General features: G+C 37.0%; 10 protein-coding genes across 16 annotated transcripts; 5 read left to right on the top strand and 5 right to left on the bottom strand.

Annotated features, from left to right (window-relative positions):
* The first annotated feature begins 7923 nt into the window (after nt 1-7923).
* On the top strand, nt 7924-9307 carry LOC106418702 (50S ribosomal protein L19-2, chloroplastic). Its single transcript, XM_013859457.3, has 5 exons — nt 7924-8035; nt 8101-8385; nt 8563-8649; nt 8738-8871; nt 9028-9307. Exons 1-5 carry the CDS (start codon nt 8006-8008, stop codon nt 9134-9136), a joined length of 645 nt encoding a protein of 214 aa, XP_013714911.1. The 5' UTR covers nt 7924-8005; the 3' UTR covers nt 9137-9307.
* A 2834-nt stretch (nt 9308-12141) lies between these two features.
* LOC106416681 (vesicle-associated protein 2-1) lies at nt 12142-14650 on the top strand. 3 transcript variants are annotated; one of them, XM_013857597.3, is made up of 8 exons: nt 12142-12360; nt 12587-12663; nt 12962-13032; nt 13155-13236; nt 13322-13437; nt 13523-13660; nt 14118-14186; nt 14296-14650. In XM_013857597.3, the coding sequence occupies exons 2-8, from the start codon at nt 12603-12605 to the stop codon at nt 14419-14421; spliced, it is 663 nt and encodes a 220-aa protein (XP_013713051.1). In that variant the 5' UTR covers nt 12142-12360; nt 12587-12602; the 3' UTR covers nt 14422-14650. The 3 variants fall into 3 exon arrangements, with proteins under 3 accessions (XP_013713051.1, XP_022565809.1, XP_013713052.1); XM_022710088.2 differs by having other exon boundaries at nt 12174-12400; nt 12585-12663; XM_013857598.3 differs by having other exon boundaries at nt 12175-12403.
* Nucleotides 14651-14852: 202 nt separating this feature from the next.
* Nucleotides 14853-17651, bottom strand: LOC106416464 (GATA transcription factor 27). Of its 3 annotated transcripts, XM_013857352.3 has the most exons (7): nt 17153-17650; nt 16287-16897; nt 16146-16214; nt 15970-16073; nt 15695-15881; nt 15542-15617; nt 14853-15459 (listed from the first exon to the last, which is right to left on the bottom strand). In XM_013857352.3, exons 1-7 carry the CDS (start codon nt 17190-17192, stop codon nt 15227-15229), a joined length of 1320 nt encoding a protein of 439 aa, XP_013712806.1. In that variant the 5' UTR covers nt 17193-17650; the 3' UTR covers nt 14853-15226. The 3 variants fall into 3 exon arrangements, with proteins under 3 accessions (XP_013712806.1, XP_013712804.1, XP_013712805.1); XM_013857350.3 differs by having other exon boundaries at nt 16146-16897; nt 17153-17651; XM_013857351.3 differs by having other exon boundaries at nt 15542-15611; nt 16146-16897.
* Nucleotides 17652-25379: 7728 nt separating this feature from the next.
* On the top strand, nt 25380-26438 carry LOC106417024. Its single transcript, XM_013857889.2, has one exon. It carries the CDS (start codon nt 25380-25382, stop codon nt 26436-26438), a length of 1059 nt encoding a protein of 352 aa, XP_013713343.2.
* Nucleotides 26439-37762: 11324 nt separating this feature from the next.
* On the bottom strand, nt 37763-39619 carry LOC106418575 (bax inhibitor 1). Its single transcript, XM_013859304.3, has 6 exons — nt 39346-39619; nt 38880-39023; nt 38706-38797; nt 38403-38589; nt 38153-38308; nt 37763-38062 (listed from the first exon to the last, which is right to left on the bottom strand). Exons 1-6 carry the CDS (start codon nt 39457-39459, stop codon nt 38012-38014), a joined length of 744 nt encoding a protein of 247 aa, XP_013714758.1. The 5' UTR covers nt 39460-39619; the 3' UTR covers nt 37763-38011.
* Nucleotides 39620-39942: 323 nt separating this feature from the next.
* Nucleotides 39943-41215, top strand: BNAC09G20020D (light-harvesting complex-like protein 3 isotype 2, chloroplastic). The gene is made up of 3 exons (XM_013859102.2): nt 39943-40413; nt 40628-40765; nt 40840-41215. Exons 1-3 carry the CDS (start codon nt 40062-40064, stop codon nt 41097-41099), a joined length of 750 nt encoding a protein of 249 aa, XP_013714556.1. The 5' UTR covers nt 39943-40061; the 3' UTR covers nt 41100-41215.
* A 2521-nt stretch (nt 41216-43736) lies between these two features.
* On the bottom strand, nt 43737-44847 carry LOC106418085. Its single transcript, XM_048768477.1, has 3 exons — nt 44520-44847; nt 44168-44253; nt 43737-44062 (listed from the first exon to the last, which is right to left on the bottom strand). The coding sequence occupies exons 1-3, from the start codon at nt 44524-44526 to the stop codon at nt 43787-43789; spliced, it is 369 nt and encodes a 122-aa protein (XP_048624434.1). The 5' UTR covers nt 44527-44847; the 3' UTR covers nt 43737-43786.
* A 3304-nt stretch (nt 44848-48151) lies between these two features.
* On the bottom strand, nt 48152-48938 carry LOC106418129 (transcription factor bHLH77-like). The gene is made up of 5 exons (XM_013858786.2): nt 48921-48938; nt 48783-48875; nt 48557-48691; nt 48262-48468; nt 48152-48172 (listed from the first exon to the last, which is right to left on the bottom strand). Exons 1-5 carry the CDS (start codon nt 48936-48938, stop codon nt 48152-48154), a joined length of 474 nt encoding a protein of 157 aa, XP_013714240.2.
* Nucleotides 48939-52018: 3080 nt separating this feature from the next.
* LOC106416475 (calcineurin B-like protein 9) lies at nt 52019-54570 on the top strand. 2 transcript variants are annotated; one of them, XM_013857368.3, is made up of 9 exons: nt 52019-52179; nt 52391-52612; nt 53026-53108; nt 53415-53474; nt 53546-53654; nt 53753-53805; nt 53927-54007; nt 54095-54207; nt 54298-54570. In XM_013857368.3, the coding sequence occupies exons 2-9, from the start codon at nt 52534-52536 to the stop codon at nt 54359-54361; spliced, it is 642 nt and encodes a 213-aa protein (XP_013712822.1). In that variant the 5' UTR covers nt 52019-52179; nt 52391-52533; the 3' UTR covers nt 54362-54570. The 2 variants fall into 2 exon arrangements, with proteins under 2 accessions (XP_013712822.1, XP_013712823.1); XM_013857369.3 differs by having other exon boundaries at nt 52031-52179; nt 52370-52612.
* A 1315-nt stretch (nt 54571-55885) lies between these two features.
* Nucleotides 55886-59908, bottom strand: LOC106416730. 2 transcript variants are annotated; one of them, XR_001283287.3, is made up of 6 exons: nt 57637-59808; nt 57442-57549; nt 57264-57345; nt 57114-57184; nt 56787-57032; nt 55886-56480 (listed from the first exon to the last, which is right to left on the bottom strand). XR_001283287.3 is itself a non-coding variant. In XM_048768476.1 (3 exons), exons 1-3 carry the CDS (start codon nt 57875-57877, stop codon nt 57338-57340), a joined length of 357 nt encoding a protein of 118 aa, XP_048624433.1. In that variant the 5' UTR covers nt 57878-59908; the 3' UTR covers nt 57263-57337. The 2 variants fall into 2 exon arrangements, 1 of the variants encoding a protein (XP_048624433.1); XM_048768476.1 differs by lacking the exons at nt 55886-56480; nt 56787-57032; nt 57114-57184 and having other exon boundaries at nt 57263-57345; nt 57637-59908.
* Nucleotides 59909-69463: the final 9555 nt, after the last annotated feature.

Raw genomic sequence — 69463 nt, 5'->3', positions numbered from 1 at the left:
TGAAAGTATTCCCTTTACCGTTCATTAAAAGGTATAAGTGTTTCTCTTATGTTGTGGGATTTCGTTCATACAATCGGAAAAGTGTTAATTATACGATAAGGAACAAATTTTTGACTTCATAATGAACGTAAGACACTTAATAAAGGTTATATAGGTGTTATTCAAACCGCAAAACGTTGTTTTCGGTTTAAAAACCCTATTTCCTCGGAATTTCCTCGGATTATTCCGAGGGAACTCCGAGGAAACCCTCTTCTTCCTCGGAATATTCCGAGGAAATTCCGAGGAACTAGTGTTTGGGGTTTCAATACGTCAATTTTTTTTAATAAACGGATCGATCGATTAATATATGTCCAAAAACGCATCGATCGATCACTAAGATGGACCGGACCGTAAGAATATGATCGATCGATGAGATTTTCCTATCGATCGATCGAGAATCTCAATTGTTCCTCAGAATGTCCTCGGAAAATCTTGTAAGTTTTTTTATAAACGGATCGATCGATGGATATATGTCCAAAAATGCATCGATCGATCACTAAGATGGACCGGACCGTAAGAATGTGATCGATCGATGAGATTATCTCATCGATCGATCGAGAATCTCAATTGTTCCTCGGAATGTCCTCAGAAAATCTTGTAAGTTTTTTTATAAACGGATCGATCGATGGATATATGTCCAAAAACGCATCGATCGATCACTAAGATGGACCGGACCGTAAGAATGTGATCGATCGATGAGATTATCCCATCGATCGATCGAGAATCTCAATTGTTCCTCGGAATGTCCACGGAAAATCTTGTAAGTTTTTTTATAAACGGATCGATCGATGGATATATGTCCAAAAATGCATCGATCGATCACTAAGATGGACCGGACCGTAAGAATGTGATCGATCGATCTGTATTTGCTCAAAAACGCATCGATCGATGCGTGTACGGGAAACAGAATTATAAGGCAAAACCCGACCTTTTTTGGATCTAAACCTCAGAACTCTCATCCCCTCCGATTTCCCCTATAATTCCCCCCCCCTTTCTCTCTCTATAATCATCCGATTTGAACAATTTTGGGCACTATTCCCCTTGATTTTTCGAGAGTGTTCCTCAGAATTTCCTCGGTATTTCTTAAAAAAAAATCAATGGTAGTCTGTTTCCGAGTCATCATCACCAGATGAATCTGAATCTGGATCTTGGTGAAACTCTCCAATCACTGGTTCATCCTCTACGTGAACGACGGCTTCCTCTCCAAAGTCGGTTAAATCGACTACGAGGCCAACTCCAGCTTAATCTTCTGCTGCACTTAAGTTGCCGGATGTGCTTGGTTGTAGTGGGTCTTCCAGCTCAGAACTTCCCTGAACTCGGCCTCTCGGGTTGAGTCTTGTAACAGTAACCCATGGATCATCTATGTTCCTTACCCGGGGGTACTTGATATAACAAACCTGTAACATGTAGAAAAATTATAAATTAAAAAACATGGTGATGAATCATTCTGAATAATTAACATTTAATTACCTGATCGGCCTGAGAAGCAAGAATGAAAGGATCATAATATTGCAGCTTTCGCCTCGAATTTACTAATATAACACCAAATGCATCTGTTCTCACACCTCGAGCTGGAGTGTTGTCGTGCCAATCACAATAGAAAACAGTACAGCGCAATCCAACCATGCCCAAATACTTGATTTCCAAAATCTCATGTATGTGTCCATAGTATACATCATCTCCTGATGCAGAACAAACGCCAGCATCATAAGTCGTACTCGAACGTCTCCTCTTCTGAGTTGTGAATGCATATCCTCGAGTACAAAATCTCGGATATGACTTCACAACAAAGTTTGGTCCAACGACCATCTCACGTATCCAATCGTCAAATGTTTCACCTCTGGCCAAACCAGCAGACACCTATTAATAGCACATATATATATGTTATATCAATAAATGTGAATTAGTATAAATATGTGATAAAATATATTTTAATTTGTTTAAAGCACTCACATAAGTAAACATCCATCCAGTAAATTCTCTCTGCTTCATTTCTTCTAGTTCGTCCTCTGTGGCGTATCTATACTCGAACCGCTTTTCTGCCATGAAAATCTTTTATATGATGACAATAATGTAATTAATTAAGATTTAAATTTCAACTTGTTAAAATAAAAATTTGTAAGCTCATTTATTTACCTCTCATATTGAAGAACGTCTTCGCAGTTGGTGAGCAAATATGTTTGCAAATGACTGCGCTCCTGCTCAGTAAGTCGACGGTCCTTTGGTTTTCCGCTAAGTCGTCCAACGTCTGTGAAAATGTTTGGAACCGTAACATGATATGTTGCCCGTTCGCCTCTATCATCATGCCGAGCAGGTCTTCTGTTTTTGGTCTGAACTTCTGCTGGAAAGTAGTACTCGGCAAAGTTTGAAGTTTCTTCATTGATCATCTGTGCGACTATAGAACCTTCTACCCTACTTAAATTTTTCAGCATCTTCTTCAAATGGAACATATACCGCTCATACAGATACATCCATCTATACTACACATGACCACCAAGTTCCAATTCTCTTGCCAGGTGAATAACAAGATGCTCCATAACATCAAAAAATGAGGGAGGAAATATCTTCTCAAGGTTGCACTGAATCACGGCTATGTTAGTCTTCAAATTTTCAATACCTTCAAGAGTCACTGATCTCGTGCATAAATCGCGGAAGAAACAACTTATCCCTGCAATTGCTTCATGAACATTTCGTGGTAATAGTTCCTTGAAGGAGAACGGAAGGAGGCGCTGCATCATTACATGGCAATCGTGGCTTTTCAAGCCAGTAAACGTTCCTTCCTTTCTGTCGATACAGTTACGCAAATTTGATGCGTAACCGTCTGGAAATTCCACATCGTTTGAAATCCAATCAAAGAACGCATTTTTTCCCGCTGCATCAAGTCGGTATATGGGAAAAGGAGCCCTACCATTCTCATCAACATGAAGTTCTGAAAGAGCACATATATCGACTAAATCCAGTCTTGACTTCAAATTATCCTTTGTTTTACCTTGAACATTAAGGATCGTGTTCATGAGATTGTCAAAAAAGTTCTTCTCAATATGCATGACATCTAAATTATGCCTTAGCAGATGATCCTCCCAGTATGGCAGATCCCAGAAAATATTTTTTTTTGTGCCAGTTATGTAGTTCTCCAACAGCATCTACCGGAAAACGCTCATGTCCACCGACGTCTGGCGTCCTTTCTGCACCAAAATCTCTTAGTTGAATCTTCAAATCTTTCCCACAAATTTCCGGAGGTGGACTGTCAAACACCCTCTTGTTCTTCGTAAACAAATTCCTACTCCTACGATATGGATGATCAGGTGGTAGGAATCTCCTGTGACAGTCAAACCAACACGTTTTCCTTCCGTGTTTTAGTTGGAAAGCATCAGTGTTATCTTGACAATATGGACATGATAGCCTTCCATGCGTTGTCCATCCAGACAACATACCATATGCTGGAAAATCACTTATTGTCCACATTAGTACTGCCCGCATTTGAAAGTTTTCTTTACACGAAGAATCGTATGTTTCAGCACCTTGAGCCCATAGTTGTTTCAACTCATATATTAGTGGCTGAAGAAACACATCAAGTGATCTCTTAGGATGCTCTGGTCCGGGAACGAGAATCGAGAGAAACAAAAACTCTTGTCGCAAGCACAAGTTTGGGGGTAGGTTGTATGGTGTAAGAATGACGGGCCATAGAGAATACTGTCTTCCACTCTTGCCAAACGGACTGAAACCATCAGTACATAATCCAAGGTAGACATTTCTTCTCTCATACGCAAAGTCGGGATACTTTGATTGGAAATGCTTCCACGCTTTTGCATCTGAAGGATGTCTGATCTCACCATCTGTTGAGTGCTCCGCATGCCATCTCATTGGTTGCGCTGTGCGTTCAGACAGATACAACCTCTGCAACCTTTCCGTCAAAGGTAAATACCACATCCTTTTATATGGCACTGGAACTCTTCCACTCGTATCTTTATAACGAGGCTTTCTACAAAATTTGCATGTAACCCGTTTGTTCATCCGCCCTCCAATAAATCATGCAGTTGTCGCTGCATACATCTATTACCTGATACGATAAACCAAGACCATCTACGAGTTTCTGAACCTCATAGTATGAACCAGGAGCTACATTATCCTCGGGTAGAATACCTTTTACAAAATCAGCAATCGCATCCACACAGTCTTCAGCCAAATTATAATCTGTTTTAATGCCCATCAATCTTGTAGCAGATGATAAAGCTGAATGACCATCTCTGCAACCTTCGTACAATGGTTGCTTTCCAGCATCCAACATATCATAAAATCTCCTAGCTTGTGCATTGGGTAAATCTTCCCCTCCAAAATGATCATTTACCATCTGCTCAGTACCTACACCATAATCTACATCCATTCTAATTGGTTCTTCTAATCTAACCGCTGGCTGAGGTTCGCTAGTACTACCATGTTCATAATTAGTTTCCCCATGATGATGCCAAATTTTGTAACTTCGTGTAAACCCACTCAAATATAGATGAGTCCAAACATCCCACTCTTTAATAACCTTTCTATTTTTACAATTAGAGCAAGGACATCTTAACATATCTGTTTTTTCTTCCGGTTGTCGGTGAACTAACCCCATGAATTCGGTTATACCTCGTTGGTATTCTTCCGTAAGCAATCTCGTGTTCGGATCCAAATGAGGTCGATCGATCCAAGAACGAAAATAATTTGAAGAAGACATATTTTTTATGAATCAAATTCGTGTGTAAATAGAGTAAGAGGGATGATGAAGATATGGAGTGAATGAAGAGGAAGAGGAGTGCTTGTATTTATAGTTTAAATCCTGCCGACAGACCTAGGAAATTCCGACGGAATTCCGACGGAAAAGGCTAGTTCGTCGGAATTTCCTCGGAATTTTGTAAAATCCGCCAATGGCTCTCCAACGGCTATAATATTTCCTCGGAATTCATCGGTTTTTTCCGAGGAACCCATTTTTCCTCGGAATTTCCTCGGAATATTCCGACGGATTGATATTTCCTCGGAATTCCGTCGGTATATTCCGAGGAAATTCCGAGGAAACCCAATTTTGTGTTTCCTCGGAAATTCCTCGGGATATTCCGAGGATTTCATTTTCCGTCGGAATGTCCGTCAGAATACCGATGTTTTCTTGTAGTGTGTATACGACTTTAATAAACAACATCACGTTATAATTGTCAACTTAAAACTCCATTTTTTCGACTCCACTTTTTGTTTGTTTTTGTAGTAAAATAAATATTTAGACAGAATCATGGAGATTCAAAAGTGCTTTATAATAGGCCCTCAATCAACGAAAACTACCTCAAGAATGGGGGCAACCATACCAAAGTACATGCATTGATGATGTCTCGCATATGGCCTTCAATATTACAAGCTCCCGCAACTTGCTAAGAAGATAGACAGATTGTCTAGGAAAAGTTACACACTACAAGAATTCACTCGATTAGCTACGGACGGGCGAAGACCTTTCCGTAGCTAAACGAGTTAGCTACAAAAATAGCAACTGAATATATAATTTCGACTTTGTAGCTAAATTTGTAGCTAACCGTAGCAATTCGTAGCTATATAGCTAGAAATAGATTCCGTTGATCTCTGTAGCTAAATAGCTACGTCTATGCTAGAGATAAGTTGTTGCCATAATTATTATATTTATCAATTGATAGTTATAAAAAAATATAGTTAAAAATCAATAACATATATATCATCACCAATCCCTAAACCCCAAATCTCAATTTTTATACACTTTAAAAATATATATTTATAAAATGTTTGTGTATAATACCAATTCTTAAACCCTTTAATCCTAAACTCCAAACTCAAACTACATACACTTTAAGATAAACCTACAAATGTATGTGTGTTATCACCAATTCCTAAAGCCTAAACCCCAAATGCCAAACTCTATACACTTTAACCTAAACTTACAAATGGTTAACCTTAACCTTAAAATGTCAAAATTTGCCAAAGTCATATATACAGTTTATTAAAATGTAGCTTTATATAACTTATTAAAAAATAGCTATAGGTCTAATTCATTACTAATTATTTAAGGATTACAATATTTTTGTAGTCATATATAGAATTTAAGTAGTATCAATCACGATAAAGTCATATATATAATTTATTAGAATGTAGTTTTACATATAATTTATTAAAATATGGCTATAAATCTAATTTATTACAGTGTAATCATATAAAGAATGAATTATTTTTCACATAAAAAATTTTAGTCTCACCGCCAAATTATCCCTCCTTCCCCGCGTCTCTCTGACCAAGATTTTAAAATAAAATAAGAAGGTGGATTGTTAGTGGTCGATGTAAAAGGGCGAGGATAACTTCTTTTCTAATCGTAGCCGTTGAGAGTAGTTTAATCTAACGGATGAAACACATTTTTTTTTATTTATCCCTTTTTATCTTTCTTTCTCAGATCTGAGATCTTCATCCCCCTTCCTCATCTTTTCTTTCCCTTCTACGAATCTCACCTCCTCATCTCTTTTTCAACTCTACGAATCTCACCTCCTCTTTCTTCTCCGGTAGTGCAAGGTGTGGTGTCCTCTCCGTTCATCTCCTCTCTGGTGGTGCAAGGCAGTATAGCAGTCCAGTCTCCGGTCGTCTCCTCGGTGGTCGCAGACTCGCAGTCCAATCTCTTTTATTTTCCTCTGCATTCTTGTCTCTTCTCTGCTCCCCTGAAGTCCAAGCTTCTCTCTGCTCTTCCACAGTCCAAGCTCCTCACTGATTCACGGTGGCAGCTACATCTCAGCATCCCCACACACAAACATCTCCAACAGAAGTTTTTCTTATGCCTTTAGTTTTCACTTATTAGATCTAGCTTTTTGTTTGGATACTAGAATTTTCAGATCGACATTTCTGTTATATTTGGGAATTTCTGATTTTTTCTTATAATACTCTAATGTTGTAAAACAATTTACTTAAATCTTATATTCTGAAAATCAGTTTGTATAGATTCGTATTCACCAATGGATCTATTGCTAAATGTGCTACATAGATCATTCTTTTGCTATTATAACATGTTTGTTGGTAATTTGAATCCAACATTTTAGATACAAACATTTCTAGCCAAATACGTAGCTACATTAGCTACGTCATTGCTAAGGATAAGCCATAGTTAACTCTGTAGCAATTTAGCTACGCAGGGTCTATCGCCAAGATTGTTGCTAGTGAGCAACGGAACAATTTTTAGCCATGTTGTAGCTGTTAGCTATGGCCAGTTCTCTTGCAAAATCGTAGCGAGTGAGTTACAGAATGGCGACGGATCCGAGTTAGCGTCGACACTGACGCCACGATTCCTATCCGTAGCCATCCGTTGCGTTCTTTATTCTAGCGACAGATTGTCCCTTTTAGCTAGAAAAAAATCAGTAGCTATTTGAGTGATTTCTTGTAGTGACAAGAGCTTAATACTAATCAAAACTATGATGATACGTACCTGAGGTGATCGTTTGTACTTCTTTACAAGATAATGAAAGTGGTCTGCCGACAAAGATATTGTTAGAAAATAATCGAAACAATATTAATATTGCTCTCCACGACAATAGAAACATATACACGTATACGCAGTTCTAGAAGTATAAGGTTCAAAACAGATTATGTAAGCATGTGATATGGATTTCATTGGCTTATTTTTTAAAAATCTCATGTATGCAATAGTAAAGATTGATTTCATAGTTACTAAATAATAAAACAGTATGATATTGAAAACGAATACATTTTGTTTAAAACAGTCACCAATCATGAAACTATTACCATTACCATAATGTGATGTCGAAATTAGTTGCGGAAATCAGCTCTGGTACCCATGGCCATGGGCCTAACCGCATAGGCCCAATTGTATACGAAAATAAAAATTAGTGAATAGCCCATATAACTAATTGCAATCGAGGATAAGGAGAGATGCTGATAAGGCTCCATCATTACTCTGAAGTATTGGGTTTGTGCAAACATGGCGACAAGCTCTCATCTTCTTCCTCAGGTTCTTTTTTTTCCTCTGCCTCAGAAACAAACTTCACATTATGATTCTTTGAATTTTGTATGCAGGCATTGCATATGATACCTAGAATCCCTAATCGGTCGTCTAAGAGTTTAGGGGTTTCTTCATTTCTACCACGAGCATCGTCAGTGCACTCTCGTATCTCAGTTTCTAAGGGTTTTCTAAATCATTCCGGCGCGATCGATTCCAGGAAGAGAAGGGAGTTCATCGCCAAAGCCGAAGAGAGCACTGAAGCTGATGCGGGGGTTGTTGCTGAAACGGTGGAAGCCGCTGAGGTGGAGGAAGCTAAACCTCCGTGGAAGCCAAGGACCAAGCTCGGAGATGTCATGGGTGTAAGTTAGTTAAATTTTTCAAATGCTATTCTATAACATTACCTTAGGATTGATTTCATTGTGAAAATTTGCTGTAATAATATCAAATATATGTTCTGTAAGAATATTTGCGTTTTGGTTCTAATCAGTAATCAGCCAGAGAGATGAAATTTTTGGGTTTACTTTTTGTTTGTGTAGATACTGAACCAGAAAGCAATTGAGGTTTCGGAGAAAGTCAGACCGGTTCCAGAAATTAGGACAGGGGACATTGTCGAGATCAAGCTGGTAAGTTCTGCCTTCTTTTGGTATAATCTGAAACTGCAAGATTTGATTTTGATTTTGAGATATGGTGGTGGGTTTGGATTTTTGACAGGAAGTGCCTGAGAACAGACGTAGGCTATCGATCTACAAAGGAATAGTGATGTCTAGACAGAACGCAGGCATCCACACTACTATTCGTATCCGCAGAATCATTGCTGGCATTGGCGTTGAAATCGTCTTTCCTCTGTAAGTCTTATCTTCTTTCTTACCTCTCTTAATGTTGCACACTATCTCTCGTTTGTTGGGAAGCTTAAATGTAAGTAGGATAGAGATAAGGGTCTTAAAAAGTTACATGTGTTTAGCATAAGGTACCTGATATGTGTGTGTTTTTGAAATGAACAGATACTCACCAAACATAAAGGAGATAAAAGTGGTGAGTCACAGGAAAGTAAGAAGAGCGAGGCTTTACTATCTGAGGGACAAACTTCCTCGTCTCTCCACGTTCAAATGAACACCAAACCAAACCAACTCAACACAAGTCTTGTGCTGTCTTCAACCTCCAATTGTAGCTAAAATCTTCTCTCGTTCTCTTCTTGTAATGACTGTTTGTTTGTCTTTTGGAATTCGCATGTAATCTACATTGGCATTTGAGATAAGTAAAATCAAAATGATTTGTGAGCCTCCCTGTTGATGGGTTTGATCTTGAAAAAAGTAAATTGAAATGCATTCAAAATTCTTGTTAGAAGATTCTATGTACAGCGAATTTTTCAGCGTAAAGCAGACAAAAGGAATATTCTGGGAAAATCATTCGAGTATTTTCTTGTCTCTTTCCTCTCTGTGACTATATATATTATTGACTACTACTATAGTTAACTACCGTCTCTGGTTTTTTCGTCCTGATTCTACAATCTCGATTTAATAAAATACTTTTAGGTCTGATATTTAATTGAGTTTATAACACAAATAGACACTTTATGCGTTTTTATTACATTGGAGAGAAGATTGTACTATTAAGATACTTTCTATTGGTTAAAGACTCTTTTGTCCTTGTAAAAGCAAAACCAGACATGGACATTTCAATCAAAAACCTTATTTCTCTAGTTAGTTTGGTTAGTGGGTTTGAATTTCGAAAATACTAGTAGGACTCACACACTTATTTCATCTTCTTCACCATTTTTTTTTTCTAACTGAAACAACGTTAGCTTAACTTTATAAAAATGATGGATGAGTTTCAGAATGCGGCGGAAGCAGTGGCATCGAGATCCCAACTCACTAATTCAATATCCTTTACCATTAATTTGAACCCTATAATCTAAACTAAGCATCTCCTCCATAGCAGCAACAACCGTTTCTGTCTTCACCACATCTTTGTCCACTGCCACCATGAAATCACCTTGACCAAGCTTCCTCCTGCGCTTCGTTAGCCGACGAAGCCTCTCCTCTGCCGAGATCCCAATATTGAGGATCGACAGATCTGATGGGAAATTTTTTATTTTTGCACAATTGGTCCCTTATATTTATAAAATTTTTGATTTTGACTCCACAGTTCCAAACTCGCAAAATTAACCTTTCAAATCTGCACCAATTTTTTTTATTGTGTAATACAGCCCATGTAGTATGCAATTATGTAATCAAGATGTAATACATCACATTTAATATTCAATTGTGTACTCAAGCCTCTATTACTGAAATTGAGCATATGTATGCATTTAAAACATCTAAATGCATTCAAAATAGCTTAAATGAACTAAAAATGAATTTTGTACAATGTGGTTTTGTTGTACCATGTGTACATGTGTTAAATTATAATGTCCAAGTAGCGGGGTAACATGTACACCATCACCGTTGTCCATGTGGACACCCCGATCATACACCATTACTGTTGTGTACATGTGTACAATGTAAACCACCTTCCCTAGCTCAGTATGTTTATGTCTTTTAGCTTGTACATATAACATGTTATACAGAATTACATTAACCAAGGCGGGAATGCACAATCTAAAAATCCGGGGAATTTGAAGAGAAATCCATACATGTACAACAGTGCATGCACTTTGAAAATATGTACACATGTCCACATGTACACCGGAGTTTGATATCTATATGTACACGAAATGCATCATCGGTGTGTTCCTTGACTTAAACTCTTTCTCAGTCTCATCTACATATATATGTATTGTGTACAACAATAAGTAAAAAAAACTAGAAATCTATGAAGCAATTCATCTCAGAACACATAAAGAAAAGAAAAACAGAAAGTTACAATCTATATATGTGCACCAGAATTTCGTATCCACGTGTACACAAAAACTATATATCCACATGTACACGTTAATCATCATCTGTATTACTTGACTTCCAACTCTTCCTCAGTCTTCTATGTATTTATCATAAGAACAACGTCAATCATACTTGAAACATTAGCGTGTGAGTCCATTTACACCTCAACAACATTTCTTTCAATCATTTCCCATTCTCAACAACATATACATATGTAAATTCTTTTATACCATACCGAAAAAACAAAATTTCATGATAATGCGAACTAAAACGATGGAATAAACATCAGAGAAAGGTGGCGGAAACGCCATAAAACGGCAGCGGTGACGCCATAAAATGGTGGCGGAAACACCAAAGATTTCTTTACAAATTAACCGGTGGAGTGGTAAGTATAATCGGTGGTGTGGTAAGTCCAGTTGCAAGCTCTCTGGTATTAGAAGACCAATAATTTAAAAGCAACGGAGGTGCCGCAGCCGTACAGTGAAGATCTCGTTGACGACATTGTTTTGTAATTCAATCAAGGGCATGCCGGGGAAAACGGGAACAATTCGCCGGCGGTTACCATGCAGTGATCGCCCATGGAGAACCAACATAGGATCACATGGAAGATTAATTTATGAACAAAGCTAATTGACAGATGGTGATAATTAACCAGATTTAGGCGAAATTAACCGAGAGAGCTAATGATCGATGGTTGGGATTTTTGAATTTATCAGGAAAAAAAAACAGCTGATGAAGATGATGATGTGTTTAAAAATAGGATGAATCTGATCCATTTATATTAAAGCTACAACAGTAGATGTAATAGTCATAAAATGAGGCAGATATGTCTTGTCAAAGTGTACCAGAATCAATCTTGTCCGTCGGATAGGAAGAAAGATGTGTGGCTGAGGTTAATTCCCGCTTATTCTCTAGTTAAGTCAATAAGCTTTAAAGTTATGGTTAGTGTATTTTAGTTAGGATTCAATAGGTAATAGGTTGTTAGAAGAAAGTGTGTGTATAGCAATAAGTGACCTATTATGATATAAAAAGATAGAAAGTGACACTGAGCGTAATTGTTTCTATTTAATTACTATTACAGACATTACATTAATAATAAAAATAAAATATGGTAGGTAGCTCATTAAAAAATCATTTCGCCAATCAAAACTCGCCACGTATTTGAGCCTTGATTCCAACGGGTCGCTTTACATCTAATTCTCCTGGAATACACAACAACAGTTTACACACACACGTGTCAGATTTACCCGAAGTTACAGGAGGAAATCGCACGGAACTTAGCTTCGATGTCACGTGGCCGTTCCACGAAGGGCCTTTGCTTTTTTTTATCTCTCTATTTTACAAAGTTCAGTTTGGCTTCGTCACCACCACCAATCGAACCAGAGGAAGGGAGTGATTCCCGGGCGGGCGGAGAGAGAAGAGAAATAAGCACCTTCCTTCTTCCCTGATCGACCGGTTAGTTAGACCTTGACTTTTGTTCCTTTTCCCCCCCCCCCAGGTTTGATTTTTGCTTTTTTAATTTCTCAGTTATTCCTCTTCTACCTTTTCCTGGAAAAAAAAAAAAAAAGAATCTGGAATTGTTTGAATTAGGGGTTTCGATTTCCATGTGTGCATGCATAGGTCTCGAGTTGTAGAGATTTGATTCTTTTGTGGATCTTCTTCTTCTTCAATTCTCTTGTAGCTAATAAAGAGCAATAATGAGTGGCGTTGGCGAGAACCAGCTTATCTCCATTCAACCTGATGAACTCAAGTTTCTTTGTAAGCAAAATTCTCCACTCTAGATCATTAATATTATGATATCTGCTAGCTGAAACCTATACATTCTTCGAAAGTGAACATATATGTAGATGAAGAATGTGTCTTCTCTTGAAGAATTTTTTAATTTGTGAATCCCATTCATTGATTTGATTTCCCTCTTCTCTTGTGACACCAAATCTCCATCATGTTTTTGATATATATATATATATATTTTTTGACTGTGCTTACCACCTTGAAATTGATTCTTTTGGGATGCTCAATGAAAATAACCATTAATTTGATATTTGTTGTATCTCAGTTGAACTCGAGAAGCAAAGCTACTGTGATCTTAAAGTTTCCAATAAAACCGACAACTATGTTGCTTTCAAGGTATCTCTTCTACTTCCCCACCTTCTTCATATCCTTTCTTTCTGCTCAATTTTTTTTTTTTATGAATTGTTTGTTCCACATATATAACTTCTTCTTCTTCTTCTTCTTCACTTAATGATCAGGTGAAAACAACATCTCCTAAAAAGTATTTTGTTAGACCCAACACTGGTGTCATTCAGCCTTGGGACTCCTGCATCATTAGAGGTTTTACACTCATTACTCTTTTTTAAGTCATTCGCAGTTTTTAAACTTAAACATGGAGATGATTAACATCTTCTAAAATTGGTAGTTACTCTACAAGCACAACGGGAGTATCCTCCAGATTTGCAGTGTAAAGACAAGTTTCTCCTTCAAAGTACCACTGTCCCTCCTCACACTGATGTCGATGAACTTCCACAAGACACAGTATTCAACCTTACCTTTTTCTCAGAATCCTATGATTTTCCGCATTTTTCGGAAAAGAAAATTGACCATATGCCTGTGTGTGTAGTTTACCAAGGACAGTAGCAAAACGTTAACAGAGTGTAAGCTCAAGGTCTCGTATATCGCCACGTCCACAACCCAAAGATCCTCTGAATCTGGAGCAACCAGTGGCGATGGAAACGGCTCCGAATCCATCTCAGTCACTGTAAGTTACAACCACCTGATATATTATGTATTCTGCATGTGGTAATGACTTCCTGCTTTTGCTCTTAACCGCATTCTTTAACTTGTGTGGCAAACTTTTAAGATCGTAGCAAAAGCCTTATAGTAGGAAGATTTTTTCTAGGTGATTTGCATAGACAAACACCTTATTAATAGCCTCCTTTTTGTTTGATACTTGTATGCAAGAATCACTATACAAACTAATTTGGATACAAACTTGAAACTTCCATTCAAATCCGAGAAATACTTTCTGGTATTCGCACTTGTGGTTGGGACACACTTTAAACATATACCATTTTCAAGGCTTTATGTATTGTCTTGTTTTGTCTCTGTTATAATTAGCTTTCTTTCATATGGTGAATCATATGTCAAAAGAGATCGGTTCTTGCCTTGTTTTAATTCCCACGCTAACTGTTTCTACCATCAATATGTTTGATCAGGCTATACAGCGGCTGAAGGAAGAGCGAGATGCAGCTGTTAAGCAAACACAACAGCTGCAACATGATTTGGTACGCCCCCCATAAACTTTTCCTTTATATTCTATCGTTGGTTGGTTAATCAATGGCCATTCCTTAGTTATAAAACATATCGCGAAACATATTTTAATTAACATTGCAGGAGATGTTGAAGAAACGAAGAAGTAACAGCGCAAATGGGTTATCGTTAAAGTTGGCAGCTATGGTTGGACTCATTGGACTCATCATTGGTTTCATCCTAAAACTGACCTTAGCTTCTCCCACATAACAGGTATCAGCAGCTTCTCCGCATCATCTACCATCTCAACTTATGAGGGATAGCAGTTAACTTTATGTGATATGATCTGCTTTGTTTTCTTCATCAAATTTGCTTCTTTGTCAATTATATTGGATGTATATCTTTGACCCTTTCATGATTATGTTTACTTGTCCACTACATTTAGTGGAAATGACTTATTCTCTTTATACGCATTCTGAAGGAAATCTGTTTCACAAAAGGCTCCTTTTTTAGGCTTTGATTGTTTGCAGATTTTGGTTAATTCGATTTTTGAACCCAAATTATAAGATAAATCTGAATTAGTTCAATAAGATCCCACTTAAAAGCTCAATAAGATGTATAAATTAAAACAAGGCAAGAACCAATCTCACGATTCTACCATCATATTACTGATAATACGAGCTCAAAATAAAACTTCAAAGAATGTCAAATGAAAATTAAATTAATTTTTACAAAGAAAAGAAACTTTCTTGTTCGTCGAGTATCGTAAGAACAAGAAGACAGTGTATGTCTGAACAAGACCACAAAAGAGAAGTAGAGAACCATTTCATAAAAAGTTCTTCTGTTTTAAATATCTGCAGATTGCAATTTCTAATGCAGAAAATAATTTCTAATGCAGAAAATAATCTCATTTGGCCACATTTTCTCAGAAAAAAAAAACCTAAAGAGTAATTAAGTTTTCTCTTCAATCATTAGAGTTATGATAGAGAGATCTTAAAAATGTATTTTTTTTTTTTTTTAAGTTTTTCTTCTGAGAAACACACACCAAAGAGTCTGAGAAACTTTTCTGTTTATTTCATATCATGTGAAGAAGCTCTGCTTGAGGGAATGATCCATTAGACGGCACATCAACAAGAACATCCTCCTCATCACAAATATCATTATCTTCAGAGCTAAACACCATAGGTCCACCGTAGCGCATATGGTTATTAAAGGAAGAGACACTGTTCTCTACAATCTCTTCGGTTCCATTGTGCTTTGATCTCATCTTCATCACTTCTTTGGGGCTCTTCATCACACCCCTTGTCTCTGGAGAATGCAAAAACTCAAAAATAATCAGAAACAGATAGAAAGCTATGCATTGACATGATTCAAGAATCTTGAATTTGACCTGAAAAGTTTTGGCTTAAGCTTTCAGAAGGTCTTTCACTTGTGGTAACAGAGTCTTCGCTCCCTTTTCTCTGTTCCTGAAGCAAAGATTAACATGAGACAAAGCCGAAAGTATAGATAACTATCTGTTTCAAGAAGGGTATATGTCAAAAACCTTGAGCATGCAATAACTTTCCAACAAATGGGATTTGTTAGGATCTGATAAAGCAAGCTTTGCAAGTCTCTTAAACTCTTCAGGTTTAGAGGAAGATGATAATGTCTCAAAAACACCATCTGCCACAAGTTGCTGAAACAAGGAGAAGTTGTCTTTGAACTGAGAAGACTCAAACATGCTTCTCAGGCTGGTAAAAAGAAAAAAAAAAGTATAAGAACTCCAAGTAGCAGCTGAAAAAAATCTGTAAACACTGAAAGTTGCATTGAGTTATAAACCTATCAGGAAGATCAACAGAGTCAACTCCAGGAAGTAGTTTCATCAGTTTTTGCTGTTCTTCCTCTGTGAACTTCTTCATGAACTCATCAAAGTTGAAAATATCCTGCAGTAAGACATTCATTTAGATCTTTGAAGAAACAAAACTGTTGGGGGGAAGTGTTGCAAATGAGTTTACCTTCAAATCTATGTTACAAAGTGGTAAACTAGGTCTTCCCAAGACTTGAGGTTTGGTCTTGTGTTGCTCCTGCTTTATATCATTCCCACCAAGGTTTAGAGATCTCTGGACTCTATTAACCTCAAATTCAACAGAACGTACCGATACAGACTTTCTGCTCTCAACCAAGAGTGAGCTAGCTTCAGACTCCTCATCTCTCATAAGAACACTCCCATGTCCAATCACCATCGGTGACTCGTTCTCAAAAAGCAGGTCTACCTCTGAACAACCAGAGAGACAAGAAGATTGCTGCTGTTCTTGCAAGATACTAAAGAGATCCTTTGTGAGCTTCTCAACGGAAGAAGCTGCCTTAGGACGCCCCACCACAACACATGTCCTCTTCTTGCAAGGAAAAGTCGTTTCCCATGCGTTGGATTGATCGCAGCTCTCCGAGTTGGATACAACCGATCCGGAACTCGACCTGTTGCTAGCTTCTTCGTTCTTGAAACCGTTGTTGAGTTCAAAGCTGGTTCTCTTGACTGTGAAGTTTTCTTGGTGTGATGACTTCCTCTTGAGGATCTTTTTGTTCATGGACATTTTATTAATCATCATCGTCTTTTGAACTCTGTGATCTTCAATCTCAATCTGATCACCTTCAGAACGAGAATGAAGAGGGGTGTAGTTTACTAGTGTTCCTTTCGTTCTCCATCTGGAACCACAAGCATTGCACAATACTGGCTTCTCTGGTGGACCGTTTCTCCATAGAGGTGTGCCTGTTTACAACATGGAGTTCTTCTGATTAGTTGAGAGCATTTTAGAGACTTCATTACACATTTGACAGTTGAAAGATGAATAAAGAGTGGTGAGGAAAGGAACCACAGGCACAACCCAAATCATTTTGATATGATCAGCGTTTGTTCATGTTGCATTATCAAATTCAAAGCACTTCTTCAGTAAACGAGTTGTGACCAAGTTGGAGTTTTGTTGCAAGAAAACAAATAAGGGATGTGGTGAGAACAAGAACTCACTTGTAACTCTACAGTGACAGCAAGGCCCTTGCTTCCCCATCTTTTTCTTCTTTTTCTTATTCTTTCAAAAGTTATTAATATAATTTCACAAGAACAGAAACTCTGACAAGTTACTTAAAAGATTAAAGCTATTCTTTATGATTGAGCTTTACAACAAAATGCAAAAACTGGATATTGAGAAGCTTCACTGCGAAGAAAAGAACCCAGAAAAGTCTTTTCTTCAATAAAACCCAGAACAAGTGAAGAACCTTCTTCTTCTGAGAAAATTCGAGAAAAGACGGAGGAAAACAAGAACAGCCCAGAAAATTGAAATAAACGGAAGAGGAGGAGAATTCTGGTTTGGGTTGCTTGAGCTAATCAGTCTCTATGATACAATCCAATAGAGAGAGAGAGAGAGAGAGGAATCTAACAAATGGCTGTGAAAAAGGGAAAGAGAGAGAGAGAGAGAATGTGGTGAGGCTATAGAGAGAGAGATAGTGTATGTTAAAAAAAAATGGCTCTTTTATGTATAATGAAGTTAATGTTTCAGCTTCCTCCTCTCCTTATTTAGCTTTTTTTTATATTATTAATTAAGTTTTAAATGTATACTTTACTTTGAGATTTATAATTACTTTGTTAATTAGAAAATAACATTTTTACTAGATTCGACAGTGCGTAAAATGGTTGAGTAGGAATATTTAGTCCAAATATTAAACCTGGTTACAAATTTAATTGACATACAACAATTAACTAATTTTAGCTTCTTTTTTTTTAAACTGTGCGAACGCACCAAACGCAACGAAAAGGAAGTATATATACATATCGTTCAAGTTTTTTATTAAAAACAAAAAAAATAAGATAAGTCATCCTCATCACAATACTTTATAGAAAAAAATTAATGGTTAAAGTACTAAAACAAATTTATAATGACATGGGAAAATTAACTAATTTTAGTTTTGACAAAAAAAAAAACTAATTTTAGTTATTGGTTCGAATGTGTTTCTTTGCGTCTAAAACGCACCAAACGTAATCAACGGAATATATTTTGAATATGTTAAAACTAAATAATTGATCTAACCTCAATAATGTATAGAGAAACCTCTAATGGTAAGAAAGTGACGATGGGTGGCTGGAGGAATATCATTGCTTGTGCCTTATGGTTCCTTCTTGTTGACTCTAGACTTTTTCTTCTTATTTGATTTTTTTCTTTTGATATTCCAACCAGATAATTAATATTTAATAATGACAAGAATAATAATAGTCATAAGAAAATAGATATATGTAGATGATAAAATATTTGATTAGATCGTCGAATAGTACGTTCTATATTAAATAAAAAATACAAAATTTTCAACTTTACTTTCTCTAATTAAATTGTACAATCATGTATCATGGTAAATGTTTATATTACAATTGAATATTTACAACATTGAAAGATAAATTTTAGTTCTCTGTTAATTATCAATGAAATACATCTTCTTCTACTAGTCAGACTTATTTCTCTGATATGCATTTGGTAGATATATTTTAGTTACTATTTTGTCACAAATCAAAATTTTTAAATAAAATGTAATTCATGTGTTAAACCAAGAAATAACAACTTTTCTTAATAAAATGTAACTTCTATAGAATCACAAAGCTATCTCAAGACAATAATAAGAAGTCTTTCTCTTATTCAATCAATCAAACAAAGCTTAACAATAATTCAATCAAAGCTCTCTAGGTTTCACAACTCACACACAATCTTATCAACGACATCATCATATATAAAGAGCTATATTTCCTAATCCTATTAGATAACATATATGTTAACTTCCAATTCCTCAACATGATAGGATTAGGTTAATTGCTTGTTTTTTAAGTTTCATTTTTCTTCAAGCTTAACTCAACATTCTCCCTCTTAAGCTTGAACTCACTCACGTCTTCAATTCCAATCAGACATCTCATTTCAATGAACTTGATTCTCCCAAGTGGCTTGGTTAATATATCAGCTATTTGTTCGTTGCCGGGTACATGCTCAACATCAACCTGTTCATTCTCAACACATTCACGTATAAAGTGAAATCTCCTATGAATGTGCTTGCTTCGACCATGAAACACCGGATTCTTTGCTAGTTGTATCGCTGACTTATTATCAACTCTGATGGTTATCTTCCTACACTCTTCATTCACGACCTCGCTCATCAGTTCTGGAAGCCAAATAGCCTGTTTTGCGGCTTCAGTAGCAGCCATAAACTCTGCTTCACAACTTGACAAGGCAACGATCTCTTGCTTTGTAGAGCACCATGTTATGGGACTGTCTCCAAGGTAAAATACATGCCCGGTTGTGCTTTTCCCATCATCTATGTCCACGTTATGTGAACTATCACTGTAACCTTCAAGCTTCATACCTTTTCCTCTTTGAAACCGGAGGCCAAGAGTACTCGTCCCACGCAAATACCTTATTACCTGCTTCAATGCTGCAACATGAGATTCCTTTGGCTCCTGCATATACCTGCTGAGTACTCCCACACTAAAGGAGAGATCTGGACGTGTGTGTAACAGATAGCACAAACAACCAATGCTACGGCGGTATTCTTTCTCGTCCACGCTTCTCTCATCAGTTGCTTTGGAGAATTTCGAGTTCATCTCCATGGGAATATGCGTAGGATTACAAGAAGCCATACCAGTTTCCTCAAGTATTCTCCTTGCATACCGGTCTTGTTTCAGAACAATCCCATCTTTTCCTTGAATCACTTCAATACCAAGGTAATAAGTCAACATCCCAAGGTCACTCATCTCAAATTTGGTAGCCATCTCTTGCTTAAAGACTTCTATCAACTTCAGTGATGATCCGGTAACAAGCAAATCGTCTACATAAACAACAACGACAAGAAGTTCTTTGTTCACCTCCTTTCGATATAGCGACGGTTCCTTTGAGCAACGGTGGAAGTTTAGTCCTCGCAATATCTGATTCAGCTTCACATTCCAGGCTCTTGGTGCTTGGCACATGCCATAAAGAGCTTTCTTAAGCTTATACACCTTACCTTCCTGACCCTTGACAATAAAACCTTGCGGCTGGCTCACATATACTTCTTCTTTCAAGTCTCCATGGAGGAACGCAGTCTTAACATCTAAGTGATGAATCTTCCACCCCCTTGAAGCAGCTAATCCAATGATCAAGCGTATTGTCTCAATGCGAGCCACTGGTGCGAAAACCTCATCATAATCAACACCATGCTTTTGGACGTATCCCTTTGCCACGAGTCGAGCCTTAAACTTATTGATACTACCATCTGCGTTACGCTTTACCTTAAAGACCCACTTTAGACCAACAGGCTTCACTCCTGCAGGTAAACAGACGAGATCCCACGTTTTATTTTTTTCTATAGACGAGATCTCATCCTTGCACGCGTCAATCCAGACCTTAAGCTTCTTAGCCTCATCGTAATCCCACGGTTCTTCATTTATAACCATCAGCAACCGCTCGCTCTCAATCTCAGCTAGAAGAACATAATCGTCAAAGTGAGACGGTCTTGTACTAACTCGTTGTGATCGCCTTAGGAGTTGAGGATTACTCTCTTCCTCAACTGTATATTCTTCATAGTCTTCTTCTTCATCAACATCAGGTTCACTCTCAGCTCCCTCTTCTTCTTCTTCGTCATCACCCTTTGTCTTTATATTAACAACAAACTCTCCCGGGTTGGGATTCTCTGTTTTCTGCTCTGTTTCTTTCCAATTCCACTCTTTATCTTCGATAAAGTGTACATCACGGCTTACTACTATCCTCTTGGTAACTGGGTCTAGTAACCTGTAGGCTTTTGACCCTGGTTCAGTTCCCAAATGGACCAGCATTCTCGTTCTATCATCGAGCTTTTTCCTTCCTGGCGTCTCAGTTCTCGCATAGCAGATGCATCCGAAGACCTTGAGGTGATTGATGTTCGGTTTCATCAAGCACAACATCTCATATGGTGTCTTCCCTTCCAATGATCTTGTAGCCACACGGTTGATCAGGTACGTTGAGTGTCTTACTGCCTCGCCCCACAGTTCGTTTGGTACGTTCATGTGCTTTAACACACTCCTTGTCATCTCCATAAGGGTACGGTTTTGTCGCTCAACCACTCCATTCTGTTGAGGTGTGTAGGGTGCAGTCAAGTGTCGCTTTATCCCGTTCTTGTCACAGAATGCATTGAACTCATGAGATGTAAATTCTCCTCCCCTATATGTTCGAAGCATCTTGATCTTACTCTGCGTTTCTTGTTCAACAAGATTCTTGAAGTTTCTAAACTTTTCGAATGCTTCGCTCTTTTCTTTCAACAACGCGGTCCACATATATCTTGTATTATCGTCTATGAGCACCAACACGTATTTCTTCTGAGCTGGTGTGGTTGGAGAAATTGGGCCACACAAGTCTCCATGGATGAGATCAAGAGGATTAGTAGATCGAAACGCTGTTGCTTGTGGGAAAGGTTTTCTTGCTTGCTTTCCAAGTAAGCAAGATACGCATGCTTCAGTTTTGATCATGGTCTCTGGTAAACCAGTGACTAGTTCTTTTCTTGCCATTAGCCTCAACGTCTCGATGTTGACATGGCCGAGACGTGCGTGCCACAGGGTTGACTCTGAAGCTGCTGATAACTGAACACATTGTATGCGGTCAACGTTCAAGATCACTTTGTAGAGTCGACTTGCAGTCCGAGCAGTCCGAACCATGAGGTCTCCGTACTTGTCAAACAATGTTAAGGTGTCGTCTTTCATACGAACCTCACATCCAACTTCGGTAGCTTGTCCCAAGCTAATTATATTGCTCCTAAGTCCCGGAATGTAGTACACATTGTTTAATATCTTCTTCTCACCTCCATCAAACACAAACCGAATAGAACCTTTTCCTTTTATGTCGATCCGCGAATCATCTCCGAACCTTACCTTTCCTGTCACCGTTTCATCAAGCTTGTAAAAGAACAGCCGATCACCACACATATGATTTGAAGCACCATTATCTAGATACCATATCTTCTCTGTATCTTGATTAGCCTCGAACATAGCAGGGTTTATCTTTTTTTCATTAAGATAGACGACCTCGTGTACCATCAACTCATCAGCATCTTGAGTGTCGTCGTCCTTTCTCTCCACGGTTTCTTGATGTTTGAGTTTCTTGTCCGGACAGTCAGTCGCATAGTGACCTTGTTTATCGCAGCTGAAACACGTGATGTGAGATATGTCTCCACTTTGACGTTGTTTGAATGCTTCTCTTTGACTTTGGAATGCTGATGAGTTACAGCCACGGCCCCTTCCTCTCCAGTTAGATCTACCACCTTGGCCACGACCTCGTCCACTACTATAGCTTCCTCCATGACTTTCTTGACTCGTGTCACCATACATCAATTTTCCTTGATCGTCGTGTGTATCATCTTCCTCTTCAGCGATTCTTTCCTCATATGCTTTCAAGCGACCGACTATATCCTCAAAGCTGGTGATGTTAAGATCAAGGACTTGCTCAAGAGAGGCAACCATATGAATGTATTTCTTTCTTGGCAAGCTTTTGAGGAATTTCTTCACAAGTTTGGGTTCTTCAATTGTCTCACCTAAAGAAGCGGATTTTGATGAGATTTCAGCAAGTTTTCCAGCAAAGAGATCGATTGTGTCATCATCTTTCATCTTGAGTCTATCAAATTCTGCCATTAGGGTTTGCAACCTGGCTTCTTTGACTCTCTCAGCTCCCACATGGCGTGCTCGTATCGCTTCCCACACCCCCTTCGATGTATCAATGTCACTAACTTGTAGAATCAAGGCTTCGGGTATGGATTGAAATAAGAACGCTATAGCCATATTGTTTTTCTTCTCATCCTTTGATCCGGGATCAATTGTTTCCCACACCTCACAAACCTTAAGTGCTATCTTCATTCTCATGGACCAGACAGTATAGTTTGAAGAAGATAACATCGGGAATTTGACAGCAGCTGGGCCGGTGTCTTTGTTCTTGATGATCGCTTCTTTGATGTCGTCCATAGTTGCAGTTTCTTAGTTAGATTGTGTGTGGCTCTGATACCAAATATAGAATCACAAAGCTATCTCAAGACAATAATAAGAAGTCCTTCTCTTATTCAATCAATCAAGCAAAGCTTAACAATAATTCAATCAAAGCTCTCTAGGTTTCACAACTCACACACAATCTTATCAACGACATTATCATATATAAAGAGGTATATTTCCTAATCCTATTAGATAACATATATGTTAACTTCCAATTCCTCAACATGATAGGATTAGATTAATTGCTTATTTCTTAAGTTTTTTTTTTTCTTCAAGCTTAACTCAACAACTTCCTGCGTTTTTTTTTTGTTACTTATGTAACTTCACGTGCTAAACCAAAAAAATAACGATTATTTAAAAGGCCAGGAAGGAAAATATGAATTCAATAAGATAAATTGGTTCTTTTCACTTTAAATTTTAAATTGTAGATACTGACGTAAATAATTGAATGTCCTTTTGATATATAAAGATAAGACTAGTTTATAAGATTAGGTTTTAACTTATTTCAAAAGTATGTGATGGCATGACGTTCGTCAATGTAAATTTACATTTATTAACAGATTTTCATTATCAAACAAAATAAAATAAAAATGGTTTGTAAAGTCACCGGGCGTAATGACGACGATCATGGACACAACTATTCGCAGCACCGTTTGATTTGGTTAAAGTATTTGCGGTCATGGGTCCCACTTCTTTTGTTTCATGAATGTGATTAGTGAACTAATCTAGGTACATAACTCTATGCCGACCGCATCCGCATTATACTATTCCCATTAAATTAACCATACAGATAATAACTTTAAGAAAATTTAATATGCAATCATCCATGATCAAAGATACATATAACTTTCAGGTTTGGTGAAACTATAACATGTTACGATGAGATGCATCAAACAATAGGTTTTCATTTCGAGGAAAAAGTAAATTGTGTTATAAATCATTAACTCGATGATCTATTACCAAAGCCCAACCGTGTGGAAGAGAGGCGGCCAAGTTCCCAGTCGGCCAAGACTTCACAAGTTTCCTTTTCTCTGTTTTAATAGTTTTCCTATTTTCAGTTGTATTAGGTTTTGGATAATTTCCTTTTTACTTATCTTGTAATTCTTATATAAAGGAACCTCTATTGATCATTAATAAACACATACAATATTCCTCATTCTTTTACAACACGTAACTCCAAAAACCCTGAGACAAAAATCGAAACCTATAAACCCTAAAACCCTAAGCCGGCGGCAACGATCCTAGACGACCACCGTCTCGTCTCAACTCCGATCAAGCTCAGCTTCAGATGTTCCATGTTCGTGTCAAACGTCCTCAGCCTCAGCTCAGCTTGCGTCCAGCTCAGATCACGATCCCGTCCAGACGCAACCCCATCCGCGACAAGCATCAGCTCGCGATCGTCCTCGGCAACGCGACCCGATAGGAGCCATCCCGCGTCCGTTCGTCTTAGCTCGTCTCTGATCTTTGGTGGTCCGGTTCAGACCTATAAAACAAAGGTACATACTTAATCTGAGAACATAATGATCAAACCTAAAACCCCCAAATCCATTATTATGGAATCTCATGTTCTTGATCAAAACCCTAAAATCTATAATCTAAAATCGACAATCTCATAACTAGTACTAGAAATCGATTCCTTATAACTTATTGATTGTTTTATTGATTGTTCCTGATCAGAATTTAAGAAACCCTAATTCTGGAATCAAAACCCTAAACCTAAAAGAATGAGTCCGATTTTAATTGTTCTTGATTGAGTGCTTAATGATCTGAGGTTTTAGGATTGATAGATTGTTTGAATAAATCTAAATCGAATTTAAATCCTAAAGGCTTTGAAACCTTGAATTCATATTGATTAAACCAGCAGCTTGTATTGCTTAATTGAAACCCTAAATTTATAAATTCAATCCAATAGAAATCGAATTGCTAAGATTGTTTGCATTACATCTAAATCTGAATTGAATTGCATTCATATTGTTTAAAATCGACCAGCATATAGAACATACAAATTCAAATCTGATTACATTGATAAAAGTATATGGCCGTGTGGCCTTAATCTCTCTGTCACATGTAGAATCATAAATTAGGATTGTTCGCACCATGGTCAAGTAGATTTACATAGCCGATCCTATTGATTGGTTACATGGCCGCATAAGGCATGCTTGTAGCCGATTTTTTTTTAAAGTCTTATGGTCGAATGATCACATTGTGAATCTGAATTTTAAATGACAATGTGATCCAGATGTCGAAAATCTCAAATCTAGACTACGCAGCCCTTAATCTCTCTGGAGATAACTATTTACAGTGGACGCTAGATACAAAGATCAACCTGAGGTCAAAGGGACTCGGTGATACTATCATCGAGGGAAACAATGAGAATGATAAAAACAGATACAGGGCGATTAGTATTATACGCTATCACCTCATTGGAGGTTTAAAGGATCAGTACCTGACAATGGAAAATCCACTAGACCTTTGGACCGCTTTACAGCGTAGATATGATCACCAGAAAACGGTGCTACTTCCAAAGCCTAGATATGAGTGGAAGAATCTCAGATTCATGGACTATAAGTCCGTGGATGAATACAATTCTGTATTATTCAAAATAGTTTCAATGATGAGACTGTGTGGTGAAGAAGTAACCGAGAAAGAGTTACTTGATAAGACCTTCTCTACATTCCATTCAACGAATGTGTTGCTGCATCATCAGTATAGAGAGAGAGGATTCGCCACAGATCTGATCTCGTGCCTACTTCTGGCCGAGGCTAATAATGAACTCCTGATGAAGAACAGTGAGATGAGATCTCCAGGTTCAGCACCATTACCAGAAGCTCACAAAGCTGAACATGAAAGGAAAGATCCCAAAGAAAGCAACCACGTCTATAATGAGAAGAGAACACACGGCAGAGGCCGTGGTGGGTACAAGGGACATGGTGGCCGTGAGAATTACACATATGGCCGTGACAATTATACTTATGGCTATGGATATGGAAACCACAATAACCGTGGTCGTGGTTCCAACTATGGCCGTGAAAGAGCCAATTTTGGCCGTGGTCGAGGCGGTATATCCAAGCCGTTTTACTCGACCAAATCCATTTGTCACAGGTGCGGGGTGAGTAACCATTGGGCCAGGAACTGCAGAACCCCTAAACATCTATGTGAACTCTATCAAGAGAGTCTTAAGAACAAGAACCCAGAAGCTCATTTGGTTCACGACAATGGGTATGATGCTGATGATGATTTCGACCATGAAAAGGATGATCTAATGGATCATGAGACATCAGATTGTCTTAAAGACTAATTCGACTTTTATTTGATTGTTCTATGATTGATTTGGTGTTTTTATTTTTGGTGTTTGAATTTATAATATGAAAGCTTTAAAGTTTTATAAAGTCTCTGAGATTATAAATCGTCTTATATATAGAATGAATGAGATAAGTATACTCGTGGTAGATAGTGGCTCAAGTCACACAATTCTTAGAGACAAAAGATACTTCGTCAATCTCATAATGCAAAGTGCAAACATACACACTATTGCGGGTGTGGCCGGCCTGATTGAGGGTCACGGCCAGGCTTATATATTAATGCCTAAAGGCACTCGTCTAGAGATTAAAAATGCATTATATTCCCCCAGCTCTAAAAGGAGCCTATTGAGTTTCAAGGATATAAGATTGAACGGTTTCCAACTTGAAACATGGGAAGAAAGAAATAAAGAATTCCTTAACCTATTTTCGATCACCCAAGGCAATAGGACGGTCCTAGAGACTGTACCCGCAATAGCTACTGGTCTCTACTATGCAAAGATCAGTATGATCGAGGCTAATGCCTGCGAAAATTTCACTCTATGGCATAACCGGCTTGGCCATCCCGGTACAAGTATGATGCGAAAACTGATAATGAATTCATAAGGGCACACATTCAAAGGAGTTGTCCCAAATAATCTCACATGTGCAGCATGTGCACAAGGGAAACTCATAACTAGGCCTTCACCAGCCAAAGTGAATAATGAAATCATAAATTTTCTGGAAAGGATTCAGGGAGATATATGTGGACCAATACACCCACCTAGTGGGACGTTTCGGTATTTCATGGTCCTGATTGATGCATCGACCAGATGGTCGCATGTTTGCCTACTATCCACACGAAATTTGGCATTTGCACGCCTGCTTGCTCAGATCATAAGACTGAGAGCACATTTTCCAGATTTTCCTTTAAAGACTATACGTCTAGACAATGCTGGTGAATTTACGTCCCAGGCGCTTAATGAGTACTGTATGTCCATGGGGGTAAGTGTGGAACACTCCGTGGCACATGTACATACACAGAACGGCTTGGCCGAATCTTTTATTAAACGCATACAGCTGATAGCCCGACCATTACTCATGAGGTCTAAACTCCCGGTATCAGCGTGGGGACATGCAGTATTACATGCAGCAGAACTAATTCGCATCAGGCCATCTAGTGAGCATAGATATTCGCCATCCTAGTTACTCACGGGTCATGAGCCAGATGTGTCCCACATCAAAACATTTGGATGTGACATTTATGTTCAAATTACTCCACCACAGAGAACTAAAATAGGACCACAAAGGAGGATGAGAATATACGTTGGATATGACTCCCCAACCATCATAAAGTATCTTGAGCCAACAACCGGTGATTTGTTTAAGGCCAGATACGCAGACTCACAGTTTGATGAGTCCACATATCCGACCTTAGGGGGAGATAACAGCTGGTTGAGCAAAGAAATAGAATGGTCTCGACCATCAATATCTTGGCAAGATCCTCAGACTAAAGAATGTGATATGGAAGTCCAAAAGATAATACATCTTCAAAAGCTAGCTAATCAGTTGCCAGATTCATTTGTTTACCCGAATAGAGTGACAAAGTCATACATACCGGCTTGTAATGCACCTATAAGAATAGATGTCCAGAAGGGACAAGGTCAAGTGGCTACATAGTCTAAACAACATCTAAAACGTGGTAGACCTATTGGTTCCAAAGATAAACAGCCTCGAAAGTCCAAGAGAGGTGTCGGACCCGAGAGCATTAAGGAAACCGTCCATGACATTGATGGACCGGTCGAGCCAACCAGAACGGCCGAGCCGAGTGGGCCGGCCACGCCAAATGAACCGGCTGTTCCATATAATGAGGTTCGGGACGCTGAACTTCATGGAACGCTAGGTCTGGATAATCAAGAGATCTCTATCAATTATATAATGTCTGGAACGAAATGGAATAGAAAAGATATCGACGTCGATGATATATTTGCATATAAAGTAGCACTAGAGATCATGGAAATAGATGAGGATCTAGAACCCACGTCCATATATGAATGCATGCAAAGATCATATTGGATCAAATGGAAAGAAGCTATAAATGTGGAGTTAGAATCATTAAAGAAAAGAGGCGTTTTTGGCCCTATAATCGTGACACCAAGAGATGTCAAACCAGTGGGATACAAATGGGTCTTTGTGAGGAAAAGAAATGAGAAAGGAAAAGTAGTGAGATATAAAGCACGGCTTGTTGCACAAGGATTCTCACAGAGACCAGGAATAGATTATGAGGAGGCTTACTCCCCTGTGGTGGATGCAACTACATTGCGATTTCTAATCAGTCTGGCCGTAAAAGAAAAACTTGATTTACGCCTAATGGATGTAGTGACTGCATATCTGTATGGCCCATTGGAAATAAAATCTATATGAGAGTTCCAGAGAGTATTGAGCTCAAAGATAAGAAAGGTTCTCGAGAACATCATTTTATTAAGCTGAATAAAGCCTTGTACGGTTTGAAACAATCAGGTCGAATGTGGTACAATAGATTATCAGAGTACCTAGTGAAAGAGGGTTATAAAAATGATCCAATAAGTCCATGTATTTTTATCAAGAAATTCGACAACAAGGGCTTTGTAATCATGTCGGTTTATGTGGACGACCTGAACATTATAGGAACCTCTGAAGAGATTTCTCAAACAGTCGAATGTCTAAAGAGAGAATTCGAAATAAAAGACTTAGGAAAAACTAAGTTCTGTTTGGGACTGCAACTTGAGTATGTAAACAGTGGAATCCTTGTGCATCAGTTGGCATATACATAAAAGATACCCAAGAAGTTTAATATGGACCAGGCTCATCCGTTGTCGAGTCCTATGGTCGTGAGGTCCTTAGACCTAGAGAAGGATCTGTTTGGACCAAAGAAACCATACGAGGAAGTGCTCGGGCCGGAGGTGCCTTACTTAAGTGCCATTGGAGCTTTAATGTACTTGGCTAGCCACACTAGACCAGACATTTGTTTTTCCGTGAATCTATTATCTAGATTTAGCTCTTGTCCAACTCAAAGGCACTGGAATGGAATAAAACACTTGTTCAGATATCTACAAGGAACAAAAGATCTCGGATTGTTCTATACCGACCGGCCAGGAGAAAATTTGGTCGGATATGCAGATGCTGGGTATTTATCTGACCCACATAATGCTAGATCTCAAACAGGATATGTGTTTATATATGGTGGAGCTGCAGTATGTTGGCGGTCCACAAAACAATCCTTAGTGGCCACGTCCTCTAATCATGCCGAGATCATAGCAATGTATGAAGCAAGCCGTGAGCTTGTGTGGTTGAGGAACATGACCGGCCACGTCCGTGTAGAGAGTGGTTTGGCCGTGGGACAAGAAGAGCCAACGATCATCTATGAGGACAATGCAGCTTGCATAGCTCAGCTCAAAGATGGATACATCAAGGGAGATAGAACGAAGCATATCTTACCCACATTCTTCTTCACCCACGATTTGTAGTAGGCAAAAGAAGTTCAAGTGGTTCAAGTTCGGTCCAGTGATAATTCAGCCGATCTTTTCACCAAGTCTTTGCCAACCTCAACGTTCAAGAAACTTGTTCATCAGATAAGAATGCGCCAACTGAAGGATCTTCAGTGATGCATTCATCAGGGGGAGTTTCATGCGTTGTACTTTTTTTCCTATCTATGGTTTCTATTTTTCCCACGCTGGGTTTTTGGTTTTCCTAGAAGGTTTTAATGAGGCAACATCGTGCATGATACAAACCCATATGGTTATGGCATCCAAGGGGGAGTGTTATAAATCATTAAGTGGATGGCCCATAACCAAGGCCCAACCGTGTGGAAGAGAGGCGGCCAAGTTCCCAGTCGGCCAAGACTTCACAAGTTTTCTTTTCTCTGTTTTAGTAGTTTTCCTATTTTCAGTTGTATTAGGTTTTGGATAATTTTCTTTTTACTTATCTTGTAATCCTTATATAAATGAACCTCTATTGATCATTAATAAACACAGACAATATTCTCCATTCTTTTACAACAAATTGTAGAAAATAGTGATTTATTGTTACGTAATTCCAAAACAATGTGGAGTCTCAATCAAATGTAATACTCCCTGCGTTTCATATTAAGTGTCGTTTTAGAGAATTTTTTTCGTTACAAAATAAGTGTCGTTTTCGATTTTCAATGCAAAATTTATTTATTTTATGCAAAATTTATTTTTCTATTGGTTGAAATATGGTTAGGTGTATATGAAATAATATTTTTTTTATAGGAAATATACAAAATTAATTGTTTCCCTAATCCGTGTGCCGAAACTTAAAACGACACTTATAATGAAACAGAGGAAATAGTACTTTTATATAAGGAAAATACTATAAGTATATAATAATTAAAAAAGTATATAAGTACAACGTCAAATAATTTTGTACGCAATACAAAAGTTTATCCTGTTGAAGCTACAGAGCAGAAAGAACGAAACGGTAAAAAAACTCGTGACCCTATTATAGAACTGCGAGCTAATTATTTTACAAAGATCCTGATGGAATAATGGAGTATAGAGCCGGACGGTGGAGATGAGGCGATGGAACTAATGGAGGAGACAAGGTTAAAAAGAGTTAGAAAAGGTAATGCACGAGTAGTGCTTAAATACAAACAAAGTATATGATATGCTTACAATTCACATTCATGCTAATAAAAACACAACCACTGACAGATGCTAAAATACTGTATCAGTCTGGTTTTGGGCTTCGGTCCGAGTGGTTTACACTGTGGACCATAACAGATGATTGGTTCACCCTCTAGCATTAGTCGGAAGGTATTCCAAACTCGGATCAGTCAGTGTGGTACGCTTTCGGGGTAGTCCACTCTGTCTCACTAAGTGTGTTCCTTCCGGGACCGACCGGATCAGCCGATAGAGTTTATCAAAAAAAAAAAAAAAAACACAACCACTACAGCGCAAAATGACAACGATTACATAGAAAAAGTTCGACGTTAATAATAGATCCAACCTCGTTTATTCTTTCTATCTAGATAATGTTTTCAAGAATTAAAATTGGTTCCTCTTTTGGTATTTCATTTACTTCAGCTCTCCAACCAGAGTGATTCATCCATCACTTATCAGTTATTATTATCATTCGGTTAGACTTTGTGGTTTCATCGTTTGTAAAATCCTCTACTAGCATACACAGATCATGGAGTCCGAATCTGAGATTTCAATCTTTTCTTTCAGTAGTAGATATTCATCGTCGGTCCAAAATATTTAGATGCCCCAGCATAGAGAGAAACAACAATTTCAAGGAAAAATAAGATAATATCTGATGCAATAGCTTAAGAACATGAAAGTTAAAAGATTAAACGCAAATACTTGTTCGTATGGAGGACATGTATCTAAACGCTTTTGGAAACTTTAACTGAACCGTATTTTATGGGTTGGATCGAAACAATATCTCAGTGTCGGTTAGATTTGGGTTATATTTGGACACACTAACACGGGCGTTTTGGCTACTTCTCTGATTGACATCCTTACGGACGTTACTCAACCACGGTTGATGCAATCCATAACCTTCTTGGTTAGCCACAAGGTGAACGACACGCACTCTTTTCCGTCTAATGGCCAGCCAGATTCGGTACAGTCTAGTAAAACATTACCCTCAATATTTTGAAGATTATTTTAAGTCATAGATATCAACTAATTATGACCCTTACAATACCCTCAAAAATGTGAAGATAATATAAATAGTCATAGATATTAACTAATGTTATAAATCATGGAGTGAATTCCTATTAACCAAGATCAGAAGAGAAGGTCCGTCAGTCACGACCAGGCCCAGCCGCGGCCGCGACAAAGAGAGAGAAAGAGTCGGCTACTTGGCCGACTTAGTATTAGGTCGACTGGGCTTGGACGACTTAGTATTAAGTCGTCCAGCCTTGGCCGACTTAGGATTAGAATGTTTTCTTTTTCTTGTTATCTTTAATATTTTTCCTATTTCCTCTTGGATTAGGTTTTATACTCTTTCCATTTATCTGTTTTTTGTATCCCCTATATAAATGGAACTTATATTCAGAAATAATACATACAGTTTCCCCATTCTTTTACAACACGTTATCAGCACGATAGCCTCTAGAACCCTGAGACAAAATCGAAACCTAAAAGCCTAAAACCGCCGACTTTAAAACCCTAAGGACGTTCTTCGTTTGTTCTAAACTCAGACGATCCATCTCACCTCACAGACGTACCCTGTCCGTTCGGATTCGACGTCCCCAGCTCACGTTCCAGCTCAGGCGAAACCCGATCAGCACACGACCCGCGTCCGAGAGACCTCGCACCCAAGACAAGCCGACAGCTCGTGTCCGTCCCGGTCCCGCGACCCGATTGGAGACTGCAAGCGTCCGTTCATCCCGTCTTGAAGCTCCGTCCGTTCTCGCTCCTTTTCTTTGGTGGTCCAGTTCTAAACCTCTACAAAGCAAAGGTATAACTTAATCTGAGAACCTAGAAAGATCAAAACCCTAATCCATTATTATTGAAACTTTGTTCTTGATGAAACCCTAGAAATTACATAATTAAAATCTAAAAATCTTATAACTAGACATAGATCCGATTCCTTAGAACTTGTTGATTGTTTTATTGATTGTTCCTGATCATAATTTAAGAAACCCTAATTTTGGAATCGAAAAACCCTAAACCTAAACTTGAATCCAATTTTATTTTTGATTGATTGATTGAATTGATAAAATCTGAGGTTTAGGATTGTTAGATTGATTGAAATAATCTCATCTAGAATTTAAATCTTAAAGGCCTTGAAACCTTAATTTTTGAAATCGAGTCCTACTAGTGTTTAAATCGGAAACCCTAGGATTGTTTTAGATTACTTGCATACATATGAATCTGAATATGGATTGCATTCACACTGTCTTAATAAGATCGACCAGCATATAGAACATACGAATTCGAATCTGATAAAGCATATGGCCGTGTCGCCTTAATCTCTCTGTCATACATAGAATCATAAATTATGATTGTTCGCACCATGGTCGATTAGATTTATTATTTCTCATAAATGCGTAAGACAAGTTTGTGGCCGAGCTTGTTAATATACCATGCGGCCACATGATCACATTGTGAACCTAAATTGTAAATGATGATGTGATTCAGATGTCGAAAATCTCAAACAGAGACTATGCAGCCCTTAATCTCTCCGGAGATAACTACTTGCAGTGGGCGCTAGATACAAAGATCAGTTTAAGGTCAAAGGGACTTGGTGATACAATCATCAAGGGCAACAATGAGACCGATAAGAATCGGTATAGGGCTATAAGTATTATATTCCATCATCTCATTGAAGGTCTAAAAGATCAGTACATTACGATGGAAAATCCACTAGAGCTTTGGGATGCTTTACAGCATAGATATGATCACCAGAAAACGGTGTTACTCCCAAAAGCTAGAAATGACTGGAAGAATCTAAGATTCATGGATTATAAGTCAGTGGATGAGTACAATTCAGTCTTATTTAAGACGGTCTCGATGCTGAGACTTTGTGGTGAAGTAGTAACCGAAGAAGAGTTACTTGAGAAAACATTCTCTACATTTCATTCATCAAACATAATACTGCAGTAGCAGTACCGAATGAAAGGCTTCGCCACATACACTGATCTGATCTCGTGTCTGCTACTGGCCGAGGCAAACAATGAGCTCCTGATGAAGAACAGTGAAGCTAGACCTGTTGGAACAGCAGCATTACCAGAGGCCAATGAGGTTGAAAAGAAAGATCCCAACGAGTGCAATTACATCCAGAATGATAAGAGATCACACGGCAAAGGCCGAGGTAGATATAAGAACCGTGATCGTGACAATTACTCGAACAGCCGAGATAGATACTTGGCCGGCTGGAAAGGAAACCACAATAACAGTGGTCGTGGTTCCAATCCCGGCCGTGGCAGAGGCGGTTATGGCCGAGGTCGAGGCGGTATATCCAAACCGTCTTACTCGACCAAATCCATTTGTCACAGATGTGGGATGGGCAACCATTGGGCCAAGAATTGTAGAACCCCTAAGCATTTGTGTGAGCTCTACCAAGAAAGTCTTAAGAACAAGAACCCGGAGGCTCACATGGTTCACGATTCCGGATATGAGGCTGATGATGATTCCGACACTGCTAAAGATGACCAAATGGATTTTGAGACTTCTGATTGTCTCAAAGACTAAAATTTTCGATACGACTTGTTTTATTGCTTTATGATTGCTTTATGATTGTTTTTGGTGTTTTTAATTTTATTGTTGGTTTTCTGAAACTTTAATAAATGAAAAGTTTTATAAAGTCTCTGAGATTAGAAATCTTATTACTTATAGAAATGAAAGATGATATGAGCATACTCATGGTGGATAGTGGCACAAGTCACGCAATACTTAGAGACAAAAGATATTTCGTAAATCTCACAATGCAAAGTGCAAACGTACACACCATTGCAGGTGTAGCCGACCTGATTGAAGATCACGGCCAGGCATATGTATTGATGCCTAATGGCACTCATCTAGAGATCAAAAATGCCTTGTATTCCCCAAGCTCTAAAAGAAGCTTATTGAGTTTCAAAGACATAAGGTTAAATGGTTTCCATCTTGAAACATGGGGAGAAGGAAATGAAGAATTCCTTAATGTAATTTCGATCACCAAAGGCAACAGAAAGATCCTAGAAACCATACCTGCAATGTCTACTGGTCTATACTATGCAAAGATCAGTATGATCGAGACTAATGCCTGCGAAATTTTCACTCTATGGCATAACCGGCTTGGCCATCCCGGTAATAACATGATGCGAAAGTTGATGATGAATTCACAAGGGCACACGTTCAAAGGAGTTGTCCCAAACAATCTCACATGTGCAGCATGTGCACAAGAGAAACTCATAACTAGGCCATCACCAGCCAAAGTTAATAAAGAGATCATAAACTTTCTGGAAAGGATTCAGGGAGACATATGTGGACCAATACACCCACCTAATGGGACGTTCATATACATTATGGTTCTGATTAATGCATCAACCAGATGGTCACATGTTTGTCTACTATCCACACGAAACCTGGCATTTGCACGCCTGCTTGCTCAGATAATAAGACTGAGGGCACACTTTCCAGACTTTCCTCTAAAGACTATACGTCTAGACAATGCTGGTGAGTTTACGTCCCAGACGTTTAATGAGTATTGTATGTCCATGGGGGTAAGTGTAGAACACTCTGTGGCACATGTACATACACAGAACGGCTTGGCCGAATCTTTCATTAAACGTATCCAGCTGATAGCCCAGCCATTACTAATGCGGTCTTTACTCCCGGTGTCAGCATGGAGACATGCAGTATTACATGCAGCAGAACTGATTCGCATCAGGCCATCTAGTGAGCATAGATATTCACCATCCCAGTTAATCACGGGTCATGAGCCAGACGTGTCCCACATCAAAACATTTGGATGTGTCGTCTACGTTCCAATTGCTCCACCACAGAGAACAAAAATGAGACCACAGAGAAGGATGGGAATATACGTTGGATATGACTCTCCAACCATTATAAAGTATCTTGAGCCAACAACCGGTGATTTCTTTAAGGCCAGATACGAAGACTCACAAATTGATGAGTCCACATATCCGACCTTAGGGGGAGGAGATAACGGCCGGTTGAGCAATGAAATCGAATGGTCTCGACCATCAATATCTTGGCAAGATCCTCGGACTAGAGAATGTGATATGGAAGTCCAAAAGATTATACATCTTCAAAAGCTAGCTAATCAGTTGCCAGATTCATTTGCTGACCCAAATAGAGTGACAAAGTCATACATACCGGCTTGTAATGCATCAATAAGAATAGACGTCCAGAAGGAACAAGGTCAAGTGGCTACAGAGTCTAAACAACGTCTCAAACGTGGTAGACCTATTGGTTCCAAAGATAAACAGCCTCGAAAGTCCAAGAGAGGTGCTGGATCCGAGAGCATCACGGAAACCATCCAGAACATTAATGGACCGGCCGAGCCGACCAGAACGGTCGAACCAAGTGAGCCGGCCACACCAAATGATCCGAACGTTCCAAATGATGGGGTTCGGGACGCCGAACTTCATGGGACACAAGGGCCGGACAATCAAGAGATCTCTATAAACTATATAATGTCTGGAACGAAATGGAACAGAAATGATATCGACGTCGATGATATATTTGCTTATAAAGTAGCACTTGAGATCATGGAAAAAGATGAGGATCTAGAACCCACGTCCATATATGAATGCATGCAAAGATCAGATTGGATCAAATGGAAAGAAGCTATAAACGTGGAGTTATAATCATTAAAGAAAAGAGGCGTTTTTGGCCCTATAACCGTGACACCTAGAGATGTCAAACCAGTGGGATACAAATGAGTCTTTGTGAGAAAGAGAAATGAGAAAGGAGAAGTAGTGAGATACAAAGCACGGCTTGTAGCACAAGGATTCTCACAAAGACCAGGAATAGATTATGAGGAGGCTTATTCCCATGTGGTGGACGCAACTACATTACGATATTTGATCAGTCTGGCCGTGAAAGAGAAACTTGATCTGCGCCTAATGAATGTAGTAACTGCGTACCTGTACGGTCCACTGGATAATGTGGATAATGAAATTCATATGAGAATTCCAGAAGGTATTGAGCTCAAAGACAAGAAAGGTTCTCGAGAACAACATTGTATTAAGCTGAATAAAGTCTTATATGGTTTGAAACAATCAGGTCGAATGTGGTACAACAGATTATCAGAATACCTAATGAAAGAGGGTTATAAGAACGATCCAATAAGTCCATGTATTTTTATAAAGAGATTCGACAACAAGGGCTTCGTGATCATGTCGGTTTATGTGGACAACCTGAATATAATAGAAACCCCTGGAGAGATTTCCCAAACAGTCAAATATCTAAAGAAAGAATTCGAAATGAAAGACTTAGGAAAAACTAAGTTCTGTTTGGGACTGCAATTTGAGTATGTAGACAGTAAAATCCTTGTGCATCAAAAAACATATACAGAAAAGATACTCAAGCAGTTCAATATGGACAAGGCTCATTCCTTGTCGAGTCATATGGTCGTGAGGTCCTTAGACCTAGAGAAGGACTCATTCGGACCAAAGAAGCCGGACGAGGAAATATTCGGGCCGGAAGTGCCTTACCTAAGTACTATTAGAACCTTAATGTACTTGACTAGTCATACTAGACCGGACATCAGTTTTGCCGGCCGAGCCTACCAATTGCCAAATCACAAAAAGGAGACAGCGAGAGCGCTTCGGAGCATTTCACAATGCTAAATTACTTAATTATTACATTCGCAACGATTACGAAAATGGTCCAATTACTTAATTATTACCCTGCTAATTCTCATCTCAAAGTGATTAAACAGTAGAGGAAACACTTCGAACAATACGAAAGTGAACGAGAGTCGAGATAAAAACGAAAACTACTTGATCCATTTACAATCGCGTGCGATAAGAGGCATACGCAAACCAAAAGTACGTCCTAACACGTAAAAACACCAACGCTTTCATGTTATTTAAAACACCCACTCTTATTAGCTTTCCTTGTCACTTTTAGTTTCAGTTTCTCCTCTTCTTCTTCTTCTCCTCTTTATCTGCCGAGTTCTTCAGCTGTACAACACAAGGAAGGACTCATAAATGGAGGATAATTATAAAACAAATAAATTAAACAACATAAATATCAGGTACAAATGAACTTACCATTATGATGAGAACACGGACAAACACAGCCACAAAATCGGTGAAAAGGGTCAATGCATGTTTCACATAGTCCATGTCCCCTAGGTGTGCTTTCTCTATAATCTCTTGTGTGTCCACCACCATGTATCCCACAAAGATCAAGAGTCCAAAGTAGAGCTACACCAACAGATTCATAACAGCATGAGGAGTCTGAGAAAGATAGAACTACAAAAAGAAGAGATCTTTAAACGTAGGAGACGCTTAATGTTACCTCGAACTTAAAGATGGACGCAGAGCCACCAAAGATGGAAGAAGCAAACTGAAGCCACATAAGCATGGACAAGCCAGAAGAGAGAAGTCCTCCGAGGTAGAGATACTCTCTGCGTCTTGCCAGCATCGCTGCTCCTGAGAAACAGATAAACGCTATCGCAGTTCCGACAAACGCAGTGATAAGGATGCTGGAGAAACAAAAGAAAGACAATAACGGTCAGCCTTTTAGAGAAGTGTACGACACAATTGAACATGAACACATCTGTGGCGAGGAGTGGATCAAAAAATAAGATCAGTAACAGACCTTGGGTCAAAATCAACAGCCACTTTGATCAAGGGGCCAACAGAGGCACCTTCAAGAACGGCAGACATGAAGAGAAGTGAGAGCCTCTTTTGCTGCACCAAAACAGACAACTAACATTTCAGCGAAACGATAACAATAACAAGGCAAGGTAAATGTAATAGTAAACCCACATACTTGTTCATAAGGAGGGCATGAGAGAAGCCAAATCATGGTTCCACAACATGCAATGGTTGTGAGAATACCACCGATGTTCCAGAGCACGTGGAGGTAAGCTCCAAAGGCAGACGCAACAAGGGCACAGCATAAAGTGAGATAAACCTACAAAAACATAAGAAGTAAGTTCACTGGATCCACCATATCATTTACGAATACAAAGAGAATCTGCTTTCTATAAGTTGATATATGAGGGACTAACTAACTCCGTCTAACTTTCAATCGACACAATTAGAAACCCTAGAAATTTGGGGGAAGTACAATCGCAACGATTCGTCCGGTGATACGCAAAAGAAAACCAGATTGAGATGCGATCGCGGCAACCGGCGCGATTAAAACGACTATAACTACACGAATCTCATACAAATCGTACGGTGATCGTCTCTAATCAAGAAACCACGGTTTGTTCGAGGAAGAAGGTAGTTACCCGCTTGAGATGATTCTGGACGGACGGGGAGATCTGATGGAGGTTCTTGAGAGAATCATAGCTCCAGCTTCTGCTGCCTGGCTGAGAATCGAAGAAGGACGAGAACGAATCCATGTCTTTTTGTTTTCTTTTGCTTCCAGAGAGAGAGAATCAATTAACCGCGTCGATATTATTAACGAAGATAGATAATATCTAAGAAAGAAAAGACTTTCGGTATTTATAGGGCCTGAAGTTTAGAGATACTTTGACGATAATGCCCTTGCTGATCATCTGGACTTCGCCTTCTCGATACAGGTGTAGGGGCAGCATAAAACAGGGGAAAGGACAGTTCCGGAAACTTCTTGAAACATTCAGGTCGTCGCTTTGAGTTGAAACTTTGCCGCGAAGCAAATCAGCGTCATAGAACCAATAGGAACTCTCCACGTAGGATTTGATAAATAAATAAGAAGACGAAGACTTGCTCAGTTCGAGAAAATCATTGGTTGAGTTTTTACTTCACTTTGGGCCTAAACTGAAACAGGCTTTTTGTTTATATACGGAAAGCCCATTAACAGTCCCGTAGTTTTAATAAGCAAAAAAAAAAAAAAGAAGATAATAAACGACATGCATTCCAAAACGATCAACGATAACATCTCTTTCACAGGCTCATTTCAAACCACACATTCAAACTAATAACTCTCAAAAACTGAGAGCAGAAGAGAGTAGAGGAGAAACAAATGTCCATATCCATGGCGCTATTCTCTCCGCCGATCTCTTCTTCAGTTCAAAACCCCAAGATCTCGTTCCCTCTCCTCTCCACCAAGCGCTTCTCTCTCCTCTCCGTCACTCGCGCTTCCTCCGATTCTGCTGCAGTCTCTGCAACCACCGTAGAGATTCCGAAGCCCGCGTCGGTTTCTGTAGAGGAGGTGCCATCTAAACCTCCTGCGGAAAGCTCCTCCGACGAGACTGATCTGCCAACCACGGCGACGGGAATCAAGTTTCAGGATGCGAAGTGGGTTAATGGAACCTGGGATCTGAAACAGTTCGAGAAAGACGGGAAAACCGATTGGGATTCTATTATCGTCGCTGGTTAGATCCTCTAAAGCTCCGCTCCACTCGTGTTGTGTTGTGTGTAGTAATGTTTTGCTTCAAAGTTATAATCTTTACTAATGTTTAAAAATGAGCAAAAGACATTGTTATGGTTTAGGTTTAGAAACAGAATCATTTCGGTTACTAGGAAGCTTCTTGCTTTGGTTGTGTAATAAGGTATAGGAAGATGGGTGATTGTGTTGTGTAATTGTAGAGGCAAAGAGGAGAAAGTGGCTTGAAGATAACCCAGAAACAACTACTAACGCTGAGCCTGTTCTTTTCGACACCTCGATCATTCCATGGTGGGCGTGGATGAAGAGATACCATCTACCAGAAGCTGAACTCCTCAATGGTGATTCTTTCAAATCATCTGTACTTTGCAACTAATCATAATCTCAAGTTTCAAGTGTTTGTCTTGTCTTGCAGGTCGTGCTGCGATGATAGGGTTCTTCATGGCTTACTTTGTTGACAGCCTTACCGGAGTAGGACTTGTTGATCAAATGGGAAACTTCTTCTGCAAAACACTCTTGTTTGTGGCTGTAGCTGGAGTTCTTTTCATCCGCAAGAACGAAGATTTAGATAAGCTCAAGGGTCTGATCGAAGAGACGACGCTATATGACAAGCAATGGCAAGCGGCTTGGAAAGAGCCGGAATCATCATCATCGACGCTTTCTTCAAAGAAGTGAACAAAATCTTTCTCGCTTTTTGTTTCCTCTTTTCTCATGTGATGTTTGTGATCAGTGAAAAAAGTCTCAAGATAAACGCAAAATCTATTTGGCTTTGAAAAAATCTCTTTAAAGTAGTCCCAAAGAAATTAGTGCAGAGAAACTAAGGAAGGTCATTGACTTTGTAAAACAGATCTCTTCCTTTAACTAACTCTAAGATGCTTTGATTTGCTTAAGGTTAACGCGTTTACTTGAGCTTTAAGATACATGGGACGGAAAGCTATTGATAGGGAAGAAAGGATGAACGCAGGCTAGGTTAAGGCTATGTTGGGTCATTAATTAATATGAAGAAAATGTAAAACTTGAGAAAAGAAGGTTACAAAACAGATGGTGTACGATGGGCAAAACAGATGTCGATGTTCTTTCATAGGCAAAATGAGATTTTTGAAAAAGTCCAATAGTTCCTACGTCACAATAGAACTCATTAACTCGTTTGACTAATAAAAACACTAGTGATTCAATATTTCCAAGTTCCATAAAATCTGTAAGCCTGTGAGACCAAGGGAGTCAATAATCATCAACGTATAAAGTAATGATGCAGAATGCCTTAATCCTAATTCCTAAGACAAACAATTAACTAACTGTAAGATTGTGAGGGTGTCATTTCGTATCTTTAGAATGCTCACCCAGGATTCATAGCATAACACAGAAAAAACATTCAAGATTCAAGGAAACTATTAAGTATACAAGAGTCTTAGTTACATTCAAAATAAAGTATCAAACCAGAAAATATTTTGTTCTAATCGAAGAGATATTACTGTCACGGTACTAGATCAAGAATAATATAATAAAGATCAACTCAGGATATGGAAGACCTTATGGATCACACAAGCATCAAAACAGAGAAAATATATACTACTAACGCTATAAACACACAATGTGATATTCAAATACCGTAAATAAATTTGACTTTTTAGCAATTGATATGTTAACAATAAGTTTTTGTAATCTGACAGATACTAAATCAAAGATAGTAATGTTGTCCAATAAATTATCTAAGAAACATGTGTACCTAATTATAAATCTGTTTAGATATGTATTTCTAGTTTTTTACTTTTCATATGTACTAATATCAAGTTATCAAAGGAAAGTGTAGAAAAGCATACACCTGGTCGCACAGTTTGGCTAAACTTAGAAATCTCATGTGCGACCATGAGAGAATGTATGAACACCTTTTGAACCACATACCTGAAAAAATCAAAGTTAGTATTTACTTCAAGCTGTCAAAATAAGAATTTGGAACCTTAGTTAAACATAATGTCCTGTGAAAATCAGAATTCGTCTTTACTTCACGTATATTTCTTCTACTTGTGATTCTCATGATTGTATCAGCTAAATTACAAACAAGCTTGAAAAATACATACCTGTTACAAAAGTCTGCTACGCTTGAAATCTTCTTAGTGTATCTATTCTGGAGCACATACCTGAAAAAGATAAGAATTACTTAGTCTTTACTTCACATATTTATGCCTTATGCTTACCTATTGAAGCCGTGGTAGGTAAAAGTAAAGAATCAGTCTTTGATTTATAGTTGGTCGTACCTTCCATCCAACAAATCAAATTAAACCGATACACAGTCTTTGTATAAAGACCTTGAAGCTGTGGTGGGTAAAGTATCCTTTTGTAGCCTGTTGGTCGTTTTATCCATCCAACAAGGCAGAAACCAATCAATAGTCTTGGTCTTAGACTTTTATTTTAAGCCTTGTAGTAGAGTAAAAAATCAACATTTGATTCATAGTCTTTAAGTCATAACCTTTTTAAGCAGTTGGTCGTTTCTTTCCATCCAACGAAGTGAGACCGAATCCATATAGTAAGCCTTGTGGTCAAGCGAAGATAGTGTTCTCAATTTATAGCCTATGTCTTAAGAGTTTTTTATCTGTTGGTCGTATCATTCCATCCAACAAATTCAAAACTAACCCATTTTCAGTTCAGTCTTTGTTACAAGGTTTTTTTAAGACTATTGTTCGTTTTTACCCATCCAACAAGTCAAAACAGAACTACAGTTTTTGTCTACAGACTTGTTGTCTAAGCCTCATTATGGTGAAGGATTCTGTTTCCACGTTTTCGAATTTGTTGGTCGTTATTCCATCCAACAAGTCATAGTTGAGAGCCATCTTGTCTTTGTTCATCTAACAAGACAAAAAATGAGTCATATAGTCTCAGTCTGAAGACTTTCTCAAAGGTGTGGGTACTTCTTCTAGCCATCAAGTTAAAAGTTGAGCCACTAGTCTCTCTGTCTAAAAGACTGCTCAAAGCTGTGGTGTGGTTTAGTTTTTCCACCCAACAAGTCAAAATCGACCTATAAGGTTTGTCTAAAGACCTGATCATAGCCGTGGGTATTAATAAAACTAGTCAGTTTTTCAATTTCATAGTCCTTGTCTTAAAGACTTTTTGTATATGTTGGTCGTTATTCCATCCAATGATTCAAAATCGAGCCATCTTGTCTTTGTCATAAGAATGCTCTATGCCATAATAGTTTTTTTTTTTTCATCTTCTCAAAGCCATGTGTACATTTCCTCATCCAACAAGCAACATGTCTCTGTCTAAAGACCTGCCCAAAGCCGTGGGTACTTTTCTTCATCCAACAAGCCATATATATAGTCTCTGTCTAAAGACAAGCTTAAAGCCGTGGGTATCCATTTCTTCATTCAACAAGCAACATAGTCTCTGTCTAAAGACATGCTCAAAGCCGTGTTCCAAAAAGCAATATAGTCTCTGTCTAAAGACATGCTCAGAAGCCGTGGGTACATTTTTCCATCTAGTTGTTCTAAGCCGTGGGTAGCAAAATAAAGTCTTTGTCTTAAGCCGTGTGTAGTGGAAAACTGATTCTTAGTCTTTATGTAAAGACGTTTTTTTTTAACTTTTAAGCCGTGCGTCATTTTTTTCCATCTCACAACATTCCTTTCCTTATGCGCACTACCAACCTAATAAGAATATTACATAACACTATAAGATTAATGTCTGCTAAACGATCTTTTGGGTCTGAAAAAAAAAACATAAAACCAAGCGTAGACGGACGGAGAGTTTACCTCGGTGACAAGAGAAACCTCCAGCCAATTGTGATATGATGCTTCCAAGCGAAGTTGAGCTTCAAAAAAAACTCGAAGCATAAACCCTAAAGATAAGACCAAAACCAAAATCAGATACGAACGGTTAAGAAACTCAGAACCCTATCAAGATTAGCAGCCTAATTGAAAATTAATCGAACTATTGATTGCGAACACAAAACTCAGAAATCTTGAAACGAATTCACGAATCAATCTAGATAAATTGAAACAAGATCACAACCAAAATCAATTATGAACGTTTAAGAAACTCAGGAACCCTACAAATATCGCGATTACGCAAACTTAGAAATTGTAAAGAAATTGAAATACTTACTGATCATCGAAGAGTAGAGAGGGACGATTCAACTAAAATAGAAGAAGAGAGAGAATCAAAACCCCTTTTAATAACTCAGATCCGTCGATAAGCTTTTGTATCTGTTATGTATTTATGCTTCTTTGCAGAGCACGCGTTTCCTAACGGATAGTTTTTAGAGTTTGAACTATAATGGGCCTTTAACTGGCTCGCATAAGAAAGCCCAATACAAGAAACACCAAAAACTGAACCGGGTTGCAACTTTCCATTGGTCTGTCACGATCAAACGGTTTTCTCTATCTTACGGTTCGCGGTTTAGTGTATGATGTCTACTTATCCGTCATCGTTTGGAATTCCCGTACGAAAGATTTTGGTAAATCACGACTTTGATTTCGTTTCTCTACGGAAGAAATTGACAAAGATGAAAGATGGTTGCCGAAACGGCTAAACATTTTTTTTTATCATTGCTTACAACCAGTTGGCTTACAACATAATAGTTTTTATTTATCAATACTTTCAATTTATATTCTTTAATATTAAAATTATATAATATATAAAATTTACAATAAATATGTTATTGATGTCAAAAAATGTTATTTTGAAAGTTAATAATTTTTTCAGATTATTGATGTTATTACCTCTTGTAGTCAATCTGTTCATCTCTAATGTTTTTTTCTCTTTCTTCATTTTCACTGATATATTTACTAATAAGTTTTTATTTTTTCTATAAAAAATTGCTAATATTGCATACGAGAAAAAAACGCAAAAGGGTATATTGATTCAAAATATAGCCACGTTTTATAAGATTATGAATATGGAAGACGAACCCGTTGTTAAAAAAAAAAATGGAAGACGAACCTGAGGTTAAGGTCTTGTTCTGGATAGCAGATATATGCCCTTCTTTTGTTTCTTCTCCACCTGAGTTTTTAAGTCACATATTTTACACATTTCTTTTTTTTAATAAGAACCACATTACATTTTTCTGCTGGTGCTTCTCAAATTTATCAGGGGCCTTGTTACTCGTAACTAAGTGTGCATTAAGATGAGTTTTGTACTTTCATTATTTGAATTGTCACCACCACAAAAAATAAACATATTTCAGTAAATTGTGAATTAATGTATTCCACTTTTCAAAGGTTATTAACCTGATTGGTTAGGTTTACCTTTTATATCACGATATTGCATCAAAATACATAGATTTTCCAATATCTAGAACAACAAAAGAAATTAAATTTTTAGCTGTAATTTTTAAAAAACCGCCTACAGCCCCCTAAATCTCGGGGCCGGCCCTGCGTGCGACTTGCGCTTTAATATATAAGAGATTTGTTTTTTGTTATGTTTTGTAGGTAATATTCTCAGTTCAACGAATAAATGTAGTCAATAATAATTGAAATGATATGGAGACATGTATATTGGATCAAAATGTTACATATATTTTGTTTTCTAATACACCTTCTACTTTATATATAGATATTATATTACTGACGAACTCATCATTATTAACGACTAGTATTTTACATCCAATACAAAATAATTAATTAGAGACAGGATCTCAGTTTCAAATTCAAGTAGCATGCATGATCTGATCATGTCTTATGGAGATAGATAATAATGGAAAGCCACATTTCTTATTTTAGATTGATATTACGTAATTAATTTATATTATTGCATTTTTGTATTGCACTGGTACGTGATTAGACCCAGTCACAAGTACGTGATTAGACCCAATAACTTGTGACTGAAAGTATTATAGATCTTCGTTTATCCCAAAAGGTATATGACCCATGAATCTTGAATATATATATATATATACTAGAGTCGGTCCGCCCTACAGGCGGTATATACTTTCTTTGTGATCAAGATTATTATTTTTGTATGTATTTGTGGTTTGTGTTTAGCTTTGCATTTGTAAGTGATTGTGTATGATAAAGATTTTTTTTGTGTTTTAAAAAGTTTTGGGTGAAGAAGGATTATATGTGATAAGATATATTTTATTTGTTTACAATAGTTGTTTCTATATTAAAAAATTGTGCCATTGATATGCCGTGAGGGCTTTAAATGGTTTTCATGTTGTTTCCTTTTACAAAAATTTGATCTCATTTTCATTGTGTAAAAAGAAACAACATGAAAACCATTTAAACGGTTTCACCCGATTAATCGCTGACTAATCGGGTCAACGATTACTCGGTTATCCGATTAGTTGCACCGATTTGATTGAAATGGGGGCGGTTCCCTTCCGCCGCACGCCTAGGCGGACGCCTAGTCGGCTAGGCGCCCGCGTTTTAGAACATAGGTTATTTGTGGTTTGTAATATCTCGGGTTCGAAAAGATTGGGTTGTGAGTAATTATTTTGTATATGATATAAGAGTAATTACTCTTTATGTTGAAATCATAGTCTTTCAACATGCTATCGGAGTGGAAGTAGTGATTATTTGAAGTTGCATTTTTTATTAAAAATAGAATGTTATATTGAATGCAAAGAAGATAGTAAAGCAAAGTTAACCGAAATAAGAAAACATTGAAACTTGAAATTATAAAGATCATATTAGTTCCATAACACTTCTTTTCAATATAGAAACATCACGTAAAGAACATTTGATTTATTTCCAGCATTTGTCAGCTCAAGACATGTCGGTTTGCCGTTCATGGCGAATACATACATTTCATGCATTTTTTATATTCTCCTGTCCATAGCAAAATTATTGCATAGAGATAGTTACCTTTACCACAGTTGTTATTTGAATATGGGAAGATGTATTAGTCCTTGTTGCGGTTTTGTTTCATTGTCAAAATTGTTTTTTTTTTCCCTAATACTAATTCTTTAATTTTTCATATACTGATTTTTACAGTCATCGATCTGAAATAAACTAAAAGGTTTTAGGATATTTTAAATTCTCTATTTTACAATTAAAATAAAAGTATAGAAAAAAACATTGGTTAAAATTTAATCGTATGTTTAAACAAAATCATGGACAAGGGTCTATCTTGGAACTTCTATGTGCGCAGAACCAAGTAAATTATAAAGTTCTCATTTAATTTTTCTATACTATCATCTATGTATACTTTATAACATTTAATTTCTTAAATTACCTCTTTATATATTTAGCATGCACATTTGACTATTTTTCCATGACGTTTCCATTTCTGAACTAAGTTTTTGTTTAAGAAAAACATATAACACAATTATATTATCAAAGCAACATCATCCACAATTTACATTTATTCCGTGTCAGTCCATTAGATGTCAAATGAGAGCGGAATTTTGGTCTTGAAAGGAGACACTTTGTTCATATTATTCTTGAGATTATGTGATTAGTATGAGAAAGCGTAATTGGCTGCCGTTGAAAGTGGGCCATCAAGTATTAACTTTCAAGTAGCCGAGTTTTGTTATCTTATTATATTAAAGGCCCTTTGTATTACGGCAACAACAGAGTTTGACGAAGAGTGTATAAAATTTGGAAGACTTCTTACCATGGCTCAAGCTTCATTTGTAGCGTTGGTTCAGAACCAGATATCATAAAAGAGAATAACATCATGTATACTGGTTCTAAAGTTTCTCATTAGAGATTCTGGTTCTAAATCTTCTGTTACAACTACTGTTGTTGCTTTGTTGCTGGACATTTCCAAAACCCATATGAACAATATTTTGTATATCATTTTCCCAGTATCCATATCTGAAAATCAAAACAGAAAACAGATAAATATTTGAACACGTTGGGTTTACAATACATCTCAGGAATCTATGACACTATCTACTAATTACCTTAGTTTGAACAAATCCATAGTTCGAGAGGAATTGCGTGTCTGAGAATCTAGGCATGTTCTGGGCAAGAGAATAGTATCCTAACGGAAGTCTTTGCTCTGAGCAGGCAATTGCGTAAAGCATATTTTCTTTTACCTTTATGGATAAAGCAGCATTACGGTTAGACTCCATCCTTGGATTTATTGTAGCCAGCTTCATGTACAATAGCTGAAGAAAAACAGAACAAATGTTTCAGATCTTAAGAAGAATTTAAATCCAGTTTTAAAGCAAAATTTCATACAAAATGTGATTATACCTCAACTTGTCTCTTTAAGGACTGCACATAGTTTATGATTTCATCAAGTGAATCTGCTTTCCCTGTTATCCGGCTGGAATCAGGAACCAGATCCTGAAGTAAAGTTAGCATCTCGCTGATCTTTTCTCTTCTTACCTGATAACCAAACACAAACATCAACATTTCAAAGTTGAACAGAAAAATGGACACAGAAAAAAAAAAAATTGTTCTCTGAAGATAGTAGCACTCTTTCAGCGAAGCGGTGGCTATCTGCTGGCTGACCCCTTCTAGCTCTAACATGAATGTAATCTTTGGGTGGCTCAGGAGGCTTTGTATCGTCCTTATTGGTATATTTATCAATCACACTTCTCTATTAAGTTTTTACTGCTTCCAGCTTCTTCATGCTTGCTTATCTTGGATTTAACAATTCCTCCTGAAACCTGATCACAAACCCCAAATCAACATCTCAAGGACAGAGGCAAGAGAGATTGTGAAATAAAAACTCATACTCTCTTATACATACAACTTATCTATAAAGAAGAACAGAAGCAAGAGAGATTGTGAAATAAAAAAAAAACTTTGAACGGTAAACAATCGTAAGAGCTGTAAGACATAAGCGACAATCACTTTGCTTCAGATGAACGGTATGAATTGCATAAATTACTTGTAATAGAAGCACTGCTTGCCTCTGCTCTGCAAAAGTTATTTGCTTGATACGACGACTGTGAGTAAGAAAGTGATGAACCACATCTATTTATACATAAACCACACCACCTCTGAGCTTGAAGAATGCTTTGAATACACATAGTGGGGAAGGGGGAGGGCGAATTGAGTGGATTAAACACGAACTCTTAACTCGGAGCGTTTCGTATGGTGAGTGAAAGCTGAAACGACATCGACTCGCCGTCAAAGGATGGGGGATGCGACTTTGGTTTTCTTGTCCGAAGAACATTAGGGTTAGAGACGACTTATGTTATATCGGGCCGGATAAGAAACAAACTCAGCAGCCCGAAGCCCAGATAAAGAACACACAAACGAAGCCCACTAACGAATATAGTTAATGAAACGAAGCGTTTAGTAGGAGTGGACGCGTGGTGGCTGGAGGACGCTCGACTTTCATACGTGGAGGGTGACGTGGACGAACGTGAGAGAAAAAAACATGATTATATATATATAGATAGATAGATATACACGGCAAGCCCCCTTGCAGTATTTATTACGAGATTCTTGAATACTATGGTCATCAATATAGATAATGAAAACGAGAGAATCAATTTGAATCTATTATTATTAGCTATATAAATAATTTATTAATTTTTGTGTATCCTTTCGGTCCAATGATCTTGAATCTACAACTATAATTTACTGATTTCTAGACTATATGTCTATATCATTATTATTGGTTATGTATCAGTTTGCTGACATCTTCGGGCTCCGCATGAACGCAGCAAAATCTTCAATCTTTGCTTCGGGACAGGATGTAGTTCCACTGCTTGCGGCAGCCGAAGACATAGGGATCAAGGTGGGAAGTTTATCTGTTCGCTATCTCGGTATGCCGCTTACTACAAAAGCTTTATCGAGATAGGACTACGAACCTTTAATTGACAAGCTGAGAGGAAGAATGCTATCATGGATGAATAAATGCTTATCTTATGCAGATAGACTTCAGTTGATTAAATCTGTTATCTCAAGTATTTTCAACTTCTGGAGCCAAGCTTTCATTCTGTCTGCTGCCTGTCTAGATCAGATCGAAAGCATGTGTAGTGCGTTTTTATGGTCAGGATCGCCTAATCAGACCCACACGGCTAAGGTGGCTTGGAAAGATATCTGCTGTCCCAAAGATGAAGGAGAGCTGGGAATAAGGAAGCTGCAGGACTCTTCTAAAGTGTTTGTATTGTGTTTAATATGGCGCATCTTCTCACATACTAATTCTCTGTGGGTCTCTTGGATGCAACAATATCTGCTGAGACAGAATTCTTTTTGGGATGTAAAGGAGGATGGAAAGGGATCCTGGATTTGGAGGAAACTTTTAAAGCTGAGACCGCTAGCTTACCAGTTCATGCGGTATGAGGTTAACAATGGTAGGACTGCGTTCTTTTGGTTTGATGATTGGGTGCATATGGGAAAGCTTATTGACATCACGGGAAGTGTGGGTACTTGTTATCGTGGTGTGGCTCGCAATGCTCGGGTGTGTGATGCAGCTACACAATCTGGCTGGCAGATTAGGGGCCATAGAAGCTGACACTTTCATGAATTACATGCTCGTATTCAGAATGAGCTGGTTCCTGATGACAATCTAGGGGAAGATAATGTTCTATGGAAGCACTCTGAGGACACTTACAATCCGTGTTTCTCTTCATCAATGCTCGGGTGTGTGATGCAGCTACACAATCTGGCTGGCAGATTAGGGGCCATAGAAGCTGACACTTTCATGAATTACATGCTCGTATTCAGAATGAGCTGGTTCCTGATGACAATCTAGGGGAAGATAATGTTCTATGGAAGCACTCTGAGGACACTTACAATCCGTGTTTCTCTTCATCAAGAACTTGGGATCAAATCACATAAAAGAGAACCACCGTATTTTGGAGTAAAAGTGTTTGGTTTACACAGGAAGTGCCGAGATTCTCTTTTATAGTCTGGTTGGCTGCGAGAAACAGACTGTCAACAGGTAACATAATGAGAACTTGGAACATTCAGCATGGCTGTGTTTTATGTGGAGAGAGAGATGAAACCCGAGATCATATCTTCTTCGCGTGTCCATATTTCTTTACGGTATGGGACACGGTAGCAAGAAAGCTGACTGGTAACAGAACAAACCCGAACTGGATGACCTCACTGAGGTTTGTGTGCAGAAATAACGTCTAGATTTTGGACCATATACTGCTTAAGATGGCGTTCCAAACCTGCATTTACCATTTATGGAAGGAGCGAAATCAGAGGAGACATCAAACTGGGTATCGCACAGTAGCTCAAGCTGTTAGAATCATTGACAAGGCAGTACGAAACCGAATAACATCACTCCGGTACAGGTCTGATCACAAGCTAGGTGAGCTGATGCAGCGTTGGTTCGAAGTCTCAAACTATACTTAGGAAAAAATCATTTTTTAATGCCTTGTAAATTTCGTAGGCTTTTATAATTTTTTTTGTACAGCTTATCTTATCATGATCAATAAATTTCACATATAATCAAAAAAAATTCCCTTATTAGTAGATATATATGTGTGTATATATATATATATACTCTTAGAAAATGTACCAATACAAGTGCTATCCACCTGAAAAATGTCAACATCATTACAAAAAACTGAAGAAAACTTGTAAAACTTGCAAGGTAAAATGTCAATTATGGTGGTTCACTCACTTTTCGACACCGTAAAAGTAACAAAAATGTTTGGTTTGGTTGAAAAAGAAAATCAAGTTTGGTGTTCCGCACGCTTTCAAATGTTCACACGTACGAACGATGGGTCAGTCATCTTATAAACTCTCATCATAATATCTCCGAAACGGAGAACAACAACAAAAAGCCCAGTAATAAAGGCACAGTTAATCTCAGCCGTCGGATCATCATTCGTCTCACAGATCTTCTTCGTCTTCTCGAAAAGCCCTTTGCTCACCTCGCCGGCGAGCCCTTCCCTCGGAAGGTAAAGTACTGAATTCGATTTTCACCGTTCAATTTCTTTGGTTCGGAGATTCTGGAGCGGCGCCTGCATTACCCTGTTTAGCTTTTCGATTGATTTCAAATCTGATTGAGAATCTTTGTATTTCGATCCCCGCATCTAGGGTTTATGCTTTTTCAATCATCGAGTTCTTTTGTTCGTACTTTGATTCTAGGGCTCTGTTGAACACGTGTAGATTCTAAAGGTGCGTATGATGATGGGGACTAGTATTATCAGCAATCAAGCTTTACATTCCCAGAGATCGTCGAATTAGCGAATCTATCAATCGTAGTAAGCTTCTTCTTCTAGGGTTTCATCGTTTCACTACTTAACCTGTAAATGGGCTGTTTACATTCCACGGCTGCGAGAGAATATTCGGGACATGAGAACCCTGTCAAGCTAGCCTCAGAGACAGCTTGTAAGTTTAACTTGCGCCACACGTTTCATCTTCTTCTACTTTGCTGGATAGTGTCCAAAAGCATGAGCTTAAAGATCGCTCTTTTATCATTGCGTTGCTGGTTTATGAATTCTTGTTATCTGTTTTGGCCATTCATTGTGATCCAAACAATCTCAAAACCATCTTTTATTCATACTCTGTTTGATCTGCAACTTCGTTCATTTTATTTCCACTAGTTTCTTGGATCATCACTTCATAGCTTGGTGCTGTATAGTATAATACTTTTCCTGTACTATCGAATTGAATCTTGATCATACTAATCTGAAGAAGTGTCTCTTCACCATTCTTTATTGCTATATATACAATTGTTTTTACTGAATTGACTTGATCTTAATGACTAATCTCCCTGTGATGGGGTTTTTTTTTTTTTCCAGTTAGTGTGAGTGAAGTTGAGGCATTGTACGAGTTATTCAAGAGCATAAGCAGCTCCGTTGTTGATGATGGCTTGATTAACAAGGTACTACTGATAATCGATACCCTTTGATTCTTTTGCACGGATCTTTGAATGCTTGATGTTATTAGATTCAATTCACTATTAGATCCATATTTTCATAATATACGTCAACTTTCACCAATTTATTATTAGGTGACAATTGTGTCCCATACTGATCTGTGGGCTCCTTATTGCTCACAAGTCTTTTTATTGACAGTTGACTTCAATTGTAGTTCTGTTTTTTTTTATTGGTTTGGTTTTGAAAACTGAAGTTTTCTTGGCCCACTCTTGGATATTGTTACTTAATTTCTCGACCAACTTGTATTGCAGGAAGAGTTTCAACTTGCTTTGTTCAAGAACAGAAAGAAGGAAAATTTGTTTGCCAATAGGGTAAAAGTCTTCAAGAACATTTGACTTAAAGATTGGTTCTGTACTAAATGATAATATGCCCTCTTTTGCAGATATTTGATTTGTTTGATGTTAAACGAAAAGGAGTCATTGATTTTGGAGACTTTGTGAGATCACTCAATGTTTTCCACCCGAGTGCTTCTCTAGAAGAGAAAACAGACTGTAAGTTGACCATAAATGACTTTATTAGATCACTCAGTATATCTTCTGTTAATCCTTCCAGCGATTTTTTATTCACATTGCTTTGTATTATATCTCAGTCACGTTTAGGCTTTACGACATGGACTGCACGGGCTACATTGAGCGCCAAGAGGTATACATTTATTATTGTTTTCAGTTTCAAAAGTGTTCCCACAACTGATCTCATGAATGAATGTTCTTGACTCTGAATCATTTAGTGAACGATTTCATAATCGTGTGTATGATGTTGGCAGGTGAAGCAAATGTTGATTGCCCTTCTCTGCGAATCTGAAATGAAACTAGCTGATGATACCATAGAAGCCATACTCGATCAGGTTTCTTGTTTATTTACAACTTCTACTTCTGCGAAAGCAAAGACTCTAACTTTATAAAACTCATGTCCTTTGCTTTTCGTAAAACAGACATTTGAGGATGCAGATGTGGATCGGGATGGGAAGATTGGTAAGACAGAATGGAGCGACTTCGTAATCAAGAACCCATCTCTGCTTAAAATAATGACTCTTCCATATCTGAGGTTTGTGTTTACCTTACTATCATAAACGTATCAACTTGTTTAAATTTTGGTGCCGTTTTGTAAGCTTGAGGTCTGTAATTTCAATTGCAGGGACATAACGACCACGTTTCCAAGTTTTGTCTTTAACTCGGAGGTGGATGAGATTGCGACGTGACCAAACAAGTTGGTCTATAGAGAGACCAAGTTGTAGGCTGGACCAAGAACAAGACCGATTGTTACAGTGTTTATGTAGTACCATTCTCTTGTACTTTTTCGTTTCTGGTATTCAATTTCAGTGTCACTTACAGCATCTTGATATATTATGTTGCAGTTCTACGAAAAGATCAATACCAAATCTCATTTCTTATTAAAGATTTGAAAGTATATCTGATCTTTGGTAGGAAATCTTATGACAGTTCAAACACAAGACAAACATTCTGGTTGGGAGACAAAATCTCCATGTATAGTCTTTAAGTGTTTTCTTAATAAAAATACCCAATTTTTTAAAATTTAATTAATAACTTTATAATACTATTGTTTTTAATATTGAACATTCTGTAAAAGATGCATCTGTTTATTTGCAGTTAGACAAGTATAAAAACTATGTCTTTGGAAGATGTCCTAGAGTTCATTGCTGTGGCCAACCTTGTCTTCCTGTTGGTCAATCGGATTTACCTAGATCAAGCACGGTTAAGATATATTACCCTAAATGCCAAGACATTTACTAATGTCTGATGTTTGATTCTTATGGATAAAGCAATCATCTTTTTGAGTTCTATAGATCTTGGAGCTGTTTGTTGTTTATCTTATCGGGGTTTCGTTAACACGATGAACATTGGGACATTAACACAAAGCTATATAAAGCCACCAAAGGCAACACAAAGCTATGTTCCAAGAGTTTTCGGGTTCAAATTACACAAGCCGTGAAGGAAGTTTTTAGATAGAAACACAAGAATCAAAGATCGTGGCTTTGGATTTGAAAAGGGGAACAAGCAGCATTATAATCACGAAAGGCGGAGAAGCAGACATGCATGTATGTCCTCAGGTACATACACATTACAAGCAAGCCAAAAAGTAAGGTTATGAGAAAAATGAAAAAAATCTTTTAACGAGTCTGTGAAACTTGAACCTGTATGTTCCTACGTTTTATAATCTTTTTTTTTTCTCATTTGTCAGATGTTACCAGAGAGTTTAATCATATATCATACAAATTGTTATGTTTTAGCTCTTATCAGTGGTGGAGGTAGCTTATTGGGAGGGGGGTCATGTGACCCATTTGAAGTGTTATCAAAAAAGAAATTGGCTATGTGTTTTGTAAAAGATATCTAAAAATATACTACAAAATAAATTTATTGACCCATGTAAATATGTTTTATTAGAAATTTGACCCCAGTCAAAGCAGCTGCTGGCTCCGCCCACCGGCTCTTATTAAATATCACATCAAATTTTATCGAAGATTTAGAGCATGATTAACCTTACAACTCCATTAGAGTCTCCTAATTATTTTTTTAATAATAAATGTTAGTTAAGAACTTACTTAAGAAAAACCAACATTTTTGTGCTCCAATGCTAATCTATTAATTAATGGTTCTTAAAACAAAGATAGTAAATGGAGATTACAAAACATATATAAAGATAACATAAGGAAATGAAACTTCAGAAAATTGAGACAGAGCATGACTCTAGTTTCACACAAAGATAGTAAATGGAGATGTACTAAATGCCCTCGAAACTTACTTAAAAAAAACCAACATTTTTGTGCTCCAATGCTAATCTCTTAATTAAGGGTTCTTAAAACAAAGATAGTAAATGGAGATTACAAAACATATGTAAAGATAACATAAGGAAATGAAACTTCAGAAAATTGAGACAGAGCATGACTCTAGTTTCACACAAAGATAGTCGCTAGGACTGGTCGCTGACGCTAGCGACCCGCAAACGAACAAGGTCATAGTAAATGGAGATGTACTAAATGCCCTCGAAACTATGCTTAATGATCAAAGTGAGAAACAAAGCCTATGAGAAGAAACAAATGATGAGTTACGTCTCAGAACTCATTGAGAAACCACACAATTAATACACATAGGACTCTCTCAATTGTAAACGAAGCAGGAGTTTAACAAAAGGGATCATCTTTGTTCATGTTCTGATTCAACACCAATGTCATCCTTGTTTTTTTTCAGGGCTTGTTATCACTAACCTCTATAAGTAATGTAAGAGACTAACCTTCTTCTTCTTGACAAAACTAAGCATCTTGATAACGTACATCTCTGTTCTCGTAATCATCTTGATCCCTAAAGAAAACAAAACACAAAAAAAATAAGGACTCGGTTTCGGTTTCATAGCTCTGGAGAAAACAATATTAAAACATCAGCAGACATCACACCAATGCATAATCTCCTCTATTAGTTCATAATCACAAACCAACACAAAACTAAAGCCGAAGCTATGAAACTTGTTTTCAGAAAATTCAAACTTAAAATTCATTAACTTTTGAAGTACAGTGACTCCATGCCATAACCAAAATAAGAAACAGAAACTTAAAATACAACAAACAAGAAACCAGAGAGAGAGAGAGAGAGAGAGAGGCTGAAACATACCTCTCTTTTAACCTTGTCAGTAAAGTTGAACATCCTAACCATATCCACAGAGGAAGGAGAATCTCCCTTTTATGTATTGCAAACATAACCAGCACCTCCTAGGCATTCAGCCACTGCACCAGTGACAAGACCACCAACCATATCCACCACAAGCACATCCGAGTATGCAGTGACAGTAGCCATTGTTAACAAAAGGGAGCATGCTTCATCATGGCTGGATATTTCTTTAAATAGGCTTCATAGATACTGGCAAAAACATAAACAACAAAAAAGAATAAGAAAAACTAAAGAAGTAGAAAACAAAAAGGGACATAAAAATATACAAACCTTCCAGCAAAAGGGCGTATTAGAAGCACCTTTGGTGCATACTTCTTCTGCTTCTTAAGGAGATATTTTTCCTATCAAAACCAAAAACAAGATTAAGCGCTAATGGATTCAAATAGAAGCAGAGAGAGAAGTAAACTGTGAAGACATTACCTGAAAACAAGATTAAACGCTGATGTTTTGCTGTTTGCAATCATATCTTCGGTAATCTCATCCCCTTTTGCACATTACCTCTCTACACATTAACAATCAGTGCTTCAATAATCCCAAATTAGCAATTAACAGATTCTTCTATAAATAAACACACAGAGAAGTTAGGTCTTGTTCAAACCTCCGCATAGCTTCAATCCCTTCATCAGTGAGGTTTTGAGATTCATTATTGTCAATAAGTTCTCGAACGTTTCTCTAACATCGTCTATAAAATTTACTCTGCTACTTTCTGGAATTACCATAACATGAATTCAATCAAATCTATAACCAAACACAAAAACGATTCTTTAATGTGATTTTGAGAACAAGACAAAACCTTTTTTGATGGGAAGAATGAGACAGAGGAAAGAACCATCTTCTCCGGTTTCGACTTGGAACAGAGATCCAAACGGACCTCCGATCAATGGCTTTACCGAGTAATTTGTATTCCCGATTCCAGTCAGCTGCATAGCCTTCACCGGGAGAGACACAGAGACGAGAGATGGAGAAGACACAGACAAGAGAGATGGCGAAACAAAAGACTTCTCCGGTTTTTTTTTGAGCGGCACAATCAACATGTGTCCTCTAAGACACGGTTCTTCTACCTAGGAAACGTTCCTTGTGTTAATTGCCATTTTTTTCTTTTAAACCGATATTTCATATTTTCATCACTATTCCACATAATGAAACTTAAGATCGAAAATCATTCAGACTGGGAAATTTTGTAATAAAACCCAACCCTGTGAGATTGTTATAAGTTGAACATCAAAATTACTTACTTTAAGTAATAGAAGGAACGTGTTTTCTTATTTTTATTTCTATTTTATTAGGAAAATAGGAACGCACGGAAAAAACCTAGCCACTCTAATCGAGACATCAGATCTGTTTTCCTTTTCCGACGCCGGTGGAACAGAGGCTCGAGGCTCGCCGGCGTCACCTCATCTTCTCTCTGCTTCTCTTAACTCTCTGCTTTCTCTCTGTTTTCTTGTCTGTTTCTTTGTTTCATTTTGTCTCAACTTTGTCTAAGGTTCGGTTGTTACAACAATCACGGCTGTGTTGGAAGCCAACTGAGCTCTTCATACCTTCTCTTCCGGATTTGATATCGCCGGTGGCTGAGGAGACTTTTGTAGCCTTCGCTGTCCGAACTGTGTTTACCGGATCTGAAATTGTTATCGGTGGTTCCCGAGGAGTTTTCTCCACTGTTATGTATCACTGTGGTCTCCACTCTATTGATATTGCTTCCTTGCCGAGATCTACAAGCTTCGACGGCTCTGAACTCTTTGCCCCATCATCCCCAGCGAATAAGCTCATGTTTGAAGGCTCTATGTGTTCCACACTAACCTTCATTATGATTTCACTCCAATTTGAAGACCCGCAGGTCCATTCCTTTTCACTGCCACTACTGTGCAGACCTGCATTTTCCAGCTACTGCTCTTACCTTCTCAGCTGGGCAGATTCAGTTGACCAGAGGCTTAACTATGGCTTCGGCAAAAATCTTTGGTTCCGACACGGTAATGTTGGTTACCGAAGCCTATGCTTGACCTTAGCTACAGCCTCGTCGTCGTCAGACCCTGTCAAGCTCATCTATCTCAACGCCGTTGTTAAGGTGGCTCGTCCCTCTTTGTCGGGTTTAAAACACCCTTCTCTCGCCACCGTCATCCACATATAGCAGCTCCTAAATTCATTATATTCAATGGTCATGTGCCCTCATCTGTCAGTTTTTGTTATGGACCTGAAGATGGAAATTCCATCAAAGAAAGTTTATGTTCTGGGAATAGGTGGATTGTTTTATCTCTTTGATGCAGTTGATGGTGCAAAGCCATTGATATCAAGCAAGTTTCAACATTAACCAGAAGATCCGACAAGTACAAATGTTAGACACATTCAAAGGGTAGCTCAGAGTACTTCAATGCTTGAAGACTGCAGTCCCGTAGCCTTTATAAAAATGGTTAATCAAACCTCCTCACGCCGGGGCCATGAGAGATCCTTTACATCCTTCCTTCTCTTTGTAGAAGTGAACCTTTCCACCAAAACTCCTCTCCATGAGAGGTACCTTTCTCTTGGCTTCAAAGCCAAAGAGTATTATCACTTTCTTAACCATTTGTTATCTTGTGTAATGGTTCGTTTGGGACCGGAAGATACAACGAGACTCATCCCGATGAAACTCGAGGTTTTGGAGCTTTCAACGTCACGATATACAGTGACTATTTCTTAATCTGAAAAATTTGAAGAGCGCAGTACCTACTCCATGAGTTTACTCGCGTGTGGCACCTTTGAAATCAATTTCGACTTTTTATCAAACTTGTCTAAGTTTGTGTCTCTATCTTTTTATTGCTTTGCACTTGAGTTTTTAAAAATGATTGCACATCATATGTTTGATGTTGCCCTTATCCATGTAATGATTTAAGATATGAATGAAGAATGTGTTACAAAAAAAAAAGTAATAAAAGGAATGCGTTGCAACATTAGTGTAGATGAGCATTTCCAAATATAGACGTTAAAAATCATGAGCGCAATGAGGAAGAGACCAACAAAATGGTCCAATAATAGTAAGATGTGTGAATCCAAGAAAAATCATGAAACGGTCAATTGGTTGAAGAATATTATCTATCTATATATAAAAAGTAAAGTTATCTCACTCCAGGACGCGCCACCTCAGCATCCACGTCAGAAAGTCGGAGGCTGTCGTCGCGACACGTGTCAAATAGGTGAAACTGGCCGTTTTTAATCAGTTGCGTGATGGGCCTAAATCTTTTAACGTGTTGTGTGTTTGGGCTTCGAATTTGTTAAAGCTAGCCCATTTTGCGTGAAGCCGTAATGTTATTGATCAAACCGTCAAAGACCCTCTTCGTCTTCAACTATTTCCATCTCGCTGTCTAGGGTTCTTCGTGTTCTTCACCTTCAGTTTTCTGACCATGAAGTTTGTTCAAAGTGATGGGAGACGAATTTTTACGGCTGACCTCTAGAGCGTTAAGCTTTTCGTGTTCTTTGGAATGGATTTCTTTACGCTTTGAACAAAAAAAAAATTATTTACGCTTTGAAAGTGAAATTCAAACGTTACGGGATGCCATGAAACATTGCCATTAAAGATCATCTTAATTCCTTATTCAATGCATTTGCCCTCTCTTCCAGTCGGTGAATCTCTACGTATAAAAAGGTATGCCCTTATCTCGTAAACAACATCCTTTCATTCCTCACTAACATTCTTCTACTACGGTTACCGGTGAGATTACTACTACGAGCTCGGAACCTTCTAACTCCAACTCTGGATAGAGTCAAAACCGAGCCTGGTGAGAGATTTATCTCAGCGTTTGGTTTCTGATCATACTATCATAGCACGGGTAAGCTTGAGACTGGGCGCACCTTTACAGCTTGAGTTCGGAGAAGAATAAATCATCTTCGTTTATGTTAGAAAGAAAAAAACATGGGTTTCACTCATGTTGTTTGTTGACGAATTCGTGAATGTGGTTTATTTTTGCTCTCAAGTGGAACATGTAGTGAGGGAAGAGAATACAGTGGATGGTTATGAGCTCTTTAGAATCTATTGCAAACTTCTACCTGTACGGCTGTGCAGATTATGTATCACCGTCATATTCAAGCCCCTCAATGTTGCCAAGGTCATATGTTTCAGCATCTGAAATTCCTGTTATCTAATATAGGAAATTGGTATTAACAACTGCACTTCTCTGTAATTCCTATTAAATTGTGCATGCCATTTGTTGAACCGCACATATGTTAATATTATATAAAACTTTACCATTTAGAGATGTGTGTTGGAATTATATAAAATTTAACCATTTAGAGGTGTGTGTTGAGATACTATGGTTTCTTTTTATTTCTTCCCTGATTTTGTTCTTTTCTAGGATTGTATATCACATTTCCTAAACCTTTTTCTCTGGCCTTTGTTGGAGAATGGTCTCGGAGGTTAGATCTTGGCAAGGGTGTGAAGTAAAGAAGATTTTGAGAGTGTAGATGATGTAAGTGACGGAGATGGAGAGGATGAGCCAGATCATTAGTTTTCCAGCCGGTCAGATCATCGATACACATACACCCCACGAGTCTTTTGGTTTCCTTTCATTCAATCTTTCCTTGAAAAAGAAAGAAAAAAACCTCGAGAAAATCTCGAGGAAAACAAACCGACAAAAGTTCATGTGTATAGCTTTGGAGTTGTTCTGTACGAGATCATCATGGGTCGTAGCACAATCAAGCCAATGGAACCTTCGGCTGAAAATATTCTTCTGGAATGGATTAAACTATATGATGTTGATAGCAAAAGCTTTAGAATGATAGTTGACTCGAGTCTACGAAGTAAGTATCCTGTTACTATGGTCAATAATATAACATTAATTTTAGATGAGAGAGTCTACATGAGAATCTACGAAAGGGGTTGTGAGGGCTTTGATGATTACTTTTTTAAGAGTATAATAATTGCGCTATTCTCTGCCTTAATTTTGAAACCGAAATATTAAAATTAGAGCATGATTAACCCGGGGTTCTTAGGATGAAGTTTTTAGTTTAACTAAAAAAAACTAAGAACGGGTTCTTAAATAAGGACTTTAAGAGCCGGTTCTTAGTTTTTTTAGTTAAAAGTTAAGAAACAGTTTCTTAACTTCCGCTAAGAACCCCACTCTAAAAACTCCGGATTAATCATGGTCTTAGTGTGCAACTGTGCATTAAATATGGAGTGCAAGAAAAGTCGAAGCAGCGAGGCTAAGGTCATTCACATGAATGATTTCTCAGTTAAACTCTTTTATCACATATATTTGTATTTAATTTGAAAATGTTTCAGTAGCTTGAATTACACATCAAAATCTCTCAAAATGATACTCTAAACCCGCTAATCAAAGAGTTTGGCCACTTAAGCAATTTGTTCGGTTTAGAGCTTTAGGATCTTTTTCGTATCACACATACCAAACGAAATATTCATCCCAATATTATCTATGGTAATTAAAAAATGTGAAATATATTTATTAATATATATTTAACTAATAAAATAGATTTTCATACGGACATGTACCATATTCTTACATATATTCTTACATGACATGTGGAGAGGAGGAGTTACGGTTGGAGTACAATTTTTATGTTCTGAAGTTTTTTTTTTTGCAAGTTTTTACTTTTTTTTTTGTAACACACAACTTTCATACTATATATATCAATCAAAGTCATTTTAGTACATGCGAGTAATTGGCCCGTCAAATATATTAAAGTCAAATCCCAATGCTTGGTTTGTTAAAATCTCTTTTTTATTATTTGAGGAACATTATTAACAATTAACCTTATCTCTATGTGTGATTAACCAAAATGCCATTACTTATGTGTCATCATGAGAATCATTCTCACAACCTTTATTAAATAATCCTTCCTTGCCTAGACTAATTACATGTAATGCCATTATTTATTATTTGGATCCTTTCATACAATATACAATATGATTCTTTATTGCATTACTTAAAACCAATTAATAGTTGTAAATAATATATGAATTGTGATTACATTACTAAAATTATGGTGTACACTGACGGTTATTAATAATACACTTAGACAACTACGAAGGTTGTCTTTCCCAAATGTGGTGTGGCATAATATTAGTGTATTTTTCGATGTGTATACTGCATTATTTTACAAATTCGTAGTATAATATTAGTGGATTCTTCGATATATATGTTGTATTATTTTATAGAAGTTAGCATACATTTAGTGTATTTGTCTTAGCTATTATATCATGGCTATATAACAAATTTCGATAGCTAAGACAAAAATCCATATTTTTATAATATATTGTTAATAATCATGTTCTTGAGTGATTGTAAAATACATTCAAGAACGAATTCCATATTAAATTGTTTGCAATCCCTTAACTTTTGCAACAAGTCATTTTTATTACAAAATTAACATAAATGCTGACAGACATCAATTTGGAAATTTATATAATTCTTTCCGGTTAAGTTTAAAGTCAAATATCATGTTCTTTACGATTCATAAATGATACATGACATTTTTTAGGGACACGATTCATAATTATGTTCTACTATAAACATTGGTATGTGCCATTAATTTTGATTAATTTGTTTTGTATTTGATGGGATACGTGACATTTATTTTGGGATTGAGCAATAGAAACTCGATTATATTGTAAAATCAAAATATCGTATGTAAAAATTTTAAACGCAATCTCGAGTGATTGTAAAATACATTCAAAAAGGAATGACATATTAAATTTCTTTAAATCCTTTAACTTTTGCAAAAAGATTTTTTTTATTATGAAATTAACATAAATGGTGATAGACATTAAATATGGAAATTTATATAATTCTTTCCGGTTAAGGTTAAAGTCAAATATCATTTTTAATATGGACTTCTTTTATTTTGGCTCCTTTCAAAAATCCATATTTTTATAATATATTGTTAATAATCATGTTCTTGAGTGATTGTAAAATACATTCAAACACGAATTCCATAATAAATTGTTTGCAATCCCTTAACTTTTGCAGCAAGATTTTTTTATTACAAAATTAACTTAAATGCTGACAGACATTAATTTGGAATTTTATATAATTCTTTCCAGTTAAGTTTAAAGTCAAATATCATGTTCTTTACAATTCATAAATGATACATGACATTTTTTAGGGACACGATTCATAATTATGTTCTACTATAAACATTGGTACGTGACATTAATTTTGATTAATTGTTTTCGTATTTTATGGGATACGTGACATTTATTTTGGGATTGAGCAATAGAAACTCGATTATATTGTAAAATCAAAATGTCGTGTATAAAAAATTTAAACGCAATCTCGAGTGATTGTAAAATACATTCAAAAAGGAATGACATATTAAATTTCTTTCAATCCTTTAACTTTTGCAACAAGATTTTTTTATTACGAAATTAACATAAATGGTGATAGACATTAAATATGAAAATTTATATAATTATTTCCGGTTAAGGTTAAAGTCAAATATCATTTTTAATATGGACTTCTTTTATTTTAGCTCCTTGCATATAATACTTTCTATAATTGTATGGAAATGTACGAACAATTAGGGATTTGCAACATTCCTTTGTGGCAATGGGATATTCATTTTTTTTTCAAATCTCCTGGGTCAGAACTTTATTAGTTGGGTATATATATCATACTATCCTAATATCTACGGTATTACAACCTAAACGTTTCAAAACTAGCAAAGAAAATAAGTGGCATGAATTTCGTCTCTGACTTGAGCCAAAGAAGTCTTTGTGGAAGATGGGTGAAAGTCATAAAACTTTGGAAGCAGTATTCGGCTGCTGGTGAAGAGACCAGTGAAATGGTTTTCATATGCTATATATTCTTTAAATCTTAAAAAAAATCAAATGTTACTTCTGCTAATCCATATAGGGGTGTTCAATTTTGATGTCGGTTCGGTTTCTTCGGTTTTTTCGGTTTTTCAGTATTCCAGTTTATAAAAAATAGCTACCATATTAAAGACCATATATATTTTGGTTTGGTCCGGTTTATATACAGTCAGTTTCCGATTTATTTAGTTTTATACCAAAATACCATAAATATAATCTTTTATAACATTTTGTCTTTAATAACATTTTGTTTCAAAAAAAAATGATCTTTTATAATTTTGTAAATTTTACTTTATATAATTAAATATTGGCTTTAATAAAACACGAAGATACTCTCATTTTTAAATAGACTATTTTATTTTACAATTTAAAATAATTAGTAAACATATTAAGTTGATAACAATAATATTTTCTATAGAATAGAAAAATTAGCAATCCATAATATTATTAACTAAATATTAGTGTACATATATGTCAGCGTAAAAAAAATAAAATTATGTTTTTTTAATTTGATAAAGATGAAATATATCTTTTGACTTAAAACAAAATATTAAATTAGTAAAATAAAAATTTTAAGTATGAAGGCCATATCAATAAATAAATTATGTACATGTTACTAATTATATTATAGAATTTACATATAATTATACAACATATTTTCATTTTATTCGCTTTGATCAGTATAATTAGTTTATATGCCAAACCATATCCATATAGCGCATTTAAAAAAAAAAAATAACATCCATTCGGTATATTCGGTATTACCAAATTCAAAACATTTTTTCTATTTCGGTTCGGTTTTGCCGTATTGAACTCCTAAATCTAAACCATGTATAATATCTCACTATTGCTTTAACCTATTCAATATCTATTGATTAAATTTATAATTTTTTTTAGTCTATTCACCCCGCGCAGGGCGCGGGTCATCACCTAGTTATAGAATAAAGGATAAGCTGCGTATAAATTCTAATACTTGAACATGATATTTTATATTGTTTTGTATTTATTTCGTTAGCCAAAAGAAACATGAACAAATGTACTCAGGTATGCTATGAACTTTATAATTCATACATGCATTACATTTTTTGCTAAAAAAGCATGCATTACATTTTCTCAACTCTCACACTCCCAATTTTGTTTTTCACACCCAAAATTTTAAAGTCTAAGAAACGAGAAAAATATATGAAGTTGATGACTTTTTAGTTTATGTTTTCCTGCAAACTTAAACTAAAGAAAAATGATCTTTACATATGTAAAAATATAAAAAAAAAACTCAGCTATTAGAATAAGTAAAGCAAACAAATTACAAGTTATTATTATATTACTTCAGTGTAACTAAAATAACAATTTCAAATTGATTAATTCAGCTATTATGTTTTAAAATAAATTATTTTAATAAGTGAACAACTTCAAAAATTAGATCATAATTTCTGTTTAATTTTTGTATCAATTATTCAAAATTATTTACTATTTGTTCATCCAGTATAATTTAATGTGTTAGAGAATTAAATATCTGAAAACTATACTATCATATACATATTCAAAATAAATTCAAAATCTGAAAACTAGATCATTTGTCTCTCGAATAAGGAAAAGAAGAAAGAAGAGAAATATCTATGGGGTTATAGTTTGTAATTACTTCTAGGTTAGAGTTTCTATAATTACAAAATTAGCATTTTATATGACCATTTATATGACCTTATACAACAATATATAACATAGCTAAACCTTTTATAGGGATACAAGAGACACAAATTTTATTGTCACATAATTATTCAGACATGATAATATATAACATTCCACAAAAATATATTCAAATAATTACAAAGCTAGATATAAAACAAAACAGAGACATTAGAAAATTTAAAAAAATGTTAGATACCAGTTTTTCTTTTCTATCTTTGTATTGATTTGTTTACAAAGTTCTTATTTTATTTTGATTAATATATGTTTTCTAGATTAAAGACAAATTTATGATGACAAGATTATGATTAATACTTACTTTTATTGATCTTGAAGATACAATCTTTGATTACAGAATTGCTGATAGAACTTAAAATTTTACAGGATTTTTAGAGAGAAGGGAGAGCGTTTTAGAGTGAGAAAGAGCTTGGCGAAATTGCCGTGCCTTCGTTCTTCCTCATGGGTTCCTTTTATAGGCGAAGTTTGCGTATTGATTGGTTGTCACGTGTCGTCTTCTGATTGTGCCGACACTCGGCTTGCTACGTGTCGAGTCTTGGTTGGCTGATGGAGACCTTTGTCGTGTTGCTTCAAAGTCTCCAGGTGGGTCCCATGCTTGTCTCATGTGGGTCCCCTGATGGTGATGTCTTGGATGCTTATACAGATATACTCTGTATAATTATTTTGTACCTAATACAAATATAGAAAGTCGAAAAGAAAATAATTTACAGAGTCTACTAGGATATTCTTAGAACAAAATTCAAAATTTAGGCTATAGACATATTATTAGATTTTTTTTTTTTATTCTTCGAAAGGGTCTTGTGCTAGGGGTCCGCCATACGGGTCGTTGGGATTGTTGTTAACGTCTTCTTCGTCGGAACTTGAGTTCATTAATTGGTCGATGAGTTGTGCGAGTTTTTCTTTCTTGGAATGCTTAGATCTTTTTTGGCTTGAGGAAGATGTAGTTGAAGTAGTTGGACTTGATTTCTTCTAAGAAGGTTGGTGTAGTTGACTTGGTAAGAGCAGGGGAACTGTTTTTGAAACTGATTGGACAACTTGTTTCGCTTGCTTGATAGTGTCAAAGTGTTTCTGGATGTTTGAATAGCTACATCGGTCTTGATTATATTTTTCCCACCATTTTACCCTATATTCTCGGACAAGAGAATAGAGCATATCTTGAAGATGTAGGGCTAGTTGGAAGTGCCATGAGCAGATCCAGGGAATGACCATATCGATGTGGAAGTAAATCTTGTTTAAGGGTCCGATAGGTTGATCTGGAATATGTTTCTTGTAAAACTCGAAAGAGGTCTTGAGTAGATTGGCTGGGTAAATCGCGTCTGATGGTCCAAACCAGTACCACCATTCTGCAAACCATCCAGGTATTGCTTTTGAACAATTTTGGTCAAAGCTGAAGAACCAGGAGTGGTCGTAGGGTCTGAGGAAGAATGCCCTGAAAAAGGCGTTTTGATAGTCGGTATAGGTATATCCTTGGATATGAAAACCTGGTGTAACAAAGGGGTTTGTTGTGTGATGGTGGATAAATCCAAGGTCTTTGGATTGGTGAATGTTGAGGATTTTACATGTTGAGTAGGCAATAGTGTTTTTGTCTTTTTGGTCTGGGTAATGGGTTACTTCGATAGATCTAGAGTCTACTAGGATAAACTCATAGAAGGTGTGGTTTTTGGTTACATTATCGGTTGGATAGGGACAGTCTGGGTAAAAGGCTCTGCTTACAAAGGCTTTTAGCTGGGGTAAGGTTATGGGTTTGGTGAATTGGGTAGTCATCAGGTGCTGTTTTTGGGGTTTGACATAGTAGGTTGATTTGGTAGGGGTTTCGGGCTCTTTGGATGTTGGGAGAGTCTCTTTTGAGGTAGATCCTTCTGCGGCTGCTTTTGCATATGATAGCGGTGGATATTCCGCTAATGCTGAATATGGATTTGGTGTAAGAATTCGCCCTTGCAAATGTGGTTGATTCTTGACATAATCCGATGCTGTCATCGGTTTTTTACTTTTTTGATCAGCCATCTTGATTAGTTTTTCCCTGCAAGTATTCTCTTGTTAAGAAATCGGGTAAAGAGTTGTTTTCACCTTTGATATATTGTATATCAAAGTCAAATGCAGATAATATAGCCTGCCATCTTGCAAAGATTTGTTTGGATACAAGATTTTTTACATCTTTTTGTAATATTTCTTTTGCCGATTTGCAATCGACTCTTAGTAAGAATTTTTTATTAATTAAATCGTCTTGAAATTTGGATATACAGTTTACTATTGGTTGAACTTCTTTTTTAACGGTTGAATAATGTTTTTGAGGTCCTAACCAGATTCCTGAATGGAATCGGATTATTGATTCTGTTTTTGCTGTTGGTAATTTTTGCTTGAGTATTCCTCCATATCCTATTTCTGATGCGTCAGTTTCGACGATCATATTTGCCTCAGGATTTGCGAGTGTCAAACAAGGAAGAGTTTTGACTTTTTCTTTTACTTGTTTTACGAGTAAAGTGTGTTGATTAGTCCAAGGTTTTGGATTTTTTTGAAGTCTTTGGAATAAAGGTTGAATAGATTTTCTTAGATCTGGTAGGAAGTCTGAAACGTAGTTTAGACATCCTAAAAATCTTTGTAATTGAGTTTTATCTCTTAATTCGTCAGGCAATTTATTTGCAAATTCAATTGATCTTGCTATTGGTGTGATAGTTCCTTGGTATATAGTATGTCCTAGAAATCGTATTTTTGTTTGGAATAATGACATTTTCTTAGCAGATACAACTAATCCATGTTTCTTGATTATATTAAGGAATGTGTTAATATGGCTTATGTGTTGATCTATTGATGTTGAATATACTAGAACATCATCTATATATACGATTGTGAATTTAGAATAATCATTGAATATGTTATTCATTATGTTTTGGAATTCACTTGGTGCATTTTTAAGACCGAATGGCATTACGTTCCATTCGTAATGTCCAAAGGGTACAGTGAATGCTGTTTTATATTTATCCTTTTCTGAAATTTGGATTTGCCAGAATCCACTTTTCATATCGAATTTTGAATAGATTTTTGCATTATATAATCTTTTTAATAAATCTCTTTTATTGGGTATTGGATATCTTATCCATTGTAGTACATCGTTTAGCGGTTTATAATT

The sequence above is a fragment of the Brassica napus genome, chromosome C9 (genome assembly GCF_020379485.1).
Source record: "Brassica napus cultivar Da-Ae chromosome C9, Da-Ae, whole genome shotgun sequence".
Taxonomy (NCBI): domain Eukaryota; kingdom Viridiplantae; phylum Streptophyta; class Magnoliopsida; order Brassicales; family Brassicaceae; genus Brassica; species Brassica napus.
This window is presented reverse-complemented; position numbering and strand designations above follow the sequence as displayed.

Coding starts and splice junctions, on each gene's coding strand:
- LOC106416475 (XM_013857368.3), top strand. CDS start 52,534: ATGGGCTGTTTACATTCCACGGCTGCGAGAGAATATTCGGGACATGAG. Junction 52,613..53,025: donor GCTAGCCTCAGAGACAGCTT/GTAAGTTTAACT, acceptor TTTTTTTTCCAG/TTAGTGTGAGTGAAGTTGAG. Junction 54,008..54,094: donor TAGAAGCCATACTCGATCAG/GTTTCTTGTTTA, acceptor TTCGTAAAACAG/ACATTTGAGGATGCAGATGT.
- LOC106418085 (XM_048768477.1), bottom strand. Junction 44,063..44,167: donor AGGTTTCTCTTGTCACCGAG/GTAAACTCTCCG, acceptor TATTCTTATTAG/GTTGGTAGTGCGCATAAGGA.
- LOC106418575 (XM_013859304.3), bottom strand. CDS start 39,459: ATGGATTCGTTCTCGTCCTTCTTCGATTCTCAGCCAGGCAGCAGAAGC. Junction 39,024..39,345: donor TCCAGAATCATCTCAAGCGG/GTAACTACCTTC, acceptor ATGTTTTTGTAG/GTTTATCTCACTTTATGCTG. Junction 38,590..38,705: donor GCTGTTGATTTTGACCCAAG/GTCTGTTACTGA, acceptor TTGTTTCTCCAG/CATCCTTATCACTGCGTTTG.
- LOC106416730 (XM_048768476.1), bottom strand. CDS start 57,877: ATGTTGATTGTGCCGCTCAAAAAAAAACCGGAGAAGTCTTTTGTTTCG. Junction 57,550..57,636: donor CATTCTTCCCATCAAAAAAG/GTTTTGTCTTGT, acceptor TGGTAATTCCAG/AAAGTAGCAGAGTAAATTTT.
- LOC106418129 (XM_013858786.2), bottom strand. Junction 48,692..48,782: donor GCCACCGCTTCGCTGAAAGA/GTGCTACTATCT, acceptor TTTGGTTATCAG/GTAAGAAGAGAAAAGATCAG. Junction 48,173..48,261: donor ATGGATTTGTTCAAACTAAG/GTAATTAGTAGA, acceptor TTTGATTTTCAG/ATATGGATACTGGGAAAATG.
- LOC106417024 (XM_013857889.2), top strand. CDS start 25,380: ATGTCGAAAATCTCAAATCTAGACTACGCAGCCCTTAATCTCTCTGGA.
- BNAC09G20020D (XM_013859102.2), top strand. CDS start 40,062: ATGTCCATATCCATGGCGCTATTCTCTCCGCCGATCTCTTCTTCAGTT. Junction 40,414..40,627: donor GGATTCTATTATCGTCGCTG/GTTAGATCCTCT, acceptor GTGTAATTGTAG/AGGCAAAGAGGAGAAAGTGG. Junction 40,766..40,839: donor AGAAGCTGAACTCCTCAATG/GTGATTCTTTCA, acceptor CTTGTCTTGCAG/GTCGTGCTGCGATGATAGGG.
- LOC106416681 (XM_013857597.3), top strand. CDS start 12,603: ATGAGTGGCGTTGGCGAGAACCAGCTTATCTCCATTCAACCTGATGAA. Junction 13,237..13,321: donor GGACTCCTGCATCATTAGAG/GTTTTACACTCA, acceptor TAAAATTGGTAG/TTACTCTACAAGCACAACGG. Junction 14,187..14,295: donor AACAGCTGCAACATGATTTG/GTACGCCCCCCA, acceptor TTAACATTGCAG/GAGATGTTGAAGAAACGAAG.
- LOC106418702 (XM_013859457.3), top strand. CDS start 8,006: ATGGCGACAAGCTCTCATCTTCTTCCTCAG. Junction 8,650..8,737: donor ACATTGTCGAGATCAAGCTG/GTAAGTTCTGCC, acceptor GATTTTTGACAG/GAAGTGCCTGAGAACAGACG. Junction 8,872..9,027: donor GTTGAAATCGTCTTTCCTCT/GTAAGTCTTATC, acceptor TGAAATGAACAG/ATACTCACCAAACATAAAGG.
- LOC106416464 (XM_013857350.3), bottom strand. CDS start 17,192: ATGGGGAAGCAAGGGCCTTGCTGTCACTGTAGAGTTACAA. Junction 15,618..15,694: donor AAAGTTATTGCATGCTCAAG/GTTTTTGACATA, acceptor TCTTTGCTTCAG/GAACAGAGAAAAGGGAGCGA. Junction 15,460..15,541: donor CTTAAGCCAAAACTTTTCAG/GTCAAATTCAAG, acceptor TGCATTCTCCAG/AGACAAGGGGTGTGATGAAG.